Below are 72,089 nucleotides of genomic sequence, written 5' to 3' on the forward strand. Positions count from 1 at the left end.
ATTGTGGTCTCCTTTACAGATATTTTTGGTTGCTTCACCTACAGTATTTTTAAAAATGGATGATAGAGTTTATACTCTGCAATTTTACTCTAAAGCTTAACAATATAAGTACAATGACTAAATCATGGAGTTAAGTTTTTGCATCATATCCTATGCAGAATTTTTGTTTCTTATTGTTGGAGATTTCAGTTGTTCCTCTTTTATTTGATAGAAGCACTTAGATGAACAGTGTGTGTGTGTGTGTGTGTGTGTGTGTGTGTGTGGTTAAATATTTACTTCTTTAATTTCTTATAGGATTGGAATCACTAGGTTAATAAGACAGGTAATTTTAAGGCATCTGACTTATATTTCTAACTCTGCTTTAGCTGTAAGACTTCTCTAATTCACACCGAGAGGGAGGCACTATGTAGTGAGATTGGTTCCATTAGCCAGTATTCTGTTTCTGTCTTGAGCTTGTGGTCCTGGCAAAGTGGGACCACCCAGCCAAAATATCCAATGACTCTAGAAGAGATGACTCTAGAAGAGGACCACAAGGAGGATACATTTTACCCTTAATGTTCATGAATAATAGTGGCTGCCTGGGAGTACTGTGTGGAGAAGGGTCCTGAAGCTGCCATCAGCATATGTGGGGCAGGGTGGTGACCGGCTGGCAATGTCTCTTAGAGAGACAGGAATGGAGACCAGCACCACACATACCCCGTATTTACTGCTTTTTCTAAAAGTTCTCTTTTAATGAGTTCCTTACTGTTGGTCACCAGAACAATACCCCATCCAGCTACCTATAGTCCAGTCTTTGTACACATCTTATCTCTTACAGTGGTTGGAATTCACCTGGCAAACCTGCATATTCCTTTTTTTAAAAAAAAAAATTTATTTTTTTATTTTTTATAAAAGACATAGAGGGAGAGGCAGAGACATAGGCAGAGGGAGAAACAGTCTTCCTGCGGGAAGCCCAATGAGGGATTCAGTCCCAGGACCCTGGGATCATGACCTGAGCCAAAGGCAGACACTAAGCCACTGAGCCACCCAGGTGTGCTTTTTTTTTTTTTTTTTAATAACTGGGAGGGAAAAAAAGTAAAAAATGCCTTATTTGTATATTTACAGTGTTTTCCTATTTTTTATTTTCTTTTCAAATAAAGAAAGTAAAACAGTAAAAAGTCTATTGAAATGAATTTCAAATCCATGTTGTGAACATTTGTTTTCAATCAGAAAACGAGGTACATGGGAGAAAGGGGAATTGGGGGCGGGTGGCAGGAGAAGGACCAAAGGTGAGGGAGATGCCAGCCAGAATCTGAGGAGGGGTGAGAAAGGTATGATTTCACCTGCAGAGGAAAAATGAGAGTTAATAGGGGCATAAGCTGGGAAGTAACCGGGGAAATAGGAGGAAGCAAATGGGGAAGGAAGAGACAGGTCCCATGGTTCTTGAAAAGACTCTTAAAAATGAGCAGAGTGAGCCAGGCGGAATGAAATCACAACTCAATCTTACAGAAGTCACTCCAAGTAAACTTTGAGATGTCACGGGTCACCCAGAAGAACTTTGGTGGAGTATGCAATCACATGTTAAATGAAGAATCTAACAACTGTTACTGGCCAGTTTCTTCTAACAAATTGCTTCAAGGCATCCTTAGCTTCTATTAAGACTGAGAGTTTGCTTAATGAATCCCAAAGATGACGTCTCATAATATTCTCGGCGACAAATTCCCTAAGTTCAATAGAAGGAATAAATGAAAGTCCGCTGTCAGAAGCAATAGCGTCTGGCAAGACATGTGATGTAAATAACTGGTATGGGGCGGTCATTGTCATAGCAGGCACAAAAAATGGAACTCATGGCCCTGGGGCCATTTTGATTAGTTTTAGCACTCAGGAAAATTCTGTAACATCAATAGGTAGTTTTGACCAGAAATTTCTTGAGTTACTTTCTGTAAAAATGCGGGTGTTTGGGGAGAGTTATTTTCATTTCCTGGCATCTACTAGACCTCTACGTGGTCTTCTGTTTTCTGATTCTTCTTTGAAAAAACAAACTTATTTAAAATGTTGTAAGCCATACCCATCTATTTTTAACATTTAAACATTGTATCAGTGCATAAAATTAAAACCGAATAGCTTGATGGGTATTTTTCTAAACTTTAAAAAATTCACATACAAATACATAGAGTTAAATACCTCTTCACATGCTCCTTCCATACTTCTTTTCCTCACTCACTGGTCCAACCCACCCTACTACCTCACAGCCTTCTCTACCATATCAGGCAAATTTCAACCTCAAGGGCCTTAGCATTTCCTATTTCCTCCACCTAGAATGTTTCTTTCCCAGGTATGCACCTGCCTTACTCTCTCCACTAGGTCTTTACTCAATTGTCACTTTCCCAGTGAGGCTTTCTTTGATCATCCTATGAAACACTGTACCCCTTGTCCAAAACTGTCTACCTTCTTTTCTGCATATTTCACCTTTTAGCATATTATATAATTGACTAATTTCATTTATTACCTGCCACCCTCCAGTGGAATGCAAGTTTCATAAGGATAGGGATACTTTTTTCTCTGTTCTGATTCCTGCTGAATCCCCAGAGCCTAGAACAATGCTTGACACATAGTAGGTGCTCTGTACTTGTTAAATAAACATTTACCTTAGAAATACTGGAATATATTATATGTGCAGTTTGATAACTTTCTTTTTTCTACTCAAAGCTATGTCATAGACATCTTTCTATTTTGGTATTTTAAAATATTCCTCATTCTTTTTGATGACTATATAGTTTTCCTTATAAAACGTACTTATAATTTTGCCACACTTTTTCTGATGGACCTATGACATATGACTTGCTCCAACTTTTTTTATATTGAAAATAATGTTGCAATGAATGTCCCTTCTTATATATTTTCTTTGGATCCTTTCAATATCAAAATTCAGGTCATCAGACATCACTTATTGGCACAGCTTTCCTATATATAATTTGCCATGTGCTGCATTTTTTTGTGTGTGTGGCTAAGGATATATAACTACCTTATGAAAAACCATATTACTTCTTTATTGTAAGTTCATCGGTGAGTTACTAGTTTTTGTTCTTTAAATTCATCGAATGGTATATCCATCAGTGTCCCCAGCAAGAAAGAGATGACACATTCCAAAGGAGAAGCAGAGGAAGTTTACTCAAGGAATTTTTTTAATGAAAGTGTGGACAGGAGTAAGGGAAGCTAACAAGAGTCAAGGAAGTATCCCAGGCTGGCAACCATGGGAAGCTGTTATCAGACTTAGCTGAAGGGGAATGGGAAGGAATATTTACTGGAACCTGGTAAAACCTGCAGGCTGAGGGGAAAGCCTCCCACTAGGAGCTGTGTTCTCAAATAGAATTTTGTAGCCTCAGCTAAACAATCGCCAGGCAGAGAAAGAGCTGGGAGGGATAAAGACTTGCAGCTCTTTCTCCTTTTATCCTTTAGGTTCCAACCAGAGGCTCCATTGGCTAGATACAACCAGAAGCTGCGAGGCAAGGGAACCCTAATAAGCAGCCCATATTGTCAGGACTCTGAGAACAGAGCAGAGAACAGCAAAGAGTAGATCTAAAGGGACAAACATTAAATATCTAGCACCAATAATTTCATTATTAGTCTTGTTTCCTACCTTCACATTTGGTTAGCTTGGTGGACATAACCAGGAAATCCTAATACCACATATTCATAGTAGGTGGCACTGCCTATACACGTAGAATTTGCAATGACAGATTGCTCAAGGCACCCAAATTTAGTGCTCTTCTAGACTTGTAAACAAAAAAGTAGCTATAAGCACTAACTGAAAAGTGGTAATTGTGCCAACACGACGACATCCCTTAGGGTGTTTCAACTAGTACTAATTTGTAAAGCATAACTCTGGAGCGAGATAATCCCTGGTGTGAATCCCTACTTCTGGTATTTGCTAGTCATGTGAACTTGGTCTTTGTACTGTCCAATATGCTAGCCAACCAACTACATGTAGGCTATTTTAAATTTATACTTGCATAAACTAAAAATAAAGTTTAAAAATCAGTTCTTTATTCGTTCTTGCCACACTTCAAGAGTTCAACAACTGAGGTGGCTAGTGGTTATCCTATTGGACAGCATAGATATAGAAGATTTTCATTACTGTAGAAAGTTCTACTTGACAATGCTGGGTGGGTACTTAAACTCTTTGAACTCATCATATACTGGTACTTAAACTTATGTGCTTGCCTGGTGTTTAAATACAGTAATATACAGAAAGTTCCTAGTCAACTGCAAGAGTGCAGAGTAGGCACTCAATAAATGGTAGTTATAGCAATGACAAGAGCAAGAACAGAAGCAGAAATATGATTGTGTTGTATCATATCCCTGGTAGATACTTCTGGCAATATTGTTACACAAGGCTCTTTGCCAAAGCTGTTGAAGCTGCCAGGCTTTAACAATGATCACACAGCTGTTGCTGCTGAGAGCTGTGTGTCATCAAGCAGAGAGGCTCCTTGTTATGAAAGATTCTCAGCGTGGCTAGGAGCTGGCTAGCAGGCTTCCATCTTGCAAGCGTGGTCATGCATGTCTCTTGCTGAAAACACTGTCCTTTATCTTCTGAATATGCTGGGATTCCTAATTTTTTCAGGTGGTTTGCAGGGGTATGTTCTGTTAACATATTCTTTACACAAAATCTGAATTGGTTTTCCTTATGTCTGCAGACAACATATGCCTCAATCTTCTTTCTGTAGAACTTCTATCAGCCTGAGCTAATATCCAGCCTACTGTTGCCTCTCTATACCATGAGATGGACAAGTATGATGTATGTTTTCATGGTATTGTATGGGTATCATCTAGTCTAATCTACAGAATATGCTAGTGACTTGGGGGATAATTTCTAGAATGGATATTCTATTTCTTAAGTGGAATGAGGAGTCTATTGAAAAGCAATCAAATATAATTCATTTCCTTCCATGTTTCCCCGTTTCCACTTCTACCTCCGTATTCCAAACCATCATACATCTTGTTCTCCTCCAATCAGTTTTGCACCCTGCTTAAGACATTCCATGGTTTTCTGGTGCATTTAGAAAAGTGCATCCAAATGCCTGTTTGTGCTCTTTTATTTTCTTCATAGAATTTACTTCAATCTGTAATTATTTAGTCTACTTCTTTTCCATCTCCCCTCTCCCCACCTCATCCCTCTAGATGTAAGCTCCATGAGAGCTCATTGAACTGTTCATTGCTTGTTCAGTGCACATCAACTTCTCAGCACCTGGAAAAGTGCCTGCTACAGATTAGAAGCTTTCAAAAGAGTCCAAGGCTATCTTTAGGCAGGATGTAAAGAGTAAGTGACAGACCTCTAAATTATAATCTAGCATCATGTTTACTGCATTCCAGTGTCTTTCTCCCAAACTCCAATACATTTAAAGGACTTCTTAACCTTGTATTTGTGCTATGGCCCCACTGGGGAAATCTAATGAATCCCAGGGACCCCTTTTCGGAAAATTGTTTAAATGCACAAAATTAGAAAAAAAAAGAATTACAAAGGAAGACAATTATGCTTATATACAATTATCAAAATACTTAGAAACTTCAAATCTGTGATACAGTAATAGATGTGCTTCTTTTTTGTTTTAAGATTTTATTTTAGAGAAAGAGCGAGTGAGCATGAGCAGGGGGGAGGGGCAAAAGGAGAGGGAGAAGTAAACTCTCCACTGAGCAGGTGGCCCGATGTGGGGCTCAATCCTGGGACCCTGAAATCATGACCTGAGCTAAAGGCAGATGTTAACTGAGCCACCGAGGCACCCCTAGATGTGCTTCTTTATTACTGTGACTCCCTGAATTCTACAGACAGTTCTTTGCAGGTCTCTGAGTCCCAGGTGAAGGGGCCTGAACTAGATTATGAGTTTGGGATGGCATGCGTGTGCATTTTGGCTACAAGTACATTCTCAGCCATGGTGCTCCCTTGGATATCATCTGTAGCCTCAAGTAAGATCCTAGGCCTATAATTGTCACTAGCATTGTTTTTTTTTGTTTTGTTTTGTTTTGTTTTTGTTTTTGTTTTTGTTTTTAATTTGAAAATCCTGAAAAAAAATAGTTTTGTTCCATCATTTAAAAAAAATACATAAAGCAAGAAGTGAGAATCACCTCCTTCTCTACCAATCCTAGCACCCCAAGATAATCACTGTGAAGAATTTGGAAAATATCATACCTGATTTTCAGCAAGCTGCCGTGTGTACGTGTGTGATAGCTGAGCGAGGGGAGGGGGTGCAAAATATATATATTCACAGTGGAATGATAGTGAACAAATTTGTTTGCTCCTGGGTTTTTCACATGATACTGTATTTTAGACATTATTTTTCAGATCGCATTTCATTTTTTATGACTATTTAATATTCCATTATGTGAATGTACCACATTTACTGAAGTTTTCTAATAAGTTTTTTATTTGCTACTACAATTAATGCTATAGTAAGCATCCTGTACCTGTATTTTTACATATCCTTGGTAGTATTGTACAAAATAGACCCAGGTATGGAACTGTCAGGTCAAAGAGTATGTTTATTTTAGATTTTAATATAGATGACAGATTACTTAGCAAAAAGGAACCTAATTTTTACACTCCAATGAGAGTGCCCATTTCCTCAGACTCTTGCCAAAACATACATATATTTTTACCAATATGATGGGTGAAACTGTTAGTTTACTGCTTTAATTTACTTTACTTTTTTTAAAAAAAGATTTTATTTATTCATGAAAGACAGAGAGAGGCAGAGACACAGGCAGAGGGAGAAGCAGGGAGCCCGATGTGGGACTCGATCCTGGGACTGCAGGATCACACCCTGGGCCAAAGGCAGGCACTAAACTGCTGAGCCACCCAGGGATCCCCCTACTTTTCTTAAATACTAGTGAAGTTAGGCATCTCTTCATAGCTTTACACATCAATTATATTTCTTCTTCTGAATTCATAATTTCTCTTCATAATCTTATCTCTTATTGTGTGTATATATATATACACACATACACACACATGTAGATATAACACATATATATTTATATATATACACACACACACACACACACACACGTAGATATAACACATATATATTTATGAATAGGTGTTTTCCAAGGAGAGTTTACATAAGAAGTTTACTTTTAGTGACTCCACTTTAAAAATGGACCAAAATGTCCTAGTAAATATTTTTAAGTTGATTTAGTCTTTATCTTTTTTTTTTTTTTTTTTTAAGATTTTATTTATTTATTCATGAGAGACACAGAGAGAGAGAGAGAGAGGCAGAGACACAGGCAGGAGAAGCAGGCTCCATGCAGGAAGCCCCATGTGGGACTCGATCCTGGGACTCCAGGATTATGCCCTGGGCCAAAGGCAGGTGCTAAACTGCTAAGCCACCCAGGGATCCCTAGTCTTTATCTTTAAAAAAAAAATGAAGATAATGATTTAATTTTATCTTATATTAACTATAATTCTAAACATTAATTCTTCAAACATTCAAACACAATTATTTTAGTGCTCATTTTGGAGCACATTTAAAAAACATAATTGTTTTATTTTGATCGTGAATACAGTGTAAGTCAAACTTGTACTCTAGCATTTTGAAAAGCCCTCCACAATATCAGTGCTTTCTCAGGATGATTACAAAGAGGACTTACCTTGCAAAACTATTAGAGGACTTTATCCTCTTGCCTAAGGATCTCTGTGGTAGTTTTTAACTTGTTCAACTCTTTTGAATCTTCATTTGTCACTAACTTTGCTTATGATTTGGCCAATTCTCCCACATCACTGTGATCAACTTCACAAAATTCTGAAACATTTCTAAGATTTGTCAACTCAAATGGAATTTAAATTGTTTATTCATTACTAGCAATATTAGACAATCACCAAGCCACTGACACAATGGGTGGAAATAGATATTAGTATTAATCATAAAAGAAGTAGAGGTGTTCATATTTATTAGTGGGCATTTTTATATTAGAACAACTGAGCTTTCTTACAGAAACCGGAGGGATTTGGATAATGAATACTCTGGGAAATGGGACCCTTAAGAGAACATCTGTTCTTTCATAACTTTTCTCCATTATGGTTTCTGGGTTTCCATGTTTTCCTCAGAAGTTTTGCCCAGCCTGATGATCATATCTTCCTATTTACTTTTTCCAACGGTTCTCTTTGTTCTGTCTTTTGTGATTACGTATTTACTCAGTCTGGGGTTTATCTGTGAAATATCTGTGAAACTTTGTTAAATGACTTTGGTCTTTTTATCCAAAGAATAACTAGTTTTCTCAACCATTTTTGAATAAAATTCCTGGTAGCAAATTTTGGATTTTATAGGTCAGCAAAGTCTAAAAAACTGTGAATTCAACAGAGTTGTCAAGCCTTAGTTGATCTAAAGAGAGTATTCAAAACCAATATTGTATTATCCACTACATAATTTCATACAACTTATGCTATACCATAGAATTTCAGAATTAAAACATAAGAACATGGATGTATTAAAACCTCCCAACTTTAATGTTTTTGTTTTTCTTATTTCAGTGGATGGGTAAGAATTTGGTCCCAGAGTAGAATCAGTGTGTGAACTGGTACATGGAACCCACGGCTTTAAATAATTGAACTATTGAATGTAATTTAAATACACAAACACTAAATCCTTAGCCATTTTAACCCCTGCATCTCAGAGCAGAGAGATCCCCTCCCAGAATTGAGACGTGCTCTTATATATGATAATGGCAACACTCCATCCTTTTTCACATTGTAAAGATTCTGAAGCTCTGAGCATGACCACATTTACTGGAAGAAATGAAAAGCTGAAATGGATGGGGCTCGTGAGGAATCACGTAGAAGACAATTTCGATAGAAAGCACCTAATACTCAGCACAGTTCACAAAACCCAATTATGAACAATTGGTTGTGCTGAATGAGGTCAGTCCCATTTCAGTCTGATGCGATGAGGAGGTCTTTAGAGATCCTCTAGTTGCTCAAATAAAGGAAACGGGTGAAACGTTGCAAGAAGAATCAGGTATTGTGGGCATTTATTGTAGAGGATTATATTGCTGGGTGATAAATTGTTGAAAATTTGTATTTGGTTAATTTATTTTTCTGTTCCTCTATACACATTCATATGAATTATTTCACCCCATACCCAGAAAGATTACATTAATGCAGTAATGAGATTTGAATGTCAGTTGACATTCCTTTGTTTATCCCTATGTCTGGCTGTGTAAGCTACTTATTTACATAGTAGTTCTGAATAGCACTTGTAAATCTATTGTTTTATTCATCTTGAGTTCTCTGTTATCTAAATAAAAACAAATTTCCTCAGGCATCAGTTTGGGGTTGTTGCCTTTGAAATCTAATAGTAAACTGGCTGCCTCAGCATCTGCGGAGCTCTCAGCTCATTCCATCACCTTCCAGAATTATAATTCTCCATTTGGAGTCTGAGAAATGTAGTGATGGGGGGAAATGGCTCTGAGAAAAGAGACAACCGATCAAAGAATTCATGGTGCCACGTAATGAATTTTTCTCTTTGCTTCTTTCCTTCTCGTCTGAACAGGTGCTGCATTTTGCAGAATAGCATATTTTTTTTAAAAAGTTGCCTAGAAGGTGGATTTCTATAGGGCAAATCATAGTAGTCTGTTGATGTGTGTAAAATTAAAAGTATGTTTTTCAGGGGAAAAATATTGATCTCCCATATTAAAGCTTCCACAAGAATCACAAGTGCATTTAAAAGCAAATGCCAAAAATTTTAAATACAACATGAGGAATAACTCCAGGAATAAATTATGGAGGGAAAACACAAAGGAGCTTAGGTCATTTTTGCATTTGGAAGAAGTCTGAAGATTTAAAAGAAAAATAACAACACTGTACTGAACGGAACATGCCAGGGGCAGAGCTCACAATGGTCTTATGAAAGACATTTTTCATTCTTAACCAGAGCATGCTTGTGTGTACAAGATGACAAAATAATCAAGTGAAGAGTGAATAATTCAGCTCATCACCAGGTTGTTTCGTGTTGAACTGATACAATGCCAAGCAGTTTGGATATTTTTCCCCTCGGAATATTTGTCTAAACAAATACTCTTAAAGGAAGAAAGCAGCCGAACTCCAACAGAATGAACCCTGGACCTTGATTCTGAAAGCCTGGGTTCTGTGCCTGGCTTTGTCTCTCGAAGCAAATTACTTGAGATTTCTGAACCTCCATTTCCTGATCTGGAAATGGAAGGCATAACGGCCTCACAGGGCTGTAGGGGTAAAATGAGATAAAGGACATAAAAGTCTCTGGCAAATAATACACATTCCAGCCAGGGCCCAGGAATGGCCCATGCACTTGTCTTTTATGGCATGCTGTGTGTTTTATAAAATCTTTTATAGTTTGGTTTCTGTATTAAGCTAATAGCTTACGTATGACATGCAAGGAGAGCCATAATAGAGACGGAACTTCTGCCTTCTCAGTGACGAGACGAGCCTGCCCATGTCTTCAGACCAAAAAGAAAGCTCAGACATCATTAGTCTAGATCCAACTACCAAATAATTTTTAATTATTCACTAATCCATTCACATGGATTAGTGAATCCAAAAACATGATTTGCTGTCTCCCATGGGCCACATGCATGCTAGGGCAGACTGGACAGGCCTGTCTTCTGTGCCCTTATTCTGTTTAGGGAGATAGATAATATGTAACAAACTATAATAAAGTGTCATAAATGCTATAGCAGAGATCGGGAAAAAGTATGAAGGGGAGAAATCTGTATCATCCTGAAAAGTGTCACATAGAGGCTGATATTTAATAAATGCTTTTGGTAAATATTAAAAAATATAGATTTAGCGATTATGGAATCATCTTGCTATTCCTGTATGCATGTGTACATTCACATGTATTTTTCCACTTTTATAATTGAATTTTTATATCAGATAACTCAGATAGTCTTTCTTGATGCTTGGTGTCCACTGTCTTAACTCCTGCAAGATCATTGATGCTAGGTTTTATATCAGACACAAAGGACAGTGAAAAAGCTAATGCAATCCTTTCTATTTTGATGTGATGAATTTTGCTATTCTGTCAAATAATGCAACTCAGTGCTGACTGCAATAGTTAATTCATACAGCTTAGATGACTGCTTTTGAATGTAAAGGACAACTAAAACGCAAAATCAACCATGGTATATGATCTATATATGATCTCTATTTCTATAATTTTATTGCTTGACATTCAGAATAAACCACAACCATTAATTCCCCAGATCCCTAGATTATAATTACCTGGAATATTTTTCTCTGAAAGATGTGAGAATTTCTAAGCTTATCTGCTTTTATACAAATTTACTTGCTAAGGAGATTTCATGAAAAGCAATTTAATTCTGGGCCTCTTAAGGATGAATAAAATGAAAGAAAGACATTCAATTTTGTTTTGTTCCCTCCACCCACTTTACTCATCTGGTTTTACTTTTCTATCCATGGAGATTCTAAAGGCAATGTTCTGTAGAATTGATTTTATTGTCCCATTGCACGGTTTGCATCTAGGTTTTCCCTAAACCCAGGTGTGAGATCCTGTGTGTGTAAAGGGGCAGAGGGTAAAGGAGAGGTCAGGGGTGATTGAGCATCAGAATCACCAGGAAACGTTTCCAAAATGTGCATCCCTATTTATCTACCTCCTCACCTCAAGCAGTCGTGAACTCAGTGGTCAAATGAGCTAAAGTGGCCAGTATGTTCTTATAGAGAATATAGGGCTTAACCAATTCAGGGATAAACATTACACATCTTGTGAGGGATGGTGTTTACAGGAGGCAGAAGGGAAGTTCAAGAATGTGAAAGAACAGCTATGGATTTGTTACTATAGATTTTTATCATCAAAGAAAGATTTCAGTTACTATTCACATAAGAACCATTAACAGTCAGGAGACTTCTGACTCAACTCATCTTACTTAGCAGCTAATTAAAGTTCCCTTATGAATGAGAAACAAGTAACTTCACACAAATATGTTGATAATTTATTCCAGAGGGCTATTTGTGAATAGTGTTATAAAACCACTGCTGGAGCCAAATCAACTGATCAAGAAACCAAATAAACTTGATTAATCCTTGTACACGATCATTCATGTAAGACGTAAAACTACGATAAAATTCAGTAAATGTACTAATTCAGACTCACTGATAGGTAGAGTCAGCCTGGGTTTCTCCAGAAGCAAGGGCTGAGTCAATCTAGTGTGTGCATAGTTACTTCAGAAATGGATCCCAAGAATAGGAGTGATGGACAAGGGAAGTGAAACAAGAAAGGAACCAGATACTAGTATGGATTGTCCAGTGGATCATTGCTGTGGTTAATGGGAGCTCATTTCTATACACTTTTCTGAAGAGGGCCAGCAAATGCCTTTGGGAAACGTCTGCTGGGTGACGTGAAGGGGAAGTGGTTCGTTGGCTCCTACCCACATTAGTCAAGGGTGAACTCCAGGGCATTAGCTCCCTGGTATTTCTGGATTGTGCAAGCATGAGTCACATGGCTTCCTATGAATATCCTAAGCTCAGTATCAGAGATTTGAGGTGAGGTACGGCTATCTTGCACCTACTACAGGTGGTCAAAGCTTCATGGAACATTGCAGGATATAGCATCTTTTAAAACCCACACCTAGTTTTGTTTTGTTTTTTAAAGGTTTATCTATTTATTCATGAGAGACACAGAGAGAGAGGCAGAGGGAGAAGCAGGCTCCCTCCAGGGAGCCCGATGTGGGACTCGATCCCAGGACTCCGGGATCATGACCCGAGCCAAAGGCAGATGCTCAATCACTGAGCCACTCAGGTGCCTCAAACCTAGTTTTTTTTTTAAACATGTGTATATTCAATATCCAGACCAACACTGGGATGGTCTATGGTGGGAATGCTTAATAAATAGAAGCATGAGAAATTGATTTGGAGTACAAATTACACATCCTAAATCTGACACTTTCTGGCAGTGCAAACTTAGATCAGCTACCTTCAATTTTGCTGAGCCTGTTTCCTAATCTTTAAAAAGAAGGGCTAACTGGTATTCTCCTCATGGGATTCCTAAATGTTATGAGATGGAGAATGTAGTAGCATGGTTAGAATTTTAGGAAATGGGCATTCACGGTAATAATTATTAGCATTCAATCAAAGGCAGTACACGAGGCACAAGGCAACTTGAATGGGCCACACAATTGTTAGTGGCTGCATATTTCAATTGGCCACACCTGGAGAGCGAGAACAAAGCAGACAACAGCCGGTGGGAACTAGTAAAAAGGCTTTTCTGGACCTTGGGGGACTACAGATTGTGCACTACAACCCAAACCAAGTTAGGAGTCAGAGCTCAAGTGTGGTGACCTCTGAACCAAAGCTAGGAAAGAGAAGAGAATGCTCAGAAGCTGGAGGTCAAGTCATGTCAAGGGTCAAAGGCAGGCAAATGGTAATTCAAGCACATGTGTTGCTCCATTGGTGGTCTTTCGTATCAGAAAGCTTGCCATTGCATTTCCTGCTACATTAAAAACGAGTAGCTGATTTCCTAGGCGTGGTCAGCCACAAGTCTGAGCGATAAAAGATACACAGCCTTGCAGATGATCAGAACATGCAGCGGGTAACAGGAAAAGTTCTAAACAAAAGTCTTTATCTTGTACTTACCGCAAAAAATTATACACTATTTCCAAAAATGCCTAGTATGTAAGGAGTTCTTGTTTATAGTTACAGGGTGTGACTCATTTTTGTTTTTCTTTGAACTTCCTGCATCCTTCTGCCTGGGCCCAAGGCCTTTAAATTGGTCTTGTGACCAAAATTCACTTAAAATAAACTACTTAACTTCATGCTTATAAATGCCCTGTGCTTTAACAATTTTTACATGTTCCACACTTCATCCAATTCCAAACGTACATCCATCCATCCTTCCATCCATTTGTCTTAGTCCATTTGGACTGCTATAATAGAATATGCAATAGAATACCACAGACTAGGAGGCTTGAACAACAGACATTTATTTCTCACATTCCTGGGGGCTGAGAATTCCAAGATCAAAGTACCAACACAGTCCAGATCTGGTGAAGGCTGTTCCCTGGCTCAAAGATGACCATTCTCTTGACGTGTACTCACAGGGTAGAATCACTGAGGGAGCTCTGTGATGTCTTTTATATGGGCACAAATCCCATTCATGAGGACTTCATTCTCATGACCTGAGCATCTCCCAAAGGCTTACTTGCATATACCATCGCAGTGGGGATTAGGTTTCAGTGTATGAATTTTTGGAGGAAACATAGGCATTTAGTCTATAGCACCATCCATTCACTCATACATTAATTTATTCATTCAGCTATTCAATAATCTAATTATTTAATTATTTACCAGGAAATAATATGTGTTTTCTACATTACTACTGCAAAAGGTTATGAGAGTAAAATAATTCACAGAAAACTATGTGGCAAAATAGCATAGAGCCCAGGGATGGCCCAAGATTTTGTCTTTTATAATATTGTGTGTTTTATAATTCTCCATACTTTGGTCTCTATATTAAGCTAATAGTACTGATTTTTGAAAATTCTTTATATGTTCTGGATATTAGTCCTTTGAAGACGTGGGTTACAACATTTTCTGCCAATGGGTAGCTTGTCTTTTCACACTCAGCAGGATTTTTCACAAAGCAAGAGGTACTATTTTGATTAAGTCTAAATTTAACTTACCAATTTTTTTTATGAATCTTGCTTTTGATTTCAAATCTAAGAACTCTTTGCCTAGCTCTAGATTCTAAAGGTCCTCCTATACATTTTTCTAAAACTTTTTAAGTTTTATATTTTATATTTAAGTCTATAATTCATCTTGAGTTAATTTTTGTATAAGTTCTATGTTTTTGGTCGAGTTTCAATTTTTGCCTATGGATATCCAATTGCTGCAGTACCATTTGTTGAAAATGCTATCTTTCCTTCATTAAGTTGCTATTGCACTTTACTCAAAAATCAGTTGGGCATATTTGTGTAGGTCAGTTTCTGGCTTTTCTATTCTGTTTCATTGATGTATGTGTCTATCCTTCTGCCAATACCATGTATTTGTGATTATTAACACTTTATGATGTCTTGAAATGAGAAAGAAGATTCCTCCCACTTTATTCTTTTTCAAAATTGGTTTGTCTATCTTAGTTTCTATGCCTTTCCATATAAATTTGAGAAATAGTTTTGTTTTTATCTACAAAACCCTTGCTGGGATTTTGATAGGAATTGAGTTAAACCCGTATATTGATTTGGAGAGAAATGGTATCTTTACTATGTCAAATCTTTCAATGCATGAATGTAGTATGTCTCACCATTTAAATTGGTCTTCTTTGATTTCTTTCATCTGCATTTTGCAGTTTTCAGCACACAAGTCCTACACATATTCTGTTAATGCATAATTTTTTATTGATTGTAAATGGTTCTGCATTTTTTATTTGGGTAATTTGTTTTTAGTATATAGAAATACAGTTGATTTTTTGCTTTTTGGTTTTTTTTTTTTTTGTACTTTGCAACCTTGATAAACTCAATTACTAGTTCTAGAAGATTTTATTTTGTTTTTCCTTTTACTTCATAGGGCTCTCTACATAGAAAATCATCATTTAGAAATAGGGAAAGTTAAAAAAAAAAAAAAAAGAAATAGGGAAAGTTGTATTCTTCCTTTCTGATTTGTGTGCCCTAATTACCTGCTTAAAATTTAATTTGCTTACATATTTCCTCAATGTACATCTAGAACTACATAAGATAGTGTTACACTTTTGGCTTCAACCACCAAATATAATTTAGAAAACTAAAGAGAATTAAAGTCAATTGTATTTAACCATATTTTTGCTTATCATGTTCTTCCTTCTTAAGCAGGTTCCATGCCCAGTGTGGAGTGCAATGTGGGGTTAGATCTCAGACTCTGAGATCATGACCTGAGCTGAAATCAAGAGTCAGACACTTAACTAATAACTAAGCCACCCAGGCTCCCCATATTTCTTTCATTTTTTTAAAAGAGAAACATATTCAAAAGTCAAAAGGCAAAATTTTGGGGGTGCTTCTTGATGAGTGAGATTAGAAAGCAGTGCCCATTAGCCTAGGAAATCTGTGAATTTCAGACCCGACTTTACCTCTATCACAAGCCACCCAGCAGGATGGACCTGGATCTCCTATTTTATGGAAGAAGTTGGTACTTGCAGGCCCACAAGCCTCAGAGAAAAATAATATTTTTATGTGCATCTCATTTAATGCACACAATAGAAGAGGCATCACTATGATTACCATTTTATAAATGAGGAAGATGAGGCTTAGAAAGAAGCAGAGTAATTTGCTAAAATAACAGCTAATTAATGGTGGAACTAGGATTTTAACCATGGGGCACCTATGATCTCCAACTACAGGATGCATTACTGACCAAGGTGCTCAGCTGCAGCTCACTGAAATCCATTGCAGGGATGCTGTGACAGGTCCATTTCTGGATGATACAGGTTCTCTGACAGGTCACTTTGCCTTAAGTATGTGTAAAGATCCTTCCCAAATCTCTGTTAGACTTCACAACAGTCTAGGACGCTTCCACCCAACCCTCCCTCCTTTACTTAGGCCCAGACAAGCACCACTGATGACCCATCTTATCCCAGCTCTCTCCCGCATTGTCTCCAACTCAGGCGTTTCCCTTAAGAAAATTCTTGCACATTTAATCCCATTTTGACATCTGTTTTCTGGAGGAACTAAACTAACAAAATCAGGCAATCTGATTTAAGAATCCAAACTACTGACTACCATTCCAGACGTGGCAGAAAGAAATGTTTCTGTGGAATTCCTTGAGATTCCGCTGGGAAGATCAAATAAAATAATATACGTGGGAAGATTTTATAATCTCTTAAACCGAATTCAAGTTAAGTTGTCTTTATTATTCAGGGTTTACACAGCATGGTGTGTCTTGGGACCTGCCTGTTCTCAGCCACCAGCTTAGGTATGGATGATTTCCAATTTATCATTTAATCTAATGATTGCTTCTTTGTGAGAACTGCAGCCTTATCACTTTAATTTTCATAATACTTAGCATAGTCATGATTTATGAGGCATGTTAGTGACATTAAAACTCTCAGTTGCCTTTTATCCAAGTAAAGTAGGATTTGGCAACAACTCTGTAAAAACTAACATAATTCGTACCCAGCAATGATCCCCTTCATTACAACCCCAATTTTCTAAATTGTCTTAAAACAAGGGTGTGGTGACTGCTTGGAGGACTGATAATGAACTATACAATCTGTCCTATCTGTCCCGTATCAGTCATAAGGGAAAACTGACCTATTATTATCTGGCTTCCTCACCCGGGCAGCAAGAGCCTGAGTGTGAGAAGCTTTTTTTCATTTAGGCCACACAAAATAATTTGAATGAATCACTTAGCTATTTACAATAGCTAATGTAAATGACTCTGTTATTTTTAAACAGACTTCTGACATTGAATAGCATCAGGATGAATTAAGTTTAACGAAATGCCAAAAATGTTAAATAGAATATTTCAAAGTACACCTGGAACGAGAAGAAAAACATGAAAAGCATAAGCTGACTACACAGGGTAGATGGTACATGAAAAACAAGTGAAATTTCCCAATTCTTACGTGCTTTCATTTTTACTATCAAAAAGCAGTAAACTGGAAAATATGGAGATTCATACTTCAGTTTAAGAGAGAATGAAAGCCCAAAATAGGTGAGCATATGATAAGAAAGCACATAACAATTGTATGAGCTCAAGTCAGGATGAATTAAATTCCAAGGGGGTAATAATGGCAAACACTGATTATCAGATTCAGAGTACTGCTCTAAATGCCTGATATATATATATTCCCTAAATTAATCCTCATAAAACCCTAGGTCAGGGCTGTTGTCATTCTCAATTTTCAGATGGGAAAAAACTGAATCCCAGGAGGTTAAAAAGCCCATAGCAGGACTGGGATTTGAGCCCAGAGGGCCTGACTCTAGAACCTTCCATCAGTATATGGTTCACAGACCAGCAGTATTGTTATTTACCTGGCTACATGTTAGAAACATGGAATTTCAGACCTATGAAATCAGAATCTGCATTTTAATAAGATCTCTGGGTCACTCTTCTACATATTGCAGTTTGAGAGGCATTTCTCAGAGCCTGTACACTGATACTCAACCATATAGTTCATGTCCTCCATCACACTTAAATTTTTATTTATTTATGATAGTCACAGAGAAAGAGAGAGAGAGAGAGGCAGAGACACAGGCAGAGGGAGAAGCAGGCTCCATGCACCGAGAGCCCGATGTGGGATTTGATCCCGGGTCTCCAGGATCGCGCCCTGGGCCAAAGGTAGGCGCTAACCCGCTGTGCCACCCAGGGATCCTCCATCACACTTAAGACCAAACCAGCAACGAATGAGTTTCTGTTGTTACACATCCTTGTCAGCATTTGGTACTATCAGGGTTCTGGATCGTGACCATTCTAGTAGATGTGCAGTGGTATCTGTTTTACTTTGTTAATTTTTATTTTAAGTAGTCTTTATGCCCAACATGGGGCTTGAACTCATGACCTTGAGATTAAGAGTTGCATGCTCTACCAACTGAGCTAGCCAGGCACCGCAGCATCTCACTGTTTTAATTTTAATTTCCCTTGTGACATATGATATGGGGCATTTTTTCATATGTTTATTTGCCATCTGTATGTTTTTACAGGGGAGGTGTCCATTACGGTCTTTCAGCCATTTTTGAATTGGTTTGTTGATTTTATTGTTTTTAAGAATTTTTTATGTATTCTGGATAATTTTCTTTTTATCAGATGTATCATTTGCAAATATTCTTTGCTCAATCTGTGGCTTGTCTTCTCATTCTTTTGAATTAGATAGATGTTTATTTTCACTTTTCACATTTGTTTGGGGGGATATTTAGTCTTCAGCTCATTTCATAGGTATTTTTAAGCATCTTTTATATGGCAGTTACTGTGTATAAATTGGGAGATGAAAGGAAAAGAAAACACTCCCTCCCACTGAGGGCTTTAGAGTATAGTGTGGGAGATGGACATGTGAAGGAGCATCAGGACAGTGGGAGCAGGAAGCACAGGGATCTATGACAGTACACAAATTGGTCCATTAACAGAGACTGGTAGGGAAATTTGTAGGATTTAACCATAAGAAGGAGGCAGAAACATTCCTGGTAGCAGGTGCAAAGCAATATGAGAATAATGCAACAGAGGAATTTCAAGTTCAATATGGCTGGAGTACAATGACAAATGTAATAGAGAAATGGACAAGTCATATGTTACCTAACAGTAGTTAAATTTTATTTAATAATTATGTGCCAGACACTCTTCCAGGTTCTTGTCGTGTCTTTTATTGCCACAATACTTCATAAATAGGCACTATTCTTATTTTATTATTCCCATTTTGCAGATGAAGAAATTGAAATATGGATAGTTATATTCTTAGCAAGTATTTGGATATCAATCTACTCTGGTGCTGGGACACACACTTCTGTTTTCCATGCCATAATGTCTCTCAGGGATGTTGTATCATAAGGAGTTTGATCCTGAATGTAATCAAGGAGTTAAGAATTTTAAAGCAAAAACATAATATGATCTATAAGTATTTGTATCATGCATCCAAGAATATTTGCATCTTTAAATTCCAAGCCTCTCATAGATGAGGATTGATTTCTTAACCCCAGTTATATTTATAGTGTGACGAACACAAAGATTTAATTGAGATAATGAAATGCCAGATATTCTTTTCCAACTAGGTAAGCTGGCAGAGAGTCCCTTTCTATTCTTAGGTATTCTCTAGAGATTTCTTAATGTTCCAGCAATGCCTGTGTTGGATCCCTAACATAATCTAAGATGGGATTTTGCCAGTTTGCTTTGCTTGTTTGATGTTCTGATGACTGTTTGTGGAACCCCAAAATTGCAGCCAAGAGAGTAAGTCATGTTAGTCACTTGGAAATGTCAGCCATATTGGAAACATACATCACAGAAGGCACTTAATCCAAAAATCACTTTTCAACGAGGTCAGTGGTATTGGAGAATTAGATGTTGTAGGTTAAAGAGAAGATGTGTGGCTTCCAAGTGTGGAGATATTAAAGATCTTTGGAGATCTTTACACAGGGATGTTCCATGTACAATAAACTGATATGACGTTTTAGTGAATTGAAGGAATTTGTTGGTAGAATTAATAACATTTGCTCAGTGAAATCTAAAACCACAAAGATATAGGACTTATGTGCAAAATGAATTTTTCCCATTTCTACTGTCATTCTAGGAATCTGAGGAAATCTGAGAGTAAAGATTTTTTTAAAAGGGTCCTAAAAATTCAGTAAGAGAAATGGACATGTGGGATAATAAAAGAGATATTTATCTACAGAGTATTATGGGGAATAATAGAGAGGAACGGTACTTGTTCCATTCTGAGTTCACAAGAGGTTTCCTGGAAGAGCTAATGCTTTAGCTGAGTATTAAAGATGAGTCAGGCATAATTAGCCTATGAAGAAGGGTGGGATGAGTGTTCCAGATTGAAGGAATAAGTCCCACAGAGGCATGGAGCAGGAAGCTGCATGGTCCATGTGTGGAATTAAAAGGATATTTCAAAAGTGGAAAGGGACAGGGGGCATTATTGGGAGATAATAAATACTGGAGAAGGAAGTCAAAGAGGGCTGGATAAGTAGTTTACTGCTTAGTTTGGTGCTTAGTAAATGATGGGGAGCTTTTAAAGATTTAAAGTATTTGAGATCAATTATTTAAACTGTTGTATGCAATCTAAAACGAATTTAGGTAGAAGAAGACCGGTTGTAAGCAAATTAGGATAACTCTAAGAGCCTGGATTACTGTAATAATTTCAGGAATGGAAAGAAAGAGATATATTTTTCTTTAAAAAAAAAAAAAAAAACAAAACCTCTTCAGAATGTTAAATCCACATAATTTGGTGATAAATTCGATGTGTGTGAAGATCAGAAATGGAGAAGTAAAAGGTAACTAGTTCCAGTGAGTGGTGAGGCAGGGTGCCACTAACAGGGCTAGGAAATAAAAGAGAACATGTTTGGGGTGAGTTCCATTGTGAACATATTTTTTGAGGTGTCCATTTTATATTCAGGTTGAGAAGTCCAGGCTTAAGCTCTGAAGAAAGTTTTGGGCTCCGATGAGAGAGATGGATTTGGAGGTCATCAAGACCACTGGTGGTGGCTGAATCCATGAGAATGGAGGTTACCCAGGGACAGTGAGGAGAGGCATGATGAAATTTGCTTCATCCAAATTCTCCAAATGGATGTCTGGTGCCAAGACAGAACAAAGTCACTATGGACTTAAGCTATTTGGGTCTAGATTGGGGAGATTGTCATCGCATGCTTCCTGTTCAGGGGCTCAGGAAATTGGTTTAGGGAAATGGCAAGTGGCCCAAGCACTAGGGAAAATAAATCTAAAGGCCTAAGCCAAAAGACTGAAACTAGTTACTTAAGGAACTCTCTGAGCTCTCTCAGGGATGTAGTTGATTCACACACCTACAGGACACTTACCTTTGGTTTGCCTTTGTTACCCTGAAGTTACAATGAGATGGGTGTGAAGGTACAGGATCATGTCCTTTCTCAATGGTGTGAACAATTTGTCACAGACAGGGCCTGATGACCTGCCCACAAACACTATGTTGAGAAGCATCTCCAGACCCAGATCATTAGGAGGGATTCTCCAGGTGCCAAATAGTTGCTGCTTCTGCTGCTTGTTTCAAGCCTTTATAAAAATGAAAATTATCCCAAAGCCATGAGGTAAATGCCCTTTTGCTTGCGGAAGTAGCCTAAGTCTGGGGAAGAGTCATATTGGAGATATCAAATTCCCTAAGTTTGTCCACACAGGACACCTTGTGAGATACCCTGAGGTAATCGAGGTTATTGAAGGCAGTATCATGATTGATTGCCATGCAGGTCTGCCTTTCCCACCTCCTATGCCTTTTGCTATGAAGCAGATGGTGCTTTGGCACTTGTTAGGAGCCCAGCCTAATTCAAGAGCATATTTTTGCTCTCACTGAAGCTACTGAATTTGAGGGGGCCTGGGGAGAATTAATATACCTCAGTATTCCTCTAACATCTTTTCCCTGTGTGATACATCCATTCTCACCTGCTGTTTTCATATTGTACTCCTTTCATCCCTCTGTCTCATATTGAAAGCCCGCTGTGCTGGAACACCGCCTCTATCATTCTTAACAGGCTGCACACACCGTCAGAGTTTGGCAAATGGCAATGCCCTTCTAGTGGAAATCTTTTCCCAGGGCCTTATTCCCAGATGCTCCGGTCTAGCAGGGGTTAACTAGAGGCCTGCTCATGAGCCCATCTCTGAGAAGCTGACTTGCTCCTACTTGCCTGGCTTGGAACTTCTACAGTCTGTTTCAACACCTTTTTGAGTTGGGCAAGATTGCTATGGGATAGCTGTGAGGACCATTGCTAGTGAGAAAGTCAAAGCAAGACTAGCAATTAGATAATTAAATTGGAAGGTGTTCTTTAATAAACAATTCACCACAGTTCCCAATCATACGTACTTTCTGGCTCTCCTCCAAACTCACCTATAGATCCCCTTCTGCCACTGGGGCAATTATTCCCCTCAAGTCAAGTGCCTGGAAGGAGTCAGGATGGAAGGCAGGACTCAACTCCTTGTTAGAGCTGCTGGATGGATTCTCCCACACTCCCTGAAGAATCTTTATAGTCCAAGTCAAAGACTCATCACTAGGTAAAAACTCAGTTTAGTACTGTTATTCGCGGGTCACAAATTCAAATTGGCTGAGCCACGGTGGCCAGATATTTCTCAAACATTTTTCTGGATGTTTCTGGGAAAGCGTTTTTTGGATGAGATTAACATTTAAATCAGTGGATTCTGAGTAAGGCAACTTACCCTTCATAACGTGAGTGCGCCTCATCCAATCAGTTGGAGGTCTTAATGGACCAAAGACTGACCTTCCCCAAATGAAAAGGAATTCTCTTACCAAACTGCTTTTAAACTAGAACTGAAGAGATCCCTGGGTGGCGCAGCAGTTTGGCGCCTGCCTTTGGCCCAGGGTGCGATCCTGGAGATCTGGGATCTAATCCCACGTCGGGCTCCCGGTGCATGGAGCCTGCTTCTCCTTCTGCCTGTGTCTCTGCCTTTCTCTCTCTCTGTGTGACTATCATTAAAAAAAAAAAAAAAAAAAAAAAAAAATTTAAATTAGGACTGCAACTCTTTCCTGAATCGGCAGTTTGTTGGTTTACCCCATCTGATTTTTTGGACTCTCTAATCCTCCATAATCAGGTGAGCCAATTCCTTAAAATCTCTCTCTCTCTCTTCCCACGCTTTTTGTTGGTTCTGTTTCTTTGGATAACTCAGACTAATACAGATAGACAGCTACACACACACACACACACGGATAGATGATAGTTAATACACCTTATAAATATTGTCCTAACAAGATTGCCCCAGGTAGGGTAGGTGGATAGTTTGATACAAGGGTGGAGGGTGTGAGGAAGTTTGTGGTGAGATAGCTTTTTAGTGTAGACCCAAGGAAAGCCCTGCTTTCTTTCTGGCAAGGGTTACAGTGGGCCTCGACATTTGTTTGATAGTTTTAAGTGAATCATTATTTTTCAGTCAGTTCTTATAATAACAAACTAAGTAACTTAAAGAAGCCATTCCACCCAACACTGCAGGATAGTCCATGAATGAGGAATACATGCCCCCTCTCCCTTCAAAAGAAATTATCTTGGGGCACCTGGGTGGCTCATTTGGTTAAGCATCCTACTCTTGATTTTGGCTTAGGTCATGATTTTGGAGTCATGGGACCAAGCCCCATATTTGGCTCTGCACCCATTACAGAGTCTGCTTGTCCCTCTCTCTCTGCTCCTCCCTGTGATCTCTCTCTCTCTAAATAAAATGTTAAAAAAAAAAAAAGAAAGAAAGAAAGAAAAGAAAGAAAGAAAGAAAGAAAGAAAGAAAGAAAGAAAGAAAGAAAGAAAGAAAGAAAGAAAGAAAGAAAGAAAGAAATTACTTCCCTGCCTGTCTGGGACACAATAGCTTCACATTAACCATTTGTCTTTTTGGCTTCCACATATCTGTTTGAATAATTATTATTCATCTGCTGGGCCCTTCACAGAATTCCAGCTGTAAATAGCACTCATCATCACCCCCATCACCACAGCTGGTAATGAAGAGAAATGTGCTGGGTAATGAGGAGAGCGGCCACCATTACAGTAATGAAGAAAAATAGACAGAAAATGCTGCAGGAATGGCATCTCCACTATTTCCTGGTATAACTGGCATGAGGTAATTGCTTTTTTATCCTACCTGCCTTCATCTTTGCAAACTACTTCCAAATTCCTTACATTCATCACAAAATTGAAAATTGAAGTAGCATAATAAATTAAAAAGGCAAAAGAGCTCAGCTTTATGGTGCTCATCTTAAAAGAAGGAAGAACATTTACAGGATTAATAAAAGGGGTAAGAGTGAGGGTGGGAGGTTGTTTCTTCTTGTTGTTATTTTTGTCAGTATAGTTTAAGCCTTCTTGCTACTACATACAAAGACAGACACCAACAGGAATAACTCTGAATATGCTCTGAATACCTATGCCTCAGCTACTACTGTCATGAAAAATGTACCCACTCATATGCAGTAGAATGAAACACAAGGCAGGTCTACTTTCATTCCTTCTGCTGGTAAACCCAGGACTGAGAGCAGCAGAGAAATTAGGTTATACCCATAATGCCTTATGTACCAAAATCAGCCTTGTTAGAGCAATATTCACCAGGCATGTCATTTTTCTGGTTTGCCCATTTTCATCATGTGCTCTTGTTGGGGCTATTCCAAGTGCAGTCACAAAGATTCTTAAACTCAGGGTTTTATAAAATCTACAGGAATTAAGGACCATGACCGAGCCCCATGTAAAGCACCATGTGCAGCTGGTAAAACCAACTTAAGTATCTTCTACTCTTTTAGAAACATATCCACAAATTCTTTGATATTTCTCTCCCTCTTCTTCCCTTGAGCGTGGGCTCAATTTAATGACTTGCTTCCAGTGAATAGATTACACTTCCAGATTAGGCTATAAAAAGACTGCAGCAAAGGTGGGAACAATCCAAATGTCCAGTGACAGACGAATGGATAAACAAAATGTGTATATACCTGCAATGGAATGTTATTCAGTCATAAAAAGGAATGAAATTCTGATACATGCTACAACCTGGATGAATCTTGCAAACACTATGCTAAGTGAAATAAGCCAGACACAAAGGGATAAATATTATGATTCCACTTACATGAGGTATTCAGGGTAGGCAGATTCACAGAGACATAAAGTAGAATAGAGAATACCAGGGGTTGGAAGTAGGAGGATGGGGAATTTTTGCTACATGGATATAGAGCTTCTGTTTGGGATGATGGAAATGAATTGTGGTGATGGTCACACAACAATGTGAACATAATTATTGCCACTGAAATCTACACTTGAGAATTGGTTAACATGATAAAGTTAGGGGTGCCTGGGTGCCTCCATGGGTTAAGTGGCTGCCTTCAGCTCAGGTCACAATCTCAGAGTCCTGGGATACAGCCTGCACCAGGCTTCTTGCTCTTCCTCAGCCCCTCCCCCTACTCCTGTGTTCTCTCTCTCACTCTCAAATAAATAAAAGTCCAAAAAAAAAAAAAAAAAAAAAAAGATTGCAGCTTCCATGTTAGGTGTTGTATGTCTCTCTTTTTGTCTCTTGGACCCCTTACTCTGGGAAAAGCCCACTACCATGTCTTGAAGCCACATAGGTGGCTGTATGGAGATGTCCATGTGGCAAAGAACTGAGACTTCTGGACAACCCTACTTAGGGATCCTTCTTGGATGTAGATCCTCCAGGCACATCCAAGGCTTCAGATGATGCAGCCCTAGCTGATATCTGGACTGGAAGCTCACAAGAGACTCTGAGCCAGAACATCTACTTAAAATCCCCACTCTGGGATTTCTGACTCTTGGAAACTGTGAGATAATAAATGTTTATTGTTTTAAGCCACTTGTTTTAAGCCACTAAATCTTGGGATAACTTGTTACAGGGTAATGGATATTGAACACGGCATGAGTATATATACACAAATTCACAATCATATTGAATAATATAAATTAATAATAATTTTAGATAATATTTATTTTTAAAAACCTTCTACTTTTTCCTACATGACAATTGGAAAATGTTAACCACTGAGGTTAAGAAAAACATCTATGTTCCGATCCTATTTTGTATCTCTTCCTTGCATTCATTTGGTTCTTTAAAATATGGCCCTTTCTTCTCATGTTCCATATGGTCCCCTTTCCCACATTTGTGTGGGAATGGGTATTTTTGTATCAACTGCAGAAACGTTCTTTGTCTCTATCTGTAGTAATTCAAAATTCATAGTTCAAGTATAGAATCCGTATTTCAACTTTATATCTAGAATTCCAGATACTACTGGGTTGTCGCAAAGATACACACCAAATGGAAACACCTCAAACGAACCCCCACTATCTGTTGTCTTCTCTCTCTTTCTAAACTCTGCCTATCCTTATTGCAGTGATGATGAAAACGATTTATACATAGCTCTGGGGTTTATAATCATAACTATTACCAGAAACATTCTTTCTCACTCACCCATGTCTAGTGTATACTGACTAAGGCCATCTACAAGCAGCATATAGGAGATAAGGCCTGGGAACCTGGTTGACCCAGCAATAGTGTTATCTATCTGATCTTCTGAGGAATCACTCAGCCTTTTGGGAAAGATCTCAACAGTACCAAAACAACCAAGTTGAGATGGCAAGTCATGAGGCAAAGAGGAGGAGGATAGGAGGAGATTCTAACAGAGGACCATGTATAGAATAAAATTGACAAAAATGGCATAAGAAATAACTTGCTATATTATAAAGTCAGGAATCTAAACCATTAATTTTAATTAACTTTGAGTTTGGGTCAGATTCTTAAAGAAGCCAAAGTATGCTACTAACCAGAAGGGATTGCTATCACAGGACTTCCTATGCTGCATTATTAAGTATCCCATTCTTTTTCTCTCCCTGGTAGATACCACATTTGCATAAATCATTATGTTTTGGCATCATACATTCCTTTAAATATTTGTAAAATAGCATAAAGTAGGAGGTAAAAGATAAGGGCCCTCAGCTTCCCTCTGTCTTAAAGATGACCAGATAACTTTAGATATGGTCTTTAGTCTCTGAGCTTCTATTGTGTCAATTGTGTCATCTGTGTCATCTGTAAAATGGGATCATTCTATCCAAGATGTTTGAACTGGATCAAATGATCCACTGAAATTTCTTCAAACTCTAAGCTTTGCAGTTTACTTTTCTGTAGTTGAATTCTGATGTCCATATACTCTTCTATAAGTTATTCCTAGCATAGCTACCTGGAAAGTTCAGTTTCTCCATCTCCATATTACATCCTCCAACTCGAACCAGAAGCATAGTTTGTATCCTGAAAACTCAAGAAATATGAATGACGCAAGAATAAATAGCGGGATGGTGAGTACCTTAGTTACAGCTTTATTTCCAGGGAAGTTCTTAGCCCAGCAAGAATGGTACTCCAAAGAGGGAAAGCTAGCTGAATGTCCCACTCAGTCAGGACCTGCAAGCCTGGAAACTTGCCAGGGCAACAAGGGCATTTACAGGAAAAGTGGCCTGGGATGTGTACAAGGATGATACAAAGCTAAGAAAAAAAAATTCCAGAGGCTAAACTCCATCAATTTCACTGTTTGATCAACTTTGGTGGCAAACGAGTTTAGCTGGTACTCAGAACATGTTCTCAGGAAGTGAAAAAGCAAGTAATTGCCTTTCCTCTTCTTTTCTTTTCTTTTTTCTTTTCTTTTTCTTTCTTTATTTTTCTTTTTCTTTCTTTCTTTCTTTCTTTCTTTTTTTCTTTTTTTCTTTTTTCTTTCTCCCTCTTTCTCTTTCTCCTTCTTTCCTTCCTTCCTTCCTTCCTTTCCTTCCTTTCCTTCCTTCGTCTCTCCATCCTCTCCCTCCTTATCTTTCTGTTATTTTTAAGTTTTTCCATTGCTCATCAAATGGAGGAATCCTTTTATACCAGTCCTCAACCAGTTGCTAAGAGTCTGCTGGTAGAGCTCAAAGCTTGATCTGATAATGCTCCACTGAGTAGCCTGGGGATTGACAGCTTCCCCAGGGAGGAATGAAACATCTGCTGGAAACTCCCCACCCCCACCCCTGACCTTACAGCTTTAGGGGAAATGAAAAGCAGCTTCTCTTGACAAAAAGATTGGGAATTTCTGCTGCAATGTCTTGCTATTTCTTTAAGACTTCCATGGAAATGAAAGATGTTCCCAAGCAAAGATAGGTCAAATCTATTGAGAGAGGATGAGGCATTTGCCTCCTGAAAAGTGCAGAATAATAGAAAAGGTTATTTTCTGATGAAACAAGGGTATCATTTTGTTTGGTTGGTTTTGTTTCATATTTATTTACTGAAAGTAGGGAGAAATGATTTAATTTCGGTATGAAAATAGCTAATTATTAGAAGAAAAAAGGAAGGGGTTTCCAAGATGGAGCCCTTATAGTTTACACAACATATAACCTTCCTGTTCCTTCTCTCAGCCTTTCCTCCTCCCTTCCCTCAGCCATTCTCTTTCCCTCCTCAGCTCCCAGAGAATCATCAAGAAGTTGAGTTCCAGTAGCACTGGCCTAAAAGACATTTTATTCTTCTCTCCAGCCCCCAAATGGACCATCTTACTAGAATTCATTCCATCATTACGGGGAAGGGGATGCATTGAGCAAGCCTTTCTCCAAACTACAGCTACATTTTTATATTAATCTGACACCTGCCATCTGCTTTATTTCCAGGGAAGTTCTTCTTAGCAGGAAGGTAGCACTCCGGGGGTGAAAACCTGGCTGAATGTCAATGAGGATTCGTTAGATAATATCCCGAATGCCCTTTGGAGGCCCTTGCAAAATAACAACTAAAGGTGGTACAGTGATTTCCTAAATCCAAGATTTCAGATTTATCTTTGATGTTCCCTGGGTGCTAGGATGTTTGGTTATATAGAAGAAAAAGATATATTAAACAATTTTTATTTCAGCTGGTCTTTTACAGAGACCAGAAGTAATTTTATCTGGATTCTCCATTTCAGTGTGGGACAATAACAGCTGGACAGGGATTGTGTCCCACATTTTGTGAGGTTTGAACTTGACTGCCTTTGTCAGGGTGGCATTTGATAATAAATCAATAGAGCACTGTTATTAAGACACGAGACTACGATCACTTTAGAAAGATCCTAAACCAAGACACTTTTTCTGGACCACTACAGTCTCTATGACTGTAAAAGTCATGATGTACTTGAAAGATTCACTGCAGCCTAGGAAGCATTATAGTGGGATGATCTGGAATCAGACTGTCTGGATTTGAAGAAGAACCCCATCATTTGCTTACAGATGCTGTGATTTTGAGACAGTAGATCACAGGGGTTAAGAATTTAGGCATTGGAACCAGACCACTTGGGTTGGAACCCTGATTTCACCATTTCCTTGCTGGCTGAGTTTAGGGAAGTTCTTCAAACCTCTGGGCCTCAGTTTCTACACCTATGAAATGAGGGATATTAATGGCATCTAATCTCCAAATGTTATGGGGAGGATAAAATAAGTTGATGCATGTAGAATGCTTTGATCAATGTCTGGCACATAGTGAGTGCTCAATTAATGTTAGCTACAGAGATTGGTAGTATTTTTTCCCCAAAATTTTTAGTATTTTAGCCAATGTCAGGCAAAATCAATAAAGAAAGGGAGCTAACCAAGGAGAACTCAGGATAAATACAGAATTTGGCAAGACTGGGAATCAGGCAAAGCTAAGCCTTTGGCTCCCTCTGTCCGTTTTACTTTCTCTAGGTTCCTCCTAGAATACTGCACCCAACCTCCAGATTTTTTTCTCTGCTCCCCTCCATATTTACCCTTCCTCAGTCACCTTTTACCCACACTAATTCTGTTCTGTTCCGTCAGGACTTTGCTCTGAACCAGTGAAAATATTAAAAAAAAAAAAAAATCTAATCTAAGGTATTAATGGATGCTGATCAGTTAATGTTATGCTTTTGGGATTTCACATTTGCATTTTACAAAATAAAGATTGTCTTATCACCAGGAAGAATAACCAGAATTAAGAACTTCATGTAATGTAGAAAGTGGGTAAGGATGATATTTAGGGGTAGGTAGAGCATTCCATCTTCCTTGAATCACAGATAAGCTGCTATTTGGATAACCGAAGAGCTGGTCCTAAAGTTATTTAATACAAAGTATCATGGACAGAGTTTGAGGCTAAAGCAGAACTCTCTGTGCTTAAACACCATGATATTAGGTTGACAGGCATGGCATCAAGGCCTCTGTGTTACTGGTCCCACAGCTCCCAGGGCTGCTGTCAACAAGTCTGACAAATTGGACTAGCCAAATCTCTCAGTCACATCAGATTTTCCTAAAGATGTAGATACACCTGCTGAAGATGTTCCAAACAGAGGAAAGCAGAATAAAGCTAACAAATGGAGAAATGTGGCAAAGGCCCAGCACTGACTTCCATCACCAATTATTAATGGCCCTGGGATATGTAGCATTCCGAATCAGAAAGGGGGTCAAGAGTAAGAGGATTTAGTTCTAGATCCATCTCTGTCACTAACAGATTGTGTCTTTAAGCGAGTCAAACCCCTTTATCTTGGAGGGTTCCATTGCAAAACTAGGGGAGAGATGCTCTAAGAGCACTGCCCCTTCATCTCTTCATCCTTCCTCAGAGTTCCCAGTGGGGTTCTGGGGCACCCTTAAAGTCCCACAGAGTAATTTAGGTGCCTCTACAGACAGACAATAAATAACAATGGGGTTTCCTAATCAAAGAAAGCCATGAGAAAATTAAGATACTGAGAAGATTAATCTGGGGGAGAGAAAATATGGAATAAGATAGTAGAAAGTCTGGATACAAGATTACCAACTAGAAGGCTCCTATAGTAAAAACAAAATAAAACAAAACAAAACAACAAAATATATCTATAAATATATATATGTTATAGAGAGAGTAGCAAGATTGGATATAGTATCGCCAACAAGAAGGCTCTTACACAAAAATATATATGGTAAACACTATAGAGTCAAATATATATAGTTAAATATAAATATATATTTTTATTGTATATACTATGGTATACTATATATACAGTAAATATGGAATAAGATAAAGAATAGCAACACTGGATACTAGATCACCAACTAGAAAGCTCTTAAAGTAAAATATATGTACTTTAACATATATATATGTGTGTGTGTGTATATATATATGTGTGTGTGTGTGTGTGTATATATATATATATATATATATATAGTCCAATAGCTAGGGTAGGCAAGTAACTGTCAGCACTGGCTGCCCCCTACAAGCTTTCAAACATTCAAATGCCCAGGCTTTACCCCGGAAGAGTTTTATGAAACTTTCTGAGTCCAGGATGTAAGCTTTAGTGTAATGTAAAAAGCTCCCCATGTAATCCTAATGTTCAGCCAGTTATAAAACCACCAGTGGTAGTCTATGCTGGCTTTTAATGATGAACGGGAGAGTGGTAAGAAACCTGTGAGGGTGACCTAAAAGGACTGTTGATTGATTACACAGGAGAGATAAAGGTCAGGGAAGACTCCAAGACAACTCAGATCTCAAGCCTAAGGGAATGGACAGGATGATACCATAGTAGAAGGGAAATGGTTTTGGAGGAAAGATGGGTTTGAACTGAAGTAGGTGGTAGGATGTCCCAGTGATTCCATCTCTTTACAATATTCACAGTCATAGCAGCACCATATCTACTCTGACCAGAAAAATTAACCTTGAATTGACTACTCATTAGCTTTCATCAAAAACCCTGAGGAAACAAAATAGCAGTACAGGAAAGATGGACTAAGAGGGTGTCACATATTTTTTCAGTGTTTGTGTGTTTGGCTTAACTTCTTTTGGACAGCCATAAGTTCTTTGCATGTTTATGGAAGCTTTGGACCCAATTCTCAGAAAAAAAAATACCATTAGAGTTATGTATGTAAAGTTTTGTATGAAGGCCAGGTTAAGAATCCCTTTTCTAAATAGGGACTAACGGGGGCACCAAGACAAACAAAGTTCTCATTGCTGCCATTATTCCTCTTTTGTTGTGATTTTAAGATCGAAAACTGCAGACAGAAAAGAAATACAGAAAAGAGATGGAGAGTAGCATTTTTATTTTTTTCTAAACAACAAGGTCACTGTTGATTCTCAAGAGGAGGCATTATCTCTCCTTTGCTTTGGAGAATTTCGTGTCTTCTGTCTTTATTCTTCGATTAAAACGTTGATGTGTTATGTGCACCTGTCCTCGGCTTTATTGTTAAGACATCCTGGCAACCACGAGAAGACATGCCAGCTCGTGATGACTATCTGCATTTTTAATAATGCTTGAGCATTGCCTGCAAATAGGATTTCAGTATCTAGAACTTTTGACTTGGAAAATGAAACAGCTCTTGTTAGTTCTAATAGAAAAAGGCAGCTTGATTTCCAATGCTCTGTTTTAATTTGGGCTTTACCAGCCAGTGATTTTATTGAAAGTGAAATCCATATTCCCGTTTAGCTGTAGCATCTCAACTCTAAAATGGGAAAATCACAGCTTCAGTAACAGAACTGAGAATGAGGTCCTGGCATCTTTCTTAAAAGAAATTTGGATAAGAGTTCTCGGTAAATGCTCACAAATTACTCATGCCGTATGTCTAAATACAAACAGGTTTAGAAAACCTGGTTGAATTCAATGAAATAATTAGGTATGAAGAAAATAACGGTTTTTTTTGGCTTTTTGTTTTGTTTTGTTTTTTGGTTATTTATTTATTTTTGCCAGGTTCCTATTAACATGGGCCGTACTTGTTCCAAGGCAATGAAGAGGGGAGTGGACAACAAGGTCCTGCCACGAAGAGATGCATATGCGCAAGCTCTATTTCCATGAAGAGGTTTTGTGCTTTCCCACACCACCCAGAGTGGGGTCCATGTGGCATCGTTCCGGTTTCCCCTTGTAACCTGAAGGAAAACTTTCAAAGTGGAGCCCTGGATGTCCTGCAAGTGAAGGAGGAGGATGTGCTCGATTTCCTCGCAGCAGGAACCCACCGAGGCACCTCCAACCTCGACTTCCAAACTGCAGTAATTAGGAAAAAAATAAAATTTAAAAAAAGCGCGGGGATGGGGTGGGGTGGGCAATGGCATTACCTCATAAACCTGAAGAGAAGCTGTTAGAAGCTTCTGCGGGCAGCTCACGCCATCGTTGCCACCGCACACCCCGCCGAGCTCAGGGCCTCAACCCGCCGGCACATCCCGCCCGGGGAGCTGAGGTTTGCCGCTGCCCCCGGAGCCACGCCTGCCGGGCCCCTCGGCTTCTGGAACCTTCCTAACCTGACGCGGGCCGGCTCCGCAGCCGTGACTTCCGGCGGGTGCCGGGCCCGGGGCTGCGCGCCAGCCCCTCACGCAGGCGCCTCGGTGCGCGTCGTCGGCCCCTCAGAGGGTCGGCCGCGCGGGAGGAGGAGGCGGGCCTCGAGGCTCTGCGCATGTGCGGCACCGTCTCCCATGAACCTCTGCTTCTGCGGAGATCCGGAAGGGCTGGGGGCGGAGCGCGGGCCGCCGCCCGAGTGGCTGCGCCCGAGAGGCAGTCCTGGGTTCAGCAGCGAAAAGGACGTTACTTTCCAAAGTGCCCTCCCGTGGATGCCTAGAATTACACGGTTCGCGGCAAACTGCCCCATGAGGCTACTTCATCTGAACAGGGGGTAGGAATGGCTTAGAGACCAATGCGGGCGGCTCCCGCTGGCGCTGTCTGTGTGGGGGCCGGTCCCCGGGAGCCCGGCCCCCACCTGGGCCCTGGGCTGCGTCCTTCCTGAGCAGGTGACGGAGGAAGGCGACCGGCGACTCGTGCATCCAGTAAGGAGTGCTTCGCCTCCCAGCCGCGTCCCTGCCCGGCTCAACAGACTTTGAAAAGTCTCTGCGCTTCGCCGAACCGCGTTTTCTTTGTGACAAGCCGTAGATTCCAGAAGATAAAAATGCAAGGCTTAGACGACGTGCGCAGTGCACTTCGGGCTTCCTCGCCTTAGCCTTTCTCCCACTTGTATCCCTTCCAGAGGCACGGCCAAGAATCGCCAAGAATTGCTGGTCTTGCGCAAACTCCGAGCAGAAAGTACCCTGACTTAACCACAGGACCTGGAAGATTAAGTCGCAGACATGTCCAATCTCTTTTTCTATTTCACTTTCTGCCGCCTTTTAAGGTGTAGGCACCGTTTCCTTGGCATTTGCAAATTTACTTTTTTTTTTTTTATTTCTACAGGTGTAGGTGGATTGATTCAAGAAGAAAAATACTAGCACAAAAGAGAAGATTTTTTTTTTTTCCCCAAAAGTAGAATTCATTTCATGATTAGCTCAAGTTTGGATGCTTGCTAAATGCCCGGCACTCTTCTGTCTACCTCACGCGTGTCAACCCATTCCATCCTCACAACACCTGTATTATTCGTAGGCAGGGTACAGAGGCAGAGTTTAAGCGACTGATGCAAGGTCACACAGCTAATAAGTGGTCGGATCAAGACCTGAACGCCGGCAAATCTAGTTTGAGAATAGGTGCTCTGTACCATTACAACAGTTGTATGCATCTCTTTTCCCTGGGAGCTCAACACACAGAGAATTGAAGGAAGATAGATGGGGAAAACACAGATCAGAAGAAAATGAATCATGAAGAACATTTGAAATAGTTATTAAGCTTATGTAATTGAAATCTGATGCTGTTCTCAAATATTCATAATAGAAACACTAATGTTTTATATATGGGCAGGTAACGGTCTGATCAACCTTGATGTTTGAAGTAATGATGTCAGAAAGCCAACTGAGCCTCCTGAGAAAGTGTTTGTGGTTTGCTTTATTTCCCTGTGCTAATATTCCTTGACCAAAAACAATCTCAAGGTTTCTAAAGGTGGCCAGAATATCCAGCCTGCTTTCTTTGAAGGGGGAAATATTTCCATTTTGAGAAGATGAAGTAGACGTTTTCTTGGCTGCATATTTGATAATGTTTCTTTACTGGAAATACCCACATTTCTTCTTCCTAAACCAGATTTCTACATTTTTTTCCCCTAAAAGAGGCCATTGATACTTACCTTCCCTCCTTTCTATGTAATGAAAAAGAAGAGGGCAAATATTCTCAGCTCTTTCACTCTTTCACGTATCTAGAAGCCAATCTAGGATTCAAGTCCAGTACTCCCTACTCCTCATCCAGTTCTGCCACTCAACCACATGTGTTTCTTTCTCTTACACACAGGCTCTTTTTGGCCACCAGTAAACACACTGACCTTTGAAATATGGAAAGAAAAGTGCTTTGAAATAAAACTGGCACAAACAGCGGTTAGACAGCCGTCATCTGGAGGCCGAAACAAAGAGGGGCATAGTGTTCAAGCTGTCTTCATAATTACATGAAGCAGTTATCACTCGAGCCCCAGTCTGAGCATTACCCCCCAAACAAACAGCGGAGGTTTGAGAAAGCACATAGGCTACTTTGTTGCTCTAGCATACTGAGGGGTGGGAAGTCCCCCAGCTGAAAAATCACATGTGGCTGGGACTGTTTTCCAGAGCTCCAGGCTCTTTCCTTTCTTCCTTCCCCATTAACCCCTCTGCTCTCCTTGGCAAAGGCCCTCAGGTGAGGTAAGTGCCAATTAACAACAAAGAGCTTGATGTATTTCAAGTTTATGACTTAGAGCTAGGTTCTCATGAAATAGATTCTTCCCTGGGCCAGGAGCCTTGAGGTGCAGAGAGCAAGGATTCAAAGTCTGACTGAAATTTAGGTTCATTTCTGCTACTGCCCTAAAAGTGATTTCTCTTTTGGGGGTTTGCTTTTGAAAGCCAGGTAAACGGTCCCCAGGAAGAGGCATTTGTGACTGAAAACTTTGACTGCAAAGATAACTGGAGCAGAAGGCTTAGCGAATTGGGGTTTTGGAAAAAGGGGTCTTAAATTTCTCATGAGTCTGTTGGATGAGACATTCATTCATTGGATGGAGAATAAAGACAGCCAGACTTGAGAATAAATAGGATAAATAGGAGAGATGAAAATATCTAATCCAAAGTATCTCCAAAGCCTTTTCCAGCTTTCAAATTTAGATGTGATTTTCTATCCTAGAAATGGTTTCAGTCATGTTCTAATCTTTCGAGTGTTATCACATCAATTTGTAAAAAAATATTTTCATGACTTGTTCTCAAGCCACAAAGATCTGAAATCTGACCAATAAAATGATATGTTTTGACATCTTAGAGCCCTGAAAGACCAAGAGGTTTGGCAATAGAAACATAGGTTGAAATATATCTTAAAACAATTCCTCTAATTATTAATTGTACTCAGTTGTTTAATATTTTCAGCGCCTACTGAATTTAGCAAAAGGAATGACAGATGCATATTAAAATGCATGCAAATACAAGCCACATTTTAATATATTGTTTTGCATTCATAATTTTAGTCTTGTGATTTGTATTTTCATTTGCTTGGGAACAAAGACTTTCTTTTTTCCCCACTTGGGAAACAAGGCAAGACTTGTTCCTGCCAGCATCCTAATAGTATTCCTGAAAAAGCAGCAAACTTAATGGTTCAGGATCTGCTCTCCACCACCTGCTTATGGGCCCCTTAAATAGGGGCTGCATTTACAATGCATTGAAAAGGTGAAAATATGCAATCAATCAGTCGCTTTGTCGCGTAGTGGCAGGCAATCATATTTTTTTGTTGTTGTATTAAAACTGAACAGACTGCTTTTTTTTTTTTTTTAAATAAGCTGTTTAAATGTACAGTCTCTTTTCAAGTAGAAAAGAGATTCGCCAAATCCCATTCCTTTTAAATCCCAAGTCACAGATAGAACACACTTCCCTGCCACCCCTGCAATTAGGTGGTTTCTAGCCCATGGAATGTGGGCCAAAGTAATGTATACAATGTTCCAGTCTGGCTACTAGAATCTAGTGGGCAACTCCTACATTCATCCTCTACACTAGGCTCCCGATCTCCTGGCAAGGTGCAGAGTGAAGGTGAGGAATGCCAAGAGCATAAGGAAGAGCCTCTGGATGGAAGGAACTTGGGTCCTGAAATAAGACTGTGTGAACACACAGACTCTGCCTTTTTCTGTCTCTCCTGACCAATGACTCACAGTAGACTATGACACATGTTCATTGTGTGGTCGACAGTCCAACCATCACATCTGATTTTCATATCCTGTGTATTTACCTCCCAAAAGGTACCAGGGTCACATAGCGTACGGCAGAAGTGATGGTATGTCACTTGTAAGGTTAAATCACTAAAGACCATAGCTTCTGTGTTGGAGCTTGCACGCTCATTGTCTCTCTTTCCCTCTGTCACCACTCTTTCTCAAGGAAGTCATTTGTCCTGTCTTGGGCTTACCTAGGCAGCCCAAGGATATGCCCACATGGTAAGGAATGGAGGCTTCCCTCAGACAGCCAGCAAGGAGTTGAGGCCTGCTAGTTCAGGGAGTTGCTAACCTACAACTCCAGCAGTCTCAATATGATTTGGGTGACAAACTGAACTCGAATCACTCAGCTAAGCTGCTCCTGGATTTTTGATTCTCAGAGACTGAGAGAGATAATAAATATTTGGTTTTAAACTGCCAAGTTTTCAGGCCATTCGCTACACGGCAATAGATCGCTAATATAACATGAATAAATGCAAGACTTTATTGAGTCACTGAGACATCAAGACTGTTTGTTCCAGTGTATAAACACTAATACAGAGGAACAAAGCTTATGGTAATTATGCGCACACTGTGAGCACACTGAAAGGTTTCTAAGGGTAGGCTTCGATTTGTTCTTTCAGACATCACTGCCTAATGCAGCACCTACATGAGAGTAAGCATGGAATAAAAGATAAATACTAAATATGGCCTTAAGTAAAGTGCATAGTGTGCTCCTGTACATGGCATGGGCAAAGTCAACACCATTCCAGCAGCTACCACTTTAAAGCTCGATGGATTCAACTGCAACTTGTCGTTGGTCAGAAAACTTCTGGAATTGTATTCTTAGCAAATGCATAGATTATAGTGTGTCGAATATTCATATGAAGAAATGAAAAATTCAGTTATCTCGTTCTATCAGTGTTTCCAAATTATCACACTTACATTTATATGGACCAGGTGCTGTTCTAATAGGGCACATGTGATAATTTATTTAATTCTTATAACAACCTGATAAAGAACATACTGTTGGTCTTTAAACTTTAGTGGTGAGTAAAGAGGCTCAGGAAAGTTAAGCACCTTGTCCTAGGTCACAGTGCAGTTTCACAGCAGAGCCTCTGTTTCATCTCTGGGCTTACAAACTAAAAGGATTGTGAGGTTACCCATTATACCAAATCAGTCTCTCAACAGAATTCTCAAAAGACACAGAACAGTGCTGCAAAGTCCAGCAAAGTGTGGCAAAATCAATGGAATAGATGAAAAGAGAGTCCTGTGAGGACAGAATAGAATAATTATGCCTCTTAGGCCTTGAGGGATCCACATTATGAGGGGCTCTAGTTAAAAGTTTATAAAATCCCGAAGGACGTGAATTTATTCACCTAAACTGATGCTCACCGCAGCAACGAGGCCTCCCTTGAAGTGTGTCAGACACAGTGCTAGCAGAACTGGAATGAATGTAGGGTCTTGACCGGACACACACCCCATCCCTCTGCCTCTGTGTCAGCTGCAGAGACCAGACCTACCACCCTGGAAGCTGTGATGGAGAGGGAGAGAACCTCCCGAACCACAGGGAGACCAGCTCCACGCGGAGCAGCCAAGAAGGGGAGTCTTGGCCTCCCTGCTGATTGGCAAAAACCTTCATACAGAATTCCTTCCAATGCTTGCAAATCAGCTGCTAGCCTTAAAGCAATCAGGAATGGGCCCGAGCAGCACTGGGGATGGATGGGCACTCTGTGTCTGCCCCTCCTGCCAGCCCCATTGGTGCTTGTTTTTCATGGAAACGTGTGTGTGGTGAGAACTCTGGGTGAGTATTTGCTGCAGGCAGCTCCCCAGGTTCTCATAGCCCAGCATTGTGGGAAGGAGGGGCAGTTGCTGTTTACGAGGAACACTGCCAATGGGCTTAATGAGAATTTTTCATGACTTTTGGATGTTTGCAGAACTAAAGGCTTTTGAAACCTGATTCCACGGCTGACCTAGAGTCTTAGAGACAAGAATAATAACCTGTGGAAAGAAGCTGGGGCTAACACAGAAACACCTCACTACTTCTGACTTTTTTTTTTTTTTTTTTTAATGAATTTTGGTTGCCGAAATATGTTTCTCTTACTCTTAAGAGAGTGAGGGATCCCTGGGTGGCGCAGCGGTTTGGCGCCTGCCTTTGGCCCAGGGCGCGATCCTGGAGACCCGGGATCGAATCCCACGTCAGGCTCCCGGTGCATGGAGCCTGCTTCTCCCTCTGCCTGTGTCTCTGCCTCTCTCTCTCTCTCTGTGACTATCATAAATAAATAAAAATTAAAACAAACAAAAAAAAAGAACACAATGAGGCTGTGTGGGCTTAAACCTCAACTCTATCACTTACTACTTGAAAAAAAAAAAAAAAAAAAAAAAAAAAAAAAGAGAGTGAGACAGATTTTTAATCTGTAACAGTTGATGCTGGGGCTGAGTTTAAAATTTATCTTGCACTTCATGTAGCAATAGGTTTGCTAAAGAAATGAATGATGCATTCACCTTTTCAAGGAGAATGTTAAAGTCGTATAGAATCATGGACCATTTAAAAAATGTGGAAGGACTGTTTACAGAAAAAGACATTGATATGTTCCATTACAAATCACTCTAAATAATTTATTTCAGCAGGCCTTGAGGATCCAATTCCAATAGGAACTCAGTTTGAATTCTTACACTCGAAAATAAGACTGAATGCTTTGTGATGGTCCACAATTCAAAATATTCATATATTTATGCTAGTAGTTGTTTTCTTCCAATCATTGTGAATTGATGATGTCTTGCCAGAGAAATAGCCCACATTTATGCATCTTTGTATTCCTTTCCAGCTGTGGCTCCCCAAATCATTGATTTGGTATTAATTCATCACACTTAGTGATGAATTAGTAAAAAAGATCCTTTTTTTTTTTTTTTTTTTTTTTTTTTTTACAAACAGCCAATGACTGTCATGGTTTTAAGAAACTTAGGATCCACTAATAAGTGGATCACTAATATATAGAAGGTCTTGTTCAAGGCCACCCTCTAAGTGAAATGACTTCACCTAGGCTTAATATGCTCTCGGGCATCCTTTCTAAAACTTAGTGCATTATGTTACAGGTGTTCGAGCTGCATCTTTTTTTTACTTGTTCCTAAAGGAGTAGAAATTTGGGGCCAGAAGATGTGAGGTGGATCCAAGAGAATTACGAAGCCAGTGAATGGAGAGTAAGGTGGGGAGCAGGTGCAGGGAGGATGCTGGCCTAATGCTAAGGGCATTAGGGTGAAGCTGGCAGCCCTGCTCCTCCTGAGGCTGGCAGTTCAGCTCTAATTCTGAACACGATTGGCTTTCGAGATCCTCCATGCCCTGCCTCCAGCCTGCTTTGCCTCTGGGGTGTCTGGGGCTCTCCCTCTCAGCTCTACACTCACAGGGCACCCAAACACATACACTTGCTACACCTCGGTGTCCTCTACCTGCTGTCTTCTCCACCTGGACTTCTCCCTCCCGTCCAGCATTCTGCCTGTGGTATGGTCAGCTGTGAAACTCTTTGTTATCCTGCAAGAGCTAGATCTTCATCTCAGGAACCTTCCCTGGCCTCCCCAATGAAGCTCTTTCCCCTCTAAGCCTTCACTGTGACAGGGGCAGCTTTCATTATACCACATTAGCAAATGTTTGTTGGCACCACTTCTACTTTTATCATTATTTCTCAGAATATGGCTCAAAGAACAACCGCCTCCAGAATGTCTGCCTATGAAAAGCACAAATACCTCACTCCCATTTTAAATAGGCATCCCCGGGGCTTCTTAGGGGACTCACGTTTGATAACCACTGGACTCAAGGGCAAGTACCACCTCCTAGTACATGGTAGGTGTATGAATGAAGACAAATGGTTACTTACTTTAGAGGCATGGGTTGGGCTTTTGTGGTCCCTTCTCCATGTAAGTATGATGGTAGCTCAGGATCTGGTCAGTCTTGCTCACTATCATGTCTCTCCTAGATCCCAGCCCAGGGCCTGGGCCATGATGGGCACTAAATGAATGCCTTTTCACTGAAAGAAACTATAGCCTACAGATGCTCTGAGTGCTATGCAGCAGGGTAGAGATGTAGCCAAAGCATCAACAAGATTAGCACAAGGCCTGTTCAGTTACTCAGGAGGAGGCAGTAAGTAAGAGCAAGATCATAGCTGGCAATGCTCTGATGTTCCTTTGTAGAAATCCTTGATGTGGGCTGTGAAATGTCAAATCCAGATTTGATTAAACCCAACTCCAAATCCCCAAGGCAAGTGTGTATCCACGGTCTTAATGTAATTATTGGAGCCACCTCCGTCTGTTGCTTTCAAAAGGGCTGAGCTAGCACCCCATCCATTGATACTGACTCCTACAAAATGAAGCCTGCAATTAATTCAGCACGTCCCAGGCAGATAATGCCTAAAAAGCTTGATCTGGTTCCTTCCCGAAAATCGAAGTATTAAATTAAACCAAAAAAAAAAAAAAAAAAAGAAAAGAAAAAAGCCCTCTGATCTGCTGCAAAGCCAAGAGAAAGGGTGGGTCCCCAAATCTACAGTAGAAATCAAAGTTTTTGTTTCTTTTGCTTAAGGCTAGACTGTTGTCTGTTTGGAGCTTTCCGCTTCCTCCTTGAAATGATAACCGATCAATTTTCAGTTAATCCATACTCAGAATTTTTAAAGACAGAAGCCAATAAACAACACAAACTGATGTGAAGGCAGCAGACCAGTTGAGTGATTCAGTAGATACAAGTGGAAACTTGGATTGCTCTGCTTATACGCACTTGAGAGATGGGTAAAAAAGAAAAAGGAAAAAAAGTCTGGCCAGAACCAAGTCCCAAACCGAAGTAGGCAACACTGGGATTTATCAAATTAAACCCAAATGCCACAGCTTCACTGGAGCAGACCAGATTTCACCACTGTGTTCTCAGAGGGAAGAGCGCTGGGGGGGGGGGGGGGGCACTGTGCCCAGGCTCAACCACAAGCCAGAGCTCCACTTTGTTCTGTGAAATTCAGAACACATTTGTTCTTTTTTTTTTTTTTTTTTTTTTTTTTTTGCCTTCAAAATGTACTTCTGCCCTTCCTTACAGTCTGCCTGGAACAAAAATACTAAGAGCCAAAAAATACCAGCAGAAAGGTTGCTTTATTGTGAAATCCAATCCAATCTGAGTAAAAGCAAGAGGATCAAGCAATCTTTTGACCTTGCCTACTAGTAAAGTATAACTGATCCACATGGTTTAGATAATTAGGAAAAGGTCTGTCAAACCACTGGTTGAGCTGTCAAACCACTGAAATGTTAGAGTTTGGCTTGTCACTGTATATAGAAATGATTCAGAAGTTTCTTAAATTCCAGAAGCTTCCTAAAGCAGGACCAATAAGGCCAAAAATACAAGTCTCTAGGTGACCCTAGAACCAATCTCATGTTTCTGGAACTTTTAAAATTAGCCCAGGCCAGATATCCAGAGGTTCCAATGGATTCTGTTGGAGCAGTCTATACCAGACTTACCACAAGAGATAGATCAGTTCCAAACCAACCTCTAGTATGGACGGGGTGGGAAAAGCAAATGACTTCTCACCATTTTTTGGTTCCTGCAGCAACAGCTAATCCCAGACATGGCCGTGACATTAAGGCTGGAGTCCTGGCAGCAGCTGCCACTGGGATGACTCGTTTGAATATGAAGCGCTCTTTTATGCACAAATAATATTAGACATAGTCCTGCCTTTCAGGGGCTCCCTTGCCTAAAAGCATCCATTGTCTCATTCTCTCTTGGCTTACATCTGACATCCAAACTTGTCTAAATCGTTTCCAGCTTGCGCTCACCTACCCTTCTCTTTTCCCACTCTCTCTGCCATGCATTCTACCCTCCAGATCAAGGGGTGGCAAACTTTTTCTGTAAATAGTCACACAATAAATATTTTTAGGCTTGCAGGCCATGTGGTCTTCCGGCGCAACCATTCAATTCTGCTATTGTAGCACAAAAACAATCATCATTAAGACATAAATGAATAAGCATGGCTATGTTTCAAAAAAATTTCACTAAACAAACAAACAAGTAGCAGGCAAGATTTGGCCTCCAGATTGTAGTTTGCCAAGCCTTGGTTTAGACCAATGTATTCCTTTATAGGAGCTGGTTTCTTCTGCCTTGGAGTTTTTGTCCTCCCCCCCCTCCCCGACCCCCACACACACCTCAAATAAATTAATTTATTAATTTTTGGAAGACTATTATGTGTCGGAATCTATCCCGGGATCTAGAGATGCAGCAGTGAAAAGGGCAACCTTTTCTACTGTATAGAATTCAGATTCTAGGGATCCCTGGGTGGCTCAGCAGTTGAGTGTCTGCCTTTGGCTGAGGGCGTGATCCTGGAGTCCCAGGATTGAGTCCCACATCAGGCTCCCTGCATGGAGCCTGCTTCTCCCTCTGCCTATGTCTCTGCCTCTCTCTCTGTGTGTCTGTCATAAATAAATAAATAAAATCTTAAAAAAAAAAAAGAATTCAGATTCTAGTGGAAGCAAATAGACAGCAAATAAGTAGCAAACAAAAGCATAATGCCAGCTGGAACTAAAATGGAGAAAATATAGCAAAGACAGGGGCTGAGAATGTTACTTTAGATAGAATGGGTACCTGGGTGGCTCAGTCAGTGAAGTGTCTGCTTTAGGCTCAGGTCATGATCCCGGGGTCCTGGGATCGAGCCCCACATTGAGCTCCCTGCTCAGCTGAGAGTCTTTGTCTCCCTCTCCATCTGCCTCTCTCCCAGTTCATGCTCTCTCTCTCGCACTCTCTCTCTCTCTTTCTCTCTCAAATAAATAAATAAACAAATAAATCTTTAAAAAAGAAAAAAGTAACCTTGGACCAGGAGATGGAGAACAAAGATGAAAATAAAGTCTGAGTTCAGTCAGTGTGGATGAGGAAAGAGGTGTGGGGAAGCATTCCAGGCCCAGGGAATAGCAAGTGCAAAGCGCCCAAGGCAGAGTATTCTTGGTATACTGGAGGAAGTAAAAGGAAGCCAGTGTGGTTGGAGTGGAGTGAAGGAGAGAGGGATGAGATCAGAGAAGTAGCTGTAGGCAAGGTTTTTTAGAGCCTTATAGGCCACGGAAAGGACTTTGAGTTTTCTTCTTCTTATTCTTTTCTTTTAAAAGTTGATGGTTAGGCTTTATTTCTTTTTACTTATTATTTTTTAAAATTTCAATTCAATTTGCCAACATATAACATCCAGTGCTCATCATGTTACATGTCCTGTCTAATGCCCGTCACCCAATTACCCCATCCCCCGCACTCACCTCCCCTTCAGCAGCTCTCAGTTTATTTCCCAGATTTAAGAGTCTCTCGTGGTTTGTCTGCCTTGCTAATTTTTCCCCGTTTGGTTTCCCGTCCTTCCCTTATGATCCCTTGCATTATTCCTTATATTTCACATATGAGTGAAACCATCTAATTGTCTTTCTCCAATTGACTTATTTCACTTAGCATAATACCCTCCAGTTCCATCCACATTGATGTGAATGATAGGTATTCATCCTTTCTATTGGCTGAGGAATATTCCATTGTGTATGTGGAGCACATCTTCTTTACCCATTCATCTGTTGAAGGACATCTTGACTTCTTCCACAGTTATTGTAATTAAGAATAGAAACCACTGAAAGGTAGAGAGCAGAATGTGGTGTGATCCACCTTATATTTTAATGGGATCACTCTGATGGTCCCATGTAGGACACAGTGTAGGGAGGTGAGAATGAAAGCAGAGAGACCTGCTAAGGAGGCTAGTGCGATAACCCAGGTGACAAATGCTGTTTAGGGTGATCACAGTGGACGTGGTGTGAGTTGTCAGATTCTGAATATAGTTTGAAGGCAAAGCTGAAAGTTACGGTGTGAAGGAAGTACTCCAGGATAACATCAAGAGTTTTGACCTGAGCAACTGGAATGATGAAATCTGATTTGTTGAGATAGCAAAAACTGTAGGAAGAACAGATGGGTGGGGATAACCAATATTTTTTAAAAATTATGTTATGTTCAAGATGCCTATCGGATCTCTAAGTGGAAAGGTTAATTAGATGTTGAATAATAGCTTTTGAGTTCAGTGGAAATAACATGGGCAGAGATAGCTATTTGGGGGTTATCTGCGATGGATGATGTTTAAAACCTAGAAATGAGGTAGATCAGTTAGGGAGAAATGAGAAGAGAATAGAGGTCAGAGGCTAAGTTCTGGAGCACTCCAACATTTGGAGGTTGGGAAGAGGAAGAGGAGCCAACAAAGGACTTAAAATGAGTGACCAATGAGACAGGAAGTGAAGTAAGAATCACTTCCCAGGAGCCAAGTGAAGAAAGTCTTTCAAGAAGGAGGAAATGAACAACTATGTGAAATATTGTTAACATATTGAGCAAGATGAAGGCTAAGGCATGACCCAAATTTGGCAACATAGGAGCCATATTTTGTTTGAAGAATAGTGAGGATGAAAGTCTATACAAAGTGTGTATGACAGAGAATGGGGGAGGTCCAAAGAGTACCTTCTTTCCCCTGGGACGCTACAGTAACTTACACTCTTATAACATTTTTACAATCATAATGTTGGCTTCTATCTCTATCTCTTCAACTAATCTCTGAGCAGTCTGAATGCTGAGCCATGTTTCATTCATCCTCTCTACAACACAACACAGGCGCAGATACTCATTAAATTTTTGTGGAATGAATATGAAGTTGTAATCTAAGGAAAGTTTTCACATAAATGAATATGGACACCATTTAAATTACAAAAACTAATACTAACAAGCAGAACTTAAAAAGAGGGAGAATGGGTACTACATGTTATTGTATGATATTATGACACTAGAGATATTTGGGTTTCTACCTGAACATTCTACTCTTTTTGTCTTGAAATTACACATAAGTTTTTCTCCAGAGTTTATGGTAAGATCACTCAATAGAACTAGTTCAATTTTGCTAAAGAAGATAGGAAGTGTGCCCTCACCCTGTAGACTGTGTGTACTTGGTATCAAGATTCCATAAGATGTGTGCCTCTCCTTTTGTTTTTCCAAAGTTGCCGACACACCTCTGTTGTAAGAAACCTCCCCAAATCCCTAGTACCCTATTCTTTTTTTTTTTTTTTTTTTTTAAGATTACATTTTTAAAAATGAGAATTGCTACAAGGAGTTACTTTGGGGTTTGAATAGCATTGGGTTGATTAATTCCCTCTTGGTTGGAATGACTATTTGAGCATTCAGGCCTTAGAGCCACGACTATTAAGGTCCAGAAGCAAAAATGATTACATGATGATTCAAGTGACTTTCTGATTATACTGCTTAATGAAATTAACACTGAAGTTTGAAACATTGTGTTCAGAAGTCAAATGGTTATTTTCCAAGGATCTATTAAAAAAAAAAAAGTTTCATTTCAGAGGATAAAATGTTGCAGTCCTTCTATCTCCAAGTGAGTAAGGATTAGTAAGTAGTTCAGTTGGTTCCTGCAAATTACAGATTCAGTTATATTTTATTTATTCAATATGGGAGAAGTTTTTGTAAGTGTTGGGTGAGTCATTTCATAAGACCAAAGCCAAGCTAAATTAGAGCAGCCCCTGGTTGAAGATATTTTTATTGCAATGAGTAGGTCTCTCTCTCAGTTTTGGATACGCAGGTGTGGTCAAACTTTGGCATAGAAAGTAAGTAGAATTATGAATTCTAAGGCAATGACTCCTAATGTCTTGACTATGCAATGCTACAGACTCATCTATACCCATTTACTGTAAGAAACAAAACATGTGACAGAGAAAAGTAGGTAGAAGCAGTTGAATTTGTTTCCCCTTTATCTTCCACTTATCGATGACCCCAAGGACCCAAATACCTACTCTTTACAAAAAGGATATAATATATAGTTTACAGAGAAATAACCTCCTAGAAAACTGTTCTTGTGAATTACTTTTTTGTGCCTATCAAGCTTTCTATTTTGTGGGTCGTGGATTTAATAGGTTGTAATGCTGTTTAAACACCATAGATACTTAATGCACCATGAAAAGCCCCTAAGCTATGGGAAATTGCAAAAATGTCTCAGTGCCATGGTCACAAATGTGAATGATCTTCTCACCATGAACTTCAAAGGTAAAATGAAATTACATTTCCCGTAGATTTCCCAGTGTTCATTGTCCAGTGACCATGGTCCCCGAGATTTCACCTATGTCTCTCTTAGGATTCTGTTCCAGTCAGTCAGCCAATTGTCAGCTACAGTAGCTCTGGAAACTCGTTCTGGGTCGTATCAGGAGTTTTATCAAGGGTACAGCCAAGCAGTTGTAACCACAGTTATCTTTCGGGCACATCAAATAATGACTTTGTGCAGGTCAGGGAGTAGTTTCCTGGTGGTGTCGGTGCCAGTGTAACAGGCAGTTGAATCAGGAATCTCTGGTCTAAACATAGTATCTATCAATAAAGCAGTCACATGTGCAAGTACTAGTTTTCATAATCAATTTTGGCAAATAGAAATCAAGAGATATTTAAGAACTAGAATTTAAAGATTATAATTACATAGATATTCACTTCAGAATTTGAAAAATACATGAAAAGGAATAAAATGGTTTTAGCACACAGTAGGGGGTATGCAAACATGATGATGTAAGCTTCTGTGTTTACATTTCTTCTCATTTTTATACTTACTGTTTTTTTTAAAGATTTATTTATTAATTTTAGGGAGACAGAGAGTACATGATCAGGAGGGACAGTGGGAGAGGGCGAGGGAGGGAGAATCTTAAGCAGGATCCACACTGAGTGCCAAGCCTGACATGGGGTTCTATCTCATGACCCTGAGATCCCCACCCAAGCCAAAACCAAGAGTCAGATGCTCAACCAACTGCGCCACCGAGGCACCACTTGTTTTTATTGAGAGAGAAAGTTTATGAAATTTTGTTGGGAGAGTAGCATGTTATGCTTTCTTTACTGAAAAGTCTACATCTTCTCCAAATCAGTAACAAACACTAATTGATAAAGAGGATTATATCTCAGCCCAGTGACTTCTTGATGACTAGAGACAGAGTGTACATCAAGTTCAACAATGAATTTTTATTTTTAAAAATTTTTTAAAGATTAATTTATTAATTTGAGGGGGGGCGAGCGAGAGTGTATGGGCATGGGAGTGGGGGAGGGGCAAAGGGAGAGGGAGAGAGAATCTCAAGCAGACTCCTCTCTGAGCACAGAGCCCTAATGCAGGGCTCCATCTCAGGACTCTGAGACCATGACCTGAGCTGAAATCAAGAGTCAGATGCTTAACACCTGAGCCACCCAGGAGCCCCAACAACTAATTTTGAAACATAGCAATACCTGTAAGCATTCTTCGAAACACTGCAACCAGGTAACAAGCTTTCTTTCTTTTTTTTTTTTTTTATGGTGATGCACCTTTTTTTTTTTTTTTTTTTTTTTTTTTATGATAGTCACAGAGAGAGAGAGAGAGAGAGGCAGAGACACAGGCAGAGAGAGAAGCAGGCTCCATGCACCAGGAGCCCGACGTGGGATTTGATCCCGGGTCTCCAGGATCGCGCCCTGGGCCAAAGGCAGGCGCCAAACCGCTGCGCCACCCAGGGAACAAGCTTTCTTTTATTACTTTAGTTCTCTGCAAATCAGGGTATTCTCTGCCAAGCACCTGCCTTTCTCAGGTTTTAATGCTTCTGACCAGCTATGCAGTTGGTGGGTTCCCCTGCCATCACATATGGGATACTCACAAAAGAAAACTTTTTCTTTTGTCTCTCTTTCCTCTTTTTTTTTTTTTTTTTAATTTCTCTCTTGTTCTCTCCCTCTTCAATGATTTTTCAAGCTGGCAGTACATGTTTTTGAAAGTTTATTTTTATTTATTTATTTATTTTTTTTTTAAACATTTATTTTATTTTTATTTTTATATTTTTTTATTTTTTAGAGATTTATTTATTTATTTATTTATTTATTTATTTATGATAGACAGAGAGAGAGAGGCAGAGACACAGGAGGAGGGAGAAGCAGGCTGCATGCCAGGAGCCCGACGCGGGACTCGATCCCGGGACTCCGGGATCACGCCCTGGGCCAAAGGCAGGCGCTAAACCGCTGAGCCACCCAGGGATCCCCGAAAGACAGTTTAATATAGTGGTTAATATAAAGGCTTGGTGCTAAGGAGCCCTGAGTTTGCATCTCAGGTCTGACACTAGCTGTGCCCCCTTGGGCCAGTTATTATATCTAATACCAAGCTTCAGATTTTCCATCTGCAAAATGGGGGTATCAATAACTACATTCAGGGTTATTTTAGAGGGGTATTATATTCACTCGAGATTATATCGTTAAAAGGCTGAACAATGTACAGCACGCGTGGCTCGTAGTTACTATAACTGGAAAAACCCGACAAATTGACTTTGTAGAAAACATAGGAAACGTTATAATCCTTTCACAGAAATAATATTTGTGAGGACCTAATGGACTCGCTAACACACTGCAAAATTTGCTCAAGCTGACATTAATAGGAATAAAATGCAGACCTTTGTCACCCAACTCTAGGCAAGTTTCATTTAGTACAGACACAAAGAAAAGGCTGAGATAGAAAAAAACATAGAAAGCTGCGAACTTGACACTTAAAATTGTATATTTCTGCTCTTCCCTTGGTCCAAGAAAGCATATTAGAAAGTGTATTTGGCCTAACAAGCTGACAATGTGTGGTATGGGTCAATTAAGGTTATAAAATAACACAAAGAACAGGCCCTCATCAGAGTTCGGTGCTTCACAATAGATGAAAAAGCAAGAAGAGATTTAATCAGCTTACATGGGCTTGGGTTTCTCTTCCCTACTCTGAGAAGAAGGAATCCTGCTTTATTCTGGCTATTTCCTGAGGAGAGCCCTCCTCCCTCCCTCAAGTATTCGGGCTAATTACAACTGGTGAGGTAGTTTCTAGGCTGAATAAGAAATCAAAAGGAAAGGGAGGGGAGGCGGTGTGGATTTCAGAGAAAAAAATAACTTAAGAAAAAGTATGTTCTCAGAGGGGGAAAAATTAGAGAATCAGGTCACTGAGTTGGAGCCAGGAAAAATCCACAGGAGTGGAAATTGGAGCGCTGAAAGTATTTTATATGAACACATCCAAAGGCTGAATGTGCCTGGCCCAGAGGATGTTCTTTCCCCTCCTGGAAAGTGGCTGGGGGCTGAAAGACCTCTAGGCTTTTCTGTGTCATATTCATTCACTAATCAGCGCTATTCAGCCAATCGCACACGTGGTCTTATATTAGGTGCCCTGGAAAACAGGAGGACCACATAGCAACGATTATAATCAAAACCACTGGAGACTCTTATTTCAGCTTCTGAAATATGAAGCTTCAAAGCAGACATGCCTCCAATGAAAACCAGCACTCTTTCTTTTCTTTTCCTTTTTCTTTTCTTTTTTCTTTTCTTTTCTTTCTTTTCTTTTCTTTTCTTTTCTTTTCTTTCTTTTCTTTCTTTCCTCTTTTCTTTTTTTGGTTCGTTGAAGTCTACAATTTTAGATTCAAGTACTTGACAATTACATATCAATAGAGACCCGAATGCATTTTGCCTAGAGCAAAGATATAAACGGTTTAAAGGGCAAGGAAAGTGTCAGGTGTCAGTAGACATTAGTTGAGGTTAAACTCTGCTGATGTGACTAGAATGTCGACATCTCTGTTAGAGTCAATATCTGGAAATTGATGGTGTGGCTTGGCATACGTATTTCCTTAATGACTTTCCAGGGAAAGATGAAAATATCTAACAGTGCTCCACACATCTGAGGCTCCTAAACTCGTTTCTCTCATTTTCACCAAAAATTGTCAAGCCTTTTTATTATCCAAATTTCTATTGAGAATAGGACATGAAGCACAAAATACAATTCCAAAAATCTTAGCCAAAAAAAAAAAAAAAAAAAATCAGTATTTTCCTTTGATTGTACTGCTATGTATGTTGCAACTGAGTAACACTGGGCCTGAATTTGGGGGTGAGGACCTAATGGATCCACCAACACACTGCAAAATCCACTCAAGGTGATGTTAAATGCAGACCTTGGTCACCCAACTCCAGGCCAAGTTTTATTTAGTATGGACACACAGAAAAGGCTGAGATAGAGAAAGCAGAAAGAAAAATCTTACGTTGCTCAGAAAAACAAAACAAAACAAAAAAACCAAAGAAACAAACAAACAAGAGGAGTTTTCTTTTATTTGCCAGGTTGGTTATACATTTTGATTCCTGTTTTCTTTATTTGCCCCTCTGCAACTTACCTGGCCTAGTGTGTCATATCATTGATGACAAGGAAGAGTTTTTGTTTTGTTTTACTTTATCTGGCTAATCCCAGATTTTAATGACTTGCTAAAGTCTTATCCCTGTGCTACAGCTCAGTTTAACTTTCTAACTTTGTGTGTAGTACTTTTTATGATCCCAGCTGGACCAGTGGTTCTGAACCATAGCTCTAGGTAAGAGTCTCTAAAGGAGAACTTTTAAAACATACCAATCCCTGACCCATTGAATCAGATTACCTGGAATTGGGGCCTGGGAGCTAACTGCTTCTCTTTAAATTAAAAATGTCAAAACCCTGTCTCATTACGATGTTTTGTGTATCTACTGCTGTCTAATAAACGATTCTAATAGTCAATGCCTTAAAACAATGATTGCTGTTTTTGGTGATTCTGTGGGTCAGAAATTTGGGCAGGACTAAACTGGCTGACCCTTCAGAGCACCACATAATGTCACCGAGAGCCATTCAGGCTGGAGACCTTTGGACTCCAACGGTCCAATAAGGCTTGATTCATGTGACTGGCACCTCAGTGATCTTCCAGAAGATGACTCTCTCTCCATATGGCCAGCCTGGGCTTCTTTATGGTGGTCTTGTTAGTTGACTTCTTGAATGCCACCTAGCTTTAAAAGAGAGGAAGGAAAGCTACTAATCCCTTTTAAGGCATAGATAGCCTCAGGAGTCCTAAATTGCTTCTTCCAAATTCTATTGGTCTAAGGAGCTCAGCCCAGATTTAGGGAGAGGGGACATCAACTCTACTTCTTGAGGTGAGGAACAGCATACACATAGAGGGGCTGAGAAATTGCTGGTCGCTACATTTTTGAGATCATAGATTATATATCATCAGTTCCTGGATCCTAAAGTCATGACGGATATTTCTAGCCTGTCATGGGGGCCTCTTCCACTGTTTCTGGACCTAAAATCAGAATTGTTCTCAACACTGCACCTCAGAGGTCAGAGGTCAATAGACTATAGCTACCATGCAGTTAAAATGTACTGACAAACCTGCTTTATTGGGAAGAGAGGAAATTCTAAACCAACCTTGCTGTGCAATTGGAAGCAGAGGTATTGGCATTCTCTGGGAAGACTAGAAAAGTGCCAATGGCCTGACAGCCGTGCCTGGAGGGGGAAGGTCAGGCTTATGAGAAAGAAAACAAGATTGTTGTAAAGTAGAAATTGTACCCCAATGTTCACAGCAGCAATGTCCACAATAGCCAATCTGTGGAAGGAGCCATGATGTCATTCGACAGATAAATAAAGAAGATGTGCTATGCAAATATATACAATGGAATATTCCTCAGCCATCAGAAAGGATGAATACCTACCATTTACCTTGACATGGATAGAACTGGAGGGTATTATGCTGAGTGAAATAAGTCAGTTGGAGAAAGACAATTATCATATGGTTTCACTCATATGTGGAATATGAGGAATAGCATAAGGGGCCATAAGGGAAGGAGGGGAAACCTAACGGAAAAATTAGCAAGGAAGACAAACCATGAGAGACTCTTAAATCTAGGAAATAGAGTGAGGGTTGAAGGGGAGATGAATGAGGGGGATGGGGTAACTGGGTGACAGGCATTAGGGAAGATATGTGATGTGATGAGCCCTGGGTGTTATACTATATGTTGGCAAATTGAATTTAAATAAAATATTTTTTAAAAAGAAAGGCAAAAAAATTTTATTGAAACCAAAAAATAAAAATATTAAAAAATAAGGTTAGTTTCATCATTTTAGTCTTTTCTTTTTTTTTTTTTTTTAAAGATGTTATTTATTTATTCATGAGAGACACAGAGAGGGAGGCAGAGACATAGGCAGAGGGAGAAGCAGGCTCCCTGTGGGGAGCCCGATGCAGGACTTGATCCCAGGGTCCTGGGATCATGACCTGAGCCAAATGCAGACGCTTAACCAACTAAGCCACCCAGGTGCCCTAGTCTTCTTTTTCAAAATGGGTATCCAATCAAACTTATTTTTTTCCCCCAATACTTACTATGAAACTAACTTAAGATCTTATTTTTGGTTGATTTATTATAAGTGGTATCAATCATTTTGGGGTTATAAACTTAATACATAGAAGTATCTACCATATAATGAGTGCTTCATAGATGTTAGTCATTTTTTTTTCAGTTTTTTATTTTATAACTGTCTTAGATATGCAGAAAAGTTGTGAAGATAGGATGGGTGTCCTATATGCCCCACATTCAGTTTCCCCTAATAGCATCTTGCATTTGTATGGTACATTGTATGGTATGTTTGTTAAAACTAATGAACCATTGTTGATACATTATTATTATTATATAAGGTCCACACTTCACTGAGATTTTCATAGTTTTTACTTAATGACCTTTTATGTTCCTGGATCCCACTCAGGATACCACGTTATTAAATTTAGTAGCCATGTCTCTTCAGGCTATTCTTGGCTGTGACAGTTTCTCAGACTTTCCTATATTTTAATGACATTGACGGTTTTGGGGAGTACTGGTCAGATGTTTTGTAGGATGTCCCTCCCCTGGGATATGTCTGGTGTTTTTCTCATGATGACACTGGGATTATGTGTTTTGCAGAGGAACACCACATAGGTCACATTCCATTTTTATCACATCATTCTGAGAATATATGCTATCAACATGACTTATCACTGTTGATGTTCACCTTGGTTACTTAGCTAAGGTAGCGTGTGGCAGTTTTTCCACTACAAAGATACTTTCCCCTCCTTCTTCCAAACTGTACTCGTTAGAAAGAAGTCATTATGCACAGCCCATGTTTAAAGAGTGTGTGTGTGTGGAGGGGTATGTCCGCTTCCTATCTACATACATTATTGGGAAGTATGCTTGGGAATTTTGTCTATTTCCTTCCCTCACCCCCCAATAATTTTATTTATTCAATTCTTTATGTCAATATGGACCGATGGATATTCATTTTATATTTTGGTTTATAAACCAATACTATGTTATTTTATTGCTCAAATTATTCCAGCTTTGGTCATTGGGAGCGCTTTCTATCAACTCTTGGGTCCCTTTGAAATACTCCCATTGATATGAACTTGTTTTTTTGTTGTGGGAGTGGGTTTTTTTTGTTGTTGTTGTTGTTAGTTTTTCTGAGCTGTTAGTTTCTTTACTCTTTGGCACTGCAAGATGCTCCCATTTCAGCTGTTACATTTCCCTTCTCAGTCCCACAGTTATCCATTTCCTCCAGGAATCCTGACTCTTTTATGGGATGGCATTAGAAGCCAAGATCTGGGTGCTAGATGTACTCATTGCTACTGAGTGTTATTGCTTCTAGGCCTTCTCAACCGATAGAGTAAGAAAATGCATATGTGTAGACCAGCTTATGTATGTACACACATCTGTAAATATGTCTATATATAACTCTCTCTATATAACTGTCTCTATATTAAGCTTAACATTAGTTCATACTGATGTGTCCAACTGTAGTCCATTACCATACCATACCATACCAGTCATTCTTGCCGCCTCCCCTCACTCTCCTGTAACCTCCCACTCCAGCAAATGAGAAGCTTGGCTCCAACACCTGCCATCCATTTATTTAATTGTTAACAAAAGTGTTATCAGAGACTCTAACCAATATGTAACTCTGTCATTTGCAATACGGACCTCATGTGCTGTTTCTTTTGCCTTTAGTCTCATAGACTCCACTCTTTCCCAAAGTTATTTAGGTTGGTCTCTTTCCCTCCACCATCTTCAGGGAGCTTGGTTGATCCAATTGTCATATAGCTAGATTGTTTTCTCATATTCTGCTTTCCACCCAATGTCCTAAATGATCTTTTAAAAATTTGCATACATTAAGGTTCACTTTTTGTGCCATACATTTCCATGGGTTTCAACAAAGGCATCATGTCATGTTTCTACTATGCCATTGTTATTTGTATTTAACAGAGATTTTTATGGTGTTTTCTAAGTGATAGACACTAACTCATTTAATCCTTTTAGCAACATTATTAGACAGTTACCGTTAGCACATCATCTCTGGTACAGGCAAAAAAGTTAAGACAATCACAAAGCTAACATGAGTGGATCTGGGTTGAGAAACTAGAACATCTATGCTCCTAACTGCTGCATTATCCTGCCTCTTTGGTGTCATAATCATTTCTTCTACTTTGCTTTTATTGCATTCTTCTATTCTTTCTCTTCATCCTAAAACAATTTCCTTTTAGTCACACATTGAATTTAACTCTGACCTGCTACACCTCTTTACCAGCTCTTCCAAATGTTTGCTTTTTTTCATTTCAATATGTTTATTTTCCACAAAATATCTAATCATCATTCTAATAAAAGTTTTGAAAGTAAGTACATGAAGATACAACGTATTCTCTAAATTGAATAGAAGACAGAGAACAATATAAGGCAGAGGGTAAAAATACATTATAAAGTTTTTTTAGGTATAATTGACATATAACATTATATTAATTACAGCTGTGAAACATAAAACATTTGATGTTTGTATACGTTGTGAAATGCCCACCACAGTAAGTCTAATTCACATCCAATCAATCGGTACTGATTTCTGAAGTTGAGGTGCACAGATAGGAGCACCATGCTGAAATCATTGCACAAGAGCTGACACTTACTCTGACACATACTCTTTCTCATACAGTTACTGTGACAGTTACTCTGGCAGTTACTCTAACAGTTACTCTGAAAGTTACTCTGACAGTTAAGTTACTCTGATAAAACTAACTTGCTGTCCCTGTGAGTCACAGCAACTGACCAATTCTTTTCAGCTTTAGAACCAAAGGTGCCCAGTATCAAACTTGAGATTTTAAAGGAAGGGCAATTTGAAAAGCTAATATAACCTTTCAGTCACTTGTAAATGATCTCTCTTTCCCTGTCATCCTCCAAAAAATACAAAAGCAGCCTTTCTGTCACTTTTAGAAATTCTAGGAACTGCTGAAAGAAATGGATAACATTTTGGCAAAGTCGATTCCAGTCACTTCCTAGGGAAAAGAGGGTAGAGGATAGATATATTGGAGATATCCAGAAAACTTTTAAGGAGACACAAGACCTGGATCAGAGTGCTTTCCCTGTTCTCTTCTCACTGGATGTAGAGTGAAAATATCGATGGAAAGAGTGGGCAAATTTATTCAAGCAAATATCACATGAGTGTTAAGAAAGAAGGTCATCTTTTTTTTTTTTAATTTTTTTTATTTATTTATGATAGTCACATCAGAGAGAGAGAGAGAGAGAGAGAGAGAGGCAGAGACACAGGCAGAGGGAGAAGCAGGCAGGCTCCATGCACCGGGAGCCCGACGTGAGATTCGATCCCAGGTCTCCAGGATCGCGCCCTGGGCCAAAGGCAGGTGCTAAACCGCTGCACCACCCAGGGATCCCGAAAGAAGGTCATCTAATTAACTACTTACTTCCTATATATCCTTTGTGTAACAATCAAAATCAGTTGCTGTCAGAGATAGCTGAGCTCAGAGCAGACACTCCATTAGATATTCATGTGGCTTTGAAATCTCAAAAGGCAGTATTTTCTGAAATTCTAAGATATTTTATTTTTCACTGTCCTATGAGCAAGACCAAAATTCAGGCCAATGGCAGTGGATATTAAAGTTCTCCAGGAGTGCCTGGCAGGCTCAGTCAGTAAAGCATATGACTCTTGATCTCAGGGTCATGAGTTCAGGCCCCATGTTGGGTGTAGAAAAAAGAACTTACTTAAAAAATATGTATTTTAATATTTAAAAAATTTTTAAATAAAGTCCTCCAATGGGTAATAAGGGGAGGGTAACTAATGTCTATGGAGTGGCTACAAGGTACTGGTTACTTTTAATATATGTTCCATTTAAACCTCACAACAACTCCATGTGGCTTTTGCAGATCAAGGAGGGGATTTGATGTTGTTTTTCATGCAAAGGAAGCTCTTGAACATGAGAAAACAGAGATGATGGGAGATGTTCAGACTCTTTCACATGCAAGCAAGTAGTGGAGGTAGCACCAGAACTTAAGTCTGAGCCTCTAAGCTTCATGCTCCTTTGTTCCACATCATCTGTCACCAGCTTCTGAGAACTTGAGCTGGGAGGTAGGCTGGTGGAGATGGCAATGAATAGTGAGAAGACAGTCTGGCAGAGGAATGGTTGGGGAAAGAGGGGGTGACTATGAGGTGATAAAGGGGTAAGCAGGGCCCTGGCAGTCCAGGGAAGACTTGAAAAGAAGTCCTGCTTGGATGGGTTGGTTTAAAGTCCCAGGTGTGATCCCAGTTTCTCTTCACCTGTTAGATCCAGTTCAAGGGCAATTTCCAGCAGCCCATTAGGAAATACCTCCCTTCCATTGGCAGCACAGTGCTAACCAGAAAGCTGAGGCATTATAGGCCTTCTTCGGCATCACAATATTTCCTGTCATGAGCTTAATTTTCCTCTGGGCCTAGCTCCTGAGAGGTCTTGGCTTTTCAGTCAGAAGGACCCGAGATCATCAGGCAGTAATTCTCCAATTTATTGCCCGTGTTCTACATTCCTGACCTATGAATATTTGCAGACATAGGGACCAGCTTTCCAAAGCCCAACATAAGCTGCCTTAATTTTGTCATTGTCCTATAATTTCATGGAAATGGCTGCTGTGAAGCCAACAAATGACTAATAAAATCCCTCTGCCCACTCATTTTTAATGTCATTCTGGAACTCCAGAACAGGGACCATCTGCTCACAGTGCTTGCTTTAATATAAAAGACTGCCTGAGTTGAAAATCATACTTCTGAGAGAAGGCTGGAACAAGTCTTGTGTTTGTGAACCCAAAGCACAGCAAAACAAGTCTAGCATTTCATTCGGGCAGTGATGAGATATGACTGAGGGCTGCATATTCAGCTCTGCCTGTGGACAAGTTAAATTTTTACACACAGACAATATACAGATATCAATCGATACTATTGACACCAATCGCATCTATTGAGTACTATCCATGTATCAGTGGCAATGTGCAAAGCTCGCGGATGATTTTGTGAAGGGTAAGTATTGTTAGTGTACTCACTTGGTATGTGAAGTAAATAGAGACCTACAGAAGTGAAGTAAACCTGCTCCAAGTCACACAACTAGTAAAACAGAATCAGGCTTGAAACCAGAATCCTTGAGTTTCGGCATATGTGCCCTGAGCAATTGAGTTATTTGCAGTAAGGACTTTTTTGCAGAAAAGCCAATCTAAGCCGTGACTAATCTTTCAACTAGGTAAATTGTAGAACCAGGAAGCATGTGGAGATTTTGTTTTTATTTTAGCCTCTTTATTTCAGAATAAATTTAGATTTCATAGAGAAGTCGCAAAGATAGTACAAAGAGTTCCCATCTACCCTTCATCCCTCTTCTAATGTTAACGTCTTACATAATCATGCTACATTTGTCAGAACTAAGAAACTATCTTTGGTACAGTACTATTTACTAAACTGCAGACTTTATTCAGATTGTGGTACAATTTTTCCTTGCAAGTTTTTCTTGTATCTTCCAATTTCATCATCCTTGTTAGGATTTTTTTTTTTTTTTTTTAGTGAATGATTTAAAAAAATTATTAAGGCTTTATTGTAAGAGCAATTTTAAGTTGACAGCAAAACTGAGAGGAAGGTACAGAGATATCCCTTTTACTCTCTGTCCCCACATATGTACAGCCTCCCCTATTATCAGCACCTCCCACCAGAGTAGTACCTTTGTTACAACTGATGAAGCTATAGTGACATCATTGTCACCCAAAGTCCATAATTTACATAGGGTTCACTCTTGGTGGTGTACCTTCTATGAGATTAGACAAATGTATAAATGACCTGTATCCATTATAGTATCATACAGAATAGTTTCACTGCCATAATATTCCTCAATGCTCCACATGCTCATCCCCTAACACTCACTCCCAGCCCATCCCTAGCAACCTCTGTCTGGTTTTTTTTTTTTTTTTTTTTTTACAGTCTCCATAGCTTTTTGTTTTCCAGAATGTCATATAGTTGGCATCACACAGTATATAGCTTTTTAAGATTGGCTTCTTTCACTTTCAAGAAAAGTAAATATGCATTTAAGGTTGCTCCATGTCTTTTTATAGTTTGATAGCTCATTTCCTTTAAGCTCTGAATAATATTCCCTTGTCTGGATGTACCGCAGCTTCTTTACTCATTCTACTATTCTACTACTAAGAAACATCTTGATTGCTTCTAAATTTTGGCAATTATGATGAAAGTTGTTGTCAACATCCATGTGCAGGTTTCTGTGTGAATGTTAAGTTTTCAACACCTTTGGGTAAACACCAAGGATCATGATTGCTGGTATGATGGGACTGTGTTTAGTTTTGTAAGGAACTGCTAAACTGTCTTCCAAAGTCGACACTCTTATCAACAATGGTTGAGAGTTTCTGTTGTTGGCATTTGGTATTGTCAGTATTCTGTGTTTTGGCCATTCTAATAGGTGTGTAATGGTAGATCTGTTGTTTTATGCCCTAAGGAGTTGAGTGTGGCTTTCAACTGTAAGTTTTATACTTAACCAGCTCTGCCCTTGTCTGACATTAGGGGCTCCAAATATCACTGGGTTTGGGGTGAGTTTACATTTCATGGTTGATCACAATCAGATAAGACCCACACACTCTCCCTTCCACTAACACTCTGCATCCTCAGTTGCACATGGTTCCTGTATGTGAGTCTCAACCATATGACTTGATTTAGTCTTTTGGGCTGTGCTCTCAGATGTTTCTTACCAAGATTTGGCAACCTGACTCAGAACTTGCAAGTTCCTGACCTCAATTTCTATGTGCCACATCAATTTTCCTTTGAGACACATCTTATGATTACAATTCAATTTCAGTTGTTTCTCTAGCTTGACATTTAGGTTTTGTGTTCTTATCATTGGGCTGTACCCTAACTCTACCTCAGAAATCACAGTTCATAAGGAATGACCCAAATTCCCTGCACTGACGATTAATTTGTCCCATTTTATGAAGGAAATGTGAACCTAAAGAAATTGGTCCAGAATTACATAACATGTGACTAAAAAATTTAAAAACATGGAAAAGGAGAGGGAACTTCCTAAGTGTTTTTAGTTGTTAGGACAAATGGAACTTAAAAGAAAAATTAAACGGAGATCAAACATCACAGAAAGGTATATTTGGGAAAAGAATTTAAAAGTCTTTTCCCTGCCAAATGGCAGAAACATTTTAATCCAGTTTTGGAAAGGAATGCTGTTATAAGTCACAGTATTTTAAACTTAGGCTTTAACCAGGCAAAACAAGTATGAAAATCAGACTTAACATGTCTGAAACACATTCGTCATTTTTTTTTTTTTTTTTCTGAAGCCAGTCTCTCCTCTTGCCTTTCCTGGTTTTATTCCTGGGTCTGCATGTTCCCCGACACCAGGATAGAGAGGTCAGTGTCATCTTTTATTCTGTCCATGCCAGTTCCTGCCAGTTTTGCCTCAATCTTTCTCATGTTTGCCCCTGTCTTTCCATTCTTATGGTCATTAGTTCCTTGATTAGGTTATTTTATGACCCTCTTAATCTATGTACAGTCACTGCAGGTCATCAGTATGCTCAAGAACTTCAATGGTATTCCCATACCTGCTGGATTTAGAATAGATTCTTTACTCTAGCATTTCAGTCCCTCCATATTCTTGCCCTACTTCTCCAAATGTGTCTATTGTTACTCTCTTGCTTTGTTTTGTATATCATAAAACAGCCTTGCTGGTTTGTGTTTTTCCCTGAACATATACTACCACAGGACATTTGCAAATGCTGTTTCTGCAGCTTGGCAGGCCTTCTTTATTCCCATCCCTTTTTTTGGCTTAAGATTTATTTATTTATTTACTTATCTATCTATCTATCTATCATCTATCTATCTATCTATCTATCTATCTATCTATCTATCTATTTATTTATTTTAGAGAGAGAGTGTGTGAGCCAGGGTGGGGGACAGGAGGGAGATAATCTCAACCAGACTCCCCGCTGAGCATGAAGCCCTAGTTGGGCCTTGATCTCATAACCTGGAGACCACAACCTGAGCTGTAAACCAGGAGTCAGACACTCAACCAACTGAACCACCCAGACACCCCTATTCCCATTCTTAATATCAGTTTGTTGGCATACACTACATTAAGAGTTGGTAAACTACACTCTGAAGGCCAAATCTGGCCCACCAGTCTATTTTTTGTAGATAAATTCTATTGAAACACAGTCACACCTGTTCATTTAAGTATATTTTCGATGGCTGCTTTTGTACTGAAACACCCGTGGTAAGTAATTGCCTCAGAGACCCCTTAGGTATGTGAAGCCTAAAATACTTACTTTCTAGTCCTTCACAGAAAATGTCTGCAGAGCCTTGCAATATAACATTAACCATTACTAATTCCCCTCACTGAATATCCAATTCAATGTGTTTTAGGAAAAACTTATTGAGGCCTTACCATGTGCTAAATATACAAAAACAGAAAAGATATGAACTGTCCCTCAAGGAGCTTACTGCCTTAAAGTTATAACAAAACTATAAATGAATTATTTCTCTATGACATGATGTGTAAAATTATAACACATATAGTCGATAACTGGAAGCATTGAATTAATTAATTAATCAATCGATTAATTTTCTTTGATGGAAGAGTAAAGTGGTAGGGGAAGGAGTTTAATAGCAGAGGTGGGTTAGTAATAATGTATAGGAACTTATCATGGAGACCAGGGGTCAAGATCATTCCAGATAGAGGAATAACATATACAAAGCTGGAGGAACATAGCAATGTGGTCTCTTTGGAGAAACTCCAGTAGGCCCTTAAGAAAGCAAAATGCAAAGAAAATGGGCTTTGGAGTCGGTTTAACCTAGGTTCAAATCCTAACTCTGTTACTCATTAGCCACATGACCTTGAACAAGTCTTGAGCTTCTATTAGTCCATTCTCTCATTCTAGAAGTATTCACATGGTTTAACTAATATGGCATAGGTGAATGTTTCTGGAACAATGTTTGACACAGATTGCATGTGCCAAAAAAAAAAAAATGTGGTTCTTATTACAAAAAACAAAAGAAGTTCACATAGGTTAGTACGTGACAGGAAGAGTAAAGAAAGGCTCTTATCAGATCAAAATAAGGTCTCTGTTTTCAGTCTCTGTTCTTCCTATAACCTTTATTCTTCTCTGTATTATATATGGTGAGTGTTGGATATGTTGATCTAATCCTTCTTTCCAAATTGTGACCTCCTTGAGGGCAAGGATTCTTCCTTATTCTTTTCATGTCTCCCCAATGCCTAGAACTGTGTCATATCTGGAACAGGTCTCAAATACTTTTTGAATTTCTAAATCTTTGATTGTGATGGTAGTTTCACATAATCAACCCCTTATTTTATATGAAACCGAGACCAATGGGTTGTAAGACATTTGACTTGTTCAAGTTTGTTCAGGTTGATGATGGTGAGTTTTACTTGCAGCTTTCAAGAAGATAGAATTCATTCCTGTTCTTCCTTCTCCCCTTCCTTCATGCTCTCATTCTGGAGAACTTCTTTCTTTTAGAAACATACTGCACCCCCCTTCCAGGCATCCACTGGTCTTGCAGATATGGCCTGTATTTTATGTTACATTCACAATGAAATGCTCGGGATTTGTATCATACCTCTTTCCCGGTAGGCCTATGAAAAGGAAAAGTAGAATAATCCGGAGTGAATTGCTGGAGGAGTTTTAGGCCTCAGGAAAAAAAAAAAAAAAAAGTCAGCATGTCTTCAAATCCTTTCATGAAAGCAAACCTTAGTCCACCATAGCCCACCAGAGATAAGGCAGTCCTATGGGTCCTAGAAATAACCGGACCTTTGATTACAGCAGTATTAATAGCTATTATAGACTTAGAGCTCACTATGTGGTAGACACTTTGTATGAGTAGTGTCTATCTCTCTCAAAACCCATGCATGTTACTAATCCACTTTCACAGATGGGGAAACTGAGGCTCAGAAAGGTTAAGCAATACTTACAAGACCACACAGCTAAAGAGCAAAACCTAGATCAGCCTACTTCAACAGAGTTCCTGACAATGCCCTTCGATTGCCCCATTGGCTGGGAAGGAGGTTAAATACTCTTTCAGGTTTCACTTCTCTGCTGTTCATGCCTCCTTTCCAGCATTTTCCAAGAAGATGGTCCTTGGAATACTTGCCTGAGAGCAAGACTAGCTATTTCACATGCAGAGTTTAGAGCAAAATAAAAACACACAGTTCCCTGTTGAGAAAGCAGAAGTGGGGGTGGGGGAAGTGCCAGGAAAGATATTAAAAGATAAACTTTTTCCTTTGTTCTGCGGTCTCTCTCTTGACGTGTCATAGTGTTTTGTTTATTATTAAATGTCATTCTAAATAGACAAAAATTAAAATTTTAAATCGTTAGCGTGAATTTTACTGTTCATGTTTATACTGTACAATGTCAGTTTTAAATGCAAATGTAAGAGCAGATGCAGAATCACGAAATGGCACAAGTCATAGTCTGTAGCTCACACATGCATATATATTTTGTTCTTACCACAAGAGTGGAAATGCTGTGAAACGTTCTTTTCCTTCCTGATATACACACATTCCACCAACACTCTCTATCTCTATCTTACTGAGGAGTAAGGAAGAACTAGAAGGAGAAGGAACATTGGGTTGACCCTATCTCTCCCCCTTTCCTACTACAGCATCATTTTCAGCAAACGTGTTTGGCCCATTTGGGGAAAAACAGCAGTAAAAATGACAGGATTCCTAAATTAGGTTGATGTTCCTCAAAGTCCCACTGCTTTCTCCCTCTGTTCCAAGCACACTCTGGTTCAGATTGAATGTATAGATGCTTGGGGCTGTCAGTAGGCCCAGATGACTCAGTTTTAAATGTTACTTGTACTTCCTTAGGCTTGTTGAACTTGCCCACATCATGGACCCACCTGGAATCTGTGTCCTTGGGACATCACAAACACTGTATGTGAGCAAGGAGGCAAGAAAGGACAGACACTCATATGGTGCATATCTTCTCTGCTCCTACACATGCTCTGCTGCTTCATGGAATCTCACTTACAAAACACAAGCTCTAAAATAAAATTCTTAAGAATTTCAAGATGGCAGCCCAAGAGTCCCTCTGACTACACAGGTTGTACGCCTACAAGTCTGGCCATGTCTGGGAGATGTTAATAGGTGTGCCAAAGGAGGGAGGGTCTGTAAGCCAAACTGTTCATGAAAGCTTCCTAAATCTCTTCATAACCTTAGCCATCACCCCCTTCTTTTGCCAGGTGTCCAAATTCTGCTCAAAGATCTTCGACTCAACCAGTCCTTGAGAAGCTGAGGAAGAGAAGCCTCAGGCCATGATTGTAGCTGTTCAGAATCTAATCAGCTTCTTTTTGGTCTCAATAACTGTACTTGTCTTACCAGTGGCCAAGCTCTCATCCCACATTCCGGTTTTGGCTCTAGTCCTGTCCATATTTACCTTTCATACTCTGAGTCTATACTTTCAGTGGAGGCCTATGCTTTAGTATAATACTCAACAGAAAAATTTTGATAGAGAGAAACCCAATTACTTAAAACTCTCTATTCTTGCTTAGTGTGAGTTTTCCTTTTGTTTTGATTCAACATCCAACAAGCATTGACCAAGTAACTACTGCTGCGAGCCAGAGCTCTTTCAGGAGTGTGAGGGTGCAAAGGTAAAGAGGCCCTGATCGAGGTCCTCAAAACAGTCAAACTCTAGTGCCTTCTGAGCCTAGAATATTGTTACTGAATGTATCATTCATTCAAACTAAGAAATGTCTTAGGCGGCTCCCTCTTTTTGCTCCTTTCTACCCGGAAGAGTGGTTTATTGAGATAAATATAAGAGCAGGTACACTGGGGTGGTTTTCCCAGATCAGTCCCCCATACTCTCTTTAAGGGGTGATGTTTCTAACACAAACTGCACCCTACATTCGAGTAAATAAGGTACTTCTCTTAATCTTGAATGCTTAACCAAAATTTTGAAAACCCTCTAGTTATACTTTTCTAACAGATTTCCAGACTTAACCTCAAAGAATTATACAAAGTTTCTGGTGTCTCTGGCTTCTCCAATTTCCCTCAATTCTTAGTCAACCACTTCACTGCATTGAACTTTGCTCATCTTGCATTTTTGACTTCTCTTAAGAGCATTCTTGATCCCAATGCCAAGGGTACAGGGTGCTTCCAGTTCTAAATTTGGATGAGCAAAAGATCTGGCCTGAATAATTACAGAGTTGTAGACATACTTGAATATCATTACTGAGGTGATAGTTCAGTTCTAAAGTTTGTGGATTGTTCTCTGCGGTGGTGGCAGCCTGTTGGGTGGTGGCAGAGGGAAGGACTGACCCTTTATTTAAAGTCACTTTAGGGGTACCTGGGTGGCTCAGTCAGTTAGGCATCTGCCTTTGGCTCAGGTCATGATCCCAAGGTCCTGGGATCAAGCCCCACATCTGGCTCCCTGCTGAGTGGGGAGTCTGCTTCTCCCTTTCCCTCTCTCTGTCTCCCTACCCTAGTTTGTGCTCTCTCTAATAAATAAACAAAATCTTAAAAAATAAATAAATAAAGTCACCTTAGTTTGTGATTTGGGAGATTGGATTATCATCAACACTTCTGCTTCATCATGGCCAAAGTTCCATGTTATACTAATTAGTTGTTCATTTAATTCAACAAATAGTTACTAAACAGGTTTACCACATCTCAGTTACTGTGCTAAATCCTGAGAATACAATGGACAAGAAAACACTGCCCCTGTCTTCAGGCAGTAATTATAATGTAAGGGTAATTTGAAGAAAGAATATGGGAAAAACTAACAAATCTGGTTTTGAGGTGGATCAGGAACTCCTTTGAAACAAGGAATAGTTAAGCATCTTAATCAGTGGTTTTCAAATTTTAAAGAACCCTCAGATTCTGTAGGTCTGAGGCTAGCCAAGAATTTTCATTGTATTTTTTTTAAATGAGAGGAGGGGCAGAGGGAGAAGGAGAGAAAGTCTCAAGCAGACTCCCCTACTGAGCACAGAGCCCAAAGTGGGACTCTATCCCCACACCCTGAGATCATGACCTGAGCTGAAATCAAGAGTGGGACATTTAACTGGCTGAGCCCCCCAGGTCTCCAAAGAATTTGCATTTTAAACAAGTACCACAGTACCAGGTGATTCTAATACAGAGGTCTTCAGAGTACTGTTCAAGAAATATTTATCTAAGCCACATTATATTTCCATTTCTATTTATATTACTCCTGAAAAAAAAAAGCACTACTACTGTATTTCACAAAAAGAGGCACAATTTGATAATATGGTGCAGAAAAGTTGTCACTCACTTTCATTTTCCTCCTATAAAAAGAATTCTAAGGTTTATGTGATGTCCAATAGTCATTTGTTACAAGAAACCCATCACTATCTTAGAGCTTGCCTCAAGGCCAGATATTTCGTGAAGATCTAAACCACGCTAATAATGGTCAACAGATATTTTTGTAGAATAGAATCCTGGGTTTTTGTTTTTGTTTTTTTTTTTTTTGTGTGTGTGTGTGTGTGTGTTTTTAGAATTTGAAAATGAGATACAAATGAGAGTGTACATAAATATAATAAGAGTACTTTCACTTTAAAAGAATATCTCACTCAATTTCCTTGGCTTAGTAATTCTTTTTTTAAAGATATGTGTTTAGTAATATTTTAAAGACATACGTTTAAAAACATCATCAATATCAACATTTTTGAATTAGCATTTCATTAGAACACAATCTAATTCATAAAGTTAGGCCATGAAAGACTCTGCTGATAATCATAGTTGTGAAGGGGCTTCCAATCCACCTTAATAGTATTATATCAACCAACCAACCAGAAGCCACATTTCAATTTTTAAACAGCCTGTTAAATAATTAAACAGTATATCAAATTATGTTTTGGATAACTGTCACAGCCTAATTTTTTTAAGCACTCTTAAAAAAAAAAAAACCTCAAACTGCCAATGGTTCATCAGAGGGAGTTTTGAAGCCAAAAATGCTAATGCAAGTCACGTGGAAATCCTAAAAGGAACTTGGCTTGAAACAAGGAATGAACTTGCTGCTGAAAATAGCAATCGGTGCAACTATACCCAAAACACATGTACACAGATGCAATAGATTTTAATGGTAAATATGTTGATGACCTAACTTTCTTTCTTTATATCAATTTCACATGCTTTCATAAATGCCCCCATTTAACTGATTTCATGAATGATTCCACTATCTCTTGCTATGGCCACAAATGATGAGGGTACTTCATGGCTTTTAAAGACACCAGGCCAGGAGCTACAGAAGAAATATCAATCATTACATCTGATTTCCTCCCCCCCCTCTTTTTTTGACACCAGTCCCTTTGTCCTACAACTGAAAGAAAGCCTTTAGATATTCAATGATGGTTTCCAGTGCCTGTTAAATGCTGCATTTTTCCCTGAGATCTACTTGAGAAATTTAAAGGTGGTGCTGGTTATTTCCTTCATGGATTCCATTATTCTGTGTTCCAAACAACATTAAGTACTAGTCAAAACCCAGCATTTATGTGATGTAGATGTTATCACATCTCTGCAATGTTGTTCTTTCTTGGTGTTTTAAAAAATAGTGTTTTCCATTTACATGACTTCAATTCAATTCTACATAATAAAATCATCTTTGGCTGAGAGGATATAATGGCAAAATTCCTATAATCACACAATACATTTTACAATGGCATACCTAATTGCATTTCTTAAGGAATAAAATGTTCCGGAGTTCTTTATTTTGAGGTTGAGCCAGATGAGAGCATGGCCCAAGGAATCCAGAAAGAATTGAATCTGAAATGCTTAATCAGCTTTAAGTCTGCTCATCAGCACTGTGGCTCAACTGGAAAAAAAAAAAATCCTCGTTGCTGGAACTTGAATTTATTACACCAGTTCAATCAAAACAACTGCTTAATTCAGTGACCATCTCCCTTAACTCATTTATTTGACTGGGCATGGAAGGCAGAGTGTGAAGCGAAAGGATGTTGGTAAACCCAGTTTCTAGTTCCAGTTGTCACTACTAGTTATGTCGCCTTGGGAAAAGCATGTCATCTCTCTGTGCCTTCATTTCCATAAAATGATGGAAATGGCATTTGATAATCCCTAACATCTCTCCCAGCTGGAAAATTCAATAAGTCATTTAAAGTGTTGTTTCCACCGGCGTCATTAAAAGGCAACTCAGAAAAGGGGGATTGGTAAAGGATGTCAAAGACCTTGGCCTGCTGACGTGCACCTACCCTTCCTTACACAAAATGACCGACTGATTCCAGACTACCTTTGTACTGTACTCCTTTGGGGTTGACATCGTCCCAGCATCTTTGGGTAGGGAATGAGATGAGACTTCTCTAACCTTTCTGAACCAATTATTACAATAACCCAAATGCAGCTGGTTCAAAACATCAGTGATGACAAATTCAGTCCTGGGAATGTGCCAGAGCAGCAGCCTCTTCTTCCTTCCTTGAGAGTTCTGCAAAGATAACCAAAATCTAAACAAGATAAATAGAAGATATTAGAGGTGGGAGCATTGAACGGGGTGGCAGGATGAGGGTCTAATTACCATTTGCAAATGTGCATATATCTGCAGGTGTCAGGGTCTATGAATTCAGAATCTCCATAACCAATCAACCAAAAGGAGAACATTTTCACACATAACATGTGAAAACTATATTACATTTACATTTCTTAGCCTGTCTGAAGATATATACATATGGATTTAACAAAACAAGTCTCAATCTTCAGAATGTGACCGAGTATGGCTCCTTCAGTAAATGTTAAACATAGCAATTCTAGGGCCAGGCTGGGTTTAAATTTCAGCCTTAATTCCATCCCGAAGGTTATTGATATTTTTTCTGTAGTGTGTTAGCACGGAGTCTAATTCTAAAGCATTTCCTTGTGTGAAATGAATATTTTAAAGATCCGACCCATTCAATGCATCCATTATTTCCATTATAACTGATGTTCTTCTAGACTGTATATAGCTCTTGGATCCTTAGAAATATCACAAGGTTTTTCACAGTTCAGAGATTACATATTCAACATAGAGTAGGCTGAAATCACAGTCAGATTAGAAAATGTAACATTTTGAAACCAGAAGCAAATAAAAACACCATATTATTCACAAAAGTATTTCTCAGAAGGCAATATGGTAAAGAGCAGAGGTCCTGGGATTTTGTTTTACTTAACTTGACCTGGATTTTACACTCAGTTCTCACATAAACTCTGTAGGTTTGGGAAATTAACATGGCAAGGAGCTTAGTCCTGTCATCTGTGAAATGGGTCTGATAATACTTTCCTCATCTACTTACAAAGGCAGTGTTGAGATGGAAGGAATAATGGCAAATTTATTATATAGGATTAAACTTCATGAAAACACCACTTTGCAGGGGTATCTACTGAGCTTGGGCTATCCATCCTAAAACCACTATTAACATTGCCAATTGGGGTCTCAGTTATTCCAGGTGTCATTAACAGCTAAAAGGTTTCTTTCTAAATGAAAGAAATAATTGAGAATGAATGAATATATGACTGAATAAGAACAAGAATGCACTATAAGCTAATTCTGTAATAAAAATAATAATGTGGGCTCTTCCTCTTTGGAGAGATGGTAATTTCTCTGCCTTTTAGGAGCCAAAACTCCTTATCTGTCCATGTCCTGATTTTGTATCTCTCAGTGTCTGCCCTCCATGTTTCCTGTAATCATCCACCCTGGTCGGAATTGTTGGTTCCCTCTCTCTGGTCATTTGCAGTTTAACTACAGATAATTTCTGTATTTTATGGAGTTTGCATTGGTGAGTTCAACATATCTGCTGTCCTTTGGGAGACTCTGAAATGCTGGCTATTTCCTACAGGAAGTGGTGTTTCTGCTAAACGTGCTTCCTGTTCTGCTTGGTTCTATTTATTGAATGTCTGCCGTGTGTGAAAGTTTGTTTGGTACCCACTGGATGCAAATATGCATCACCTGAGGTATTATTACCTGTGAGAAACACATAATCTGCCTCTCTAGCCTTTTCTGTCCAGACTTACATTTTTCTGAGTGGTTTTGTGTGTGTGTGTATGTTTTTTTCTCATTGTTACCGAAAAAACCCCAACAATCTATATATTTAATACATTCATCAGCAGGGCTCAACCAGAGATTTAATTTAAAACACAGAAATAAAACAAAAATGACACCACAACTTAAGATACAGAGTCCTGGACAGAAATGAAGGAAAGGACAGACCATCTAAGGAGAAAATAGAAAGATAGCGCAAGGAGAGAGGCCAGACAGGGTTCTTGGCTGGAGACCTGCTTTGAGCAGGTTTCTTGCAGATATTTATTCAAGGCTATGGGGGTTTTCCAGAGCTCGGCAGCATGTGTGTTCAAAGGGCTATTGATGTTTGGTTCTTCTAGCAGGCTCTGGATGGACAGCAGGATGGTCCTGACATCCTAAAGGGCGGACCACTCATCCAAACAGGTGTTAGTCTGGGTGTCTGCATTGGGGTGGTAGAGAGCATGGTAAGGGTGACCACCCCACACCCGGAGGGTGCAGGCAGGGAGACAGGAACTCTGAGAGAATGACTGCAACTCTCTGAACTGGTTTGTGAGGTTAGGAGGGGTTGATATGCCCAAGTTTGGGGCAAGATGGGTGAATCGTTTATGGCGAATGACTTGAAAATGATCCCTCTGCTGTGCAGAACTCAAAGGTACTTCTTGGCTCTCTTTGGTCTCCTTTTCATTGTTACTGTTATAACTGTCACTTACCAAGCACCTACTACGTACCAAGTACTTTATAGGTGTACCCTCACAGAATCCTTATAAAGATTCTTTAAGGTATCTTATTCTGCAGATGCAGAACCATGCATGTAAAGAGACTACATGACCTCTTTCCCAAGGTCCCGGAGCTAGTTAGGCTCAGTGTCATTTTAATCCTAGTCCTATCCATCTGATGCCAAAGTTCCTGATTTAATCGCATCCTTACATCACGCCCCTTGCCCACCCCAACCATGGCCCACCTAGGATTCTAATGTTTAACTTTTTAATATCCTTTCTTAAAGCTTTTTTTTTTGTAGTTAAAAGTTTTCACTAAAAATAAGATCTCATTAAGTTTTGTTTCCAAAATGTAAACTTAGCAATACAGTGATGAAGCCTTTACTTCAATCCCTTAAAAAGTGTTATCAACATGGGTCCTTGGCATTGTACATTCTCAGAGTGAGACGCGACACTAAACTGTTGCTTTAATTTCCTCTATGGCATCTTTGCTGACGAGATTTACAAAGCGTTCCCACTGTCTGCCCGGCATCCTATTCCCTCCGGGGCAGTTGAGGCTGTGAGACTGAATCTCTGGTCACTGAGCTAAAAGGCTGGTATTAAACTGGGGAGGAGTTGGCGCAGGAAAGTCACATGTAACATCTGGACACTGGATGTACTTGAGTCACTATAACTTGTGTTGGGAAATTTCTTTTGTCTTGCCCTTGCTTGTTGACATTACTAGCCACTAAAATATATGAATATGAACTTGCATAAAAGTTTACTATTCTACTCTTTGCATTCCTCCCCCAAGGGAGGAGTCTACCTTGAACTGGTAGGATTCTGAGAGACTCTGCTTTATAACTACAACACATTGATGATTCTTTATCGATGATTAGTGATGATAGTGGGCTAACATTTCTTTATGCGTAGGCAGGGATTTTGTTAAGTATGTATGACATTCTTTTATTTAACTCTATGAAGGAGAAAAACCACCTATGGATGTGATGAGGACTAAATGAGATAAGACAGAAAAAGTACTTAAAACCTTGCCTGGGGAGCCTGAGTGGCTCAGTCGGTTAGCATCTGACTCTTGGTTTCAGCTTAGGTCATGATCTTGGGGTGGTGGGATG

At 39.4% G+C, this 72,089-nt stretch overlaps 1 long non-coding RNA gene and 1 other non-coding gene across 2 annotated transcripts; both read right to left on the minus strand.

The window, feature by feature from the left end:
* Positions 1–18,302: 18,302 nt before the first annotated feature.
* Positions 18,303–33,322, minus strand: LOC140602860 (uncharacterized). Its single transcript, XR_012005793.1, has 4 exons — positions 33,134–33,322; positions 22,485–23,078; positions 21,448–21,658; positions 18,303–21,204 (listed from the first exon to the last, which is right to left on the minus strand). It is a non-coding gene; the product is annotated as an uncharacterized lncRNA (long non-coding RNA).
* On the minus strand, positions 18,458–18,530 carry TRNAK-CUU (transfer RNA lysine (anticodon CUU)). Its single transcript has one exon. It is a non-coding gene; the product is annotated as a tRNA-Lys (tRNA).
* Positions 33,323–72,089: the final 38,767 nt, after the last annotated feature.

This window comes from Canis lupus, chromosome 13, assembly GCF_048164855.1.
Source record: "Canis lupus baileyi chromosome 13, mCanLup2.hap1, whole genome shotgun sequence".
NCBI lineage: Eukaryota > Metazoa > Chordata > Mammalia > Carnivora > Canidae > Canis > Canis lupus.